Genomic DNA, 72089 nt, shown 5'->3' with positions numbered 1-72089 from the left:
AATAATAACTCCACTACCATAGACGTCCCCTCCTCCAGCTGGTATAATAATAACTCCACTACCATAGACGTCCCCTCCTCCAGCTGGTATAATAATAACTCCACTACCATAGACGTCCCCTCCTCCAGCTGGTATAATAATAACTCCACTACCATAGAATAATAATAAATGAATCTTCAGTGTCCCTGAAATACTGGACACACACACACACACACACACACTGGACACACACACTGGACACACACACACACACTGGACACACACACACACTGGACACACACACACTGGACACACACATAAATACACACTGGACACACACACTCAACACACACACACTGGACACACACATAAATACACACTGGACACACACACACACACACACACACACACACACACATGGACACACACACACAGTGGACACACACACACACACACACTGGACACACACACACACACACACACACACTGGACACACACACACACACACACACACACTGAACACACACTGAACACACACACACACACTGAACACACTGAACACACACACTGAACACACACACTGAACACACACACACACACACACACACACACTGGACACACACACACACACACACACACTGGACACACACAACACACACACACACACACACACACACACACTGGACACACACAAACACACACACACACACACACACACACTGGACAAACACACACACACACACACACTAGACAAACAAACACACACACACACACACACACACACTGGACTCACACACACTGGACACACACACACACACTGGACACACACACTGGACACACACACACACACACACACACACATACACACACAGGACACACTCTCACACACACACACACATGCGCATCTTCCTATAATTGTGAGGACCTTGACCCACGACCTCTTACAATAACACCGTTAGTCTTTCCACAAGACTCCCATGAAGTTATAGTGTGACGTTATGAGTCGACGTTAAAGTAACATTCTCACAACATACTGCACTTGTTTTATCCTGTTTTAGATGTATACTCTGTAACACTGTTAAAATACCAATGTGATCATTTCTTGTCTTTTATGTTGGAAAAACAAATTGTACAATTATATGTGGACATACGCTCCATAGTTGTACAAGTATACATGGTTATATTGTACTTTTCATAATAAAACATACATTGCTTCTCCCTGTCTCATGTTGACGTTTGTCATGAATCTTGACCTGGAGGCAGAACTGTGCGATTTCCTCTAGATATGTCAGCTGCAAAGTCAGAAATGGCTGTTGAAAATAATGTTGTTTTATGGTCTTAATTTAAGGGAAGGATTAGCAGTGTGGTTAGGGTTGAGGTTAGGATTACAATCTGATTGTATTACTTTATGCCTGTGCCAGATAAGGAATACTTTGCTCAACTGCCTCCAGGGTAAGATTCATGACAATGAATGCCAACCTGCCTCCAGAACAAGATTCATGACAATAAATGCCAACCTGCCTCCAGAACAAGATTCATGACAATAAATGCCAACCTGCCTCCCAGTCGTCCCCTCCTTATCTTTACAAGGCTGCAGAACATGCAAGCTAGTGATGTGGGGGTTCTCTCATAACCCTCAGTCCCCAGGTGGGTAGATGGCAGGTTGAATAAAGAGAAGCTAGTGATGTGGGGGTTCTCTCATAACCCTCAGTCCCCAGGTGGGTAGATGGCAGGTTGAATAAAGAGAAGCTAGTGATGTGGGGGTTCTCTCATAACCCTCAGTCCCCAGGTGGGTAGATGGCAGGTTGAATAAAGAGAAGCTAGTGATGTGGGGGTTCTCTCATAACCCTCAGTCCCCAGGTGGGTAGATGGCAGGTTGAATAAAGAGAAGCTAGTGATGTGGGGGTTCTCTCATAACCCTCAGTCCCCAGGTGGGTAGATGGCAGGTTGAATAAAGAGAAAACAATAGGCAACATAAAACAATCCATAAATGTATAATTATTATGTAATTTACACAAAACATTAAGGACACCTTTCTTTCCATGACAAACTGACCAGGTGTAACTCAATATTAGGAAGGTATCCTTAATATTTTGTCCACTCAGTGGCTCTGACCCTTTACATAACAGTCAATCCTCTTTTCCAGGAAACCTTCCTTAAATTTCCCCAAATACTTCCACACTGCTGCTCTCTCACTGCTGCTCCAGGGCCTCTTGGGTTGAGGAGTGATTCTCTTCTAACCTGATCACAGCTGCTCCAGGGCCTCTTGGGTTGAGGAGTCATTCTCTTCTAACCTGATCACAGCTGCTCCAGGGCCTCTTGGGTTGAGGAGTCATTCTCTTCTAACCTGATCACAGCTGCTCCAGGGCCTCTTGGGTTGAGGAGTCATTCTCTTCTAACCTGATCACAGCTGCTCCAGGACCTCTTGGGTTGAGGAGTCATTCTCTTCTAACCTGATCACAGCTGCTCCAGGGCCTCTTGGGTTGAGGAGTCATTCTCTTCTAACCTGATCACAGCTGCTCCAGGGCTTCTTGGGTTGAGGAGTCATTCTCTTCTAACCTAATCACAAACAAAGACAAGATTCAAACAAATAAACAAGATTGTCCAACATAATCAGGGACAGGGGGTATAGGGAAGGTAGGGGAGAGGAGGGTGGTATAGGGAAGGTAGGGGAGAGGGGGGTATAGGGAAGGTAGAGGAGAGGAGGGGGTATAGGGAAGGTAGGGGAGAGGAGGGGGTATAGGGAAGGTAGGGGAGAGGAGGGGGTATAGGGAAGGTAGGGGAGAGGAGGGGGTATAGGGAAGGTGGGGGAGAGGAGGGGGTATAGGGAAGGTAGGGGAGAGGAGGGGGTATAAGGAAGGTAGGGGAGAGGAGGGGGTATAGGGAAGGTAGGGGAGAGGAGGGGGTATAGGGAAGGTAGGGGAGAGGAGGGGGTATAGGGAAGGTAGGGGAGAGGAGGGGGTATAGGGAAGGTAGGGGAGAGGAGGGGGTATAGGGAAGGTAGGGGAGAGGAGGGGTATAGGGAAGGTAGGGGAGAGGAGGGGGTATAGGGAAGATAGGGGAGAGGAGGGGGTATAGGGAAGATAGGGGAGAGGAGGGGGTATAGGGAAGGTAGGGGAGAGGAGGGGGTATAGGGAAGGTAGGGGAGAGGAGGGGGTATAGGGAAGGTAGGGGAGAGGAGGAGGATATAGGGAAGGTTGGGGAGAGGAGGGGGTATAGGGAAGGTAGGGGAGAGGAGGGGGGTATAGGGAAGGTAGGGGAGAGGAGGGGGTATAGGGAAGGTAGGGAGAGGAAGGGGGGTATAACGAAGGTAGGGGAGAGGAGGGGTATAGGGAAGGTAGGGGAGAGGAGGGGGTATAGGGAAGGTAGGGGAGAGGAGGGGGTATAGGGAAGGTAGGGGAGAGGAAGGGGTATAGGGAAGGTACGGGAGAGGAGGAAGCATAGAGAAGGTAGGGAGAGGAGGGGGGTATAGGGAAGGTAGGGGAGAGGAGGGGTATAGGGAAGGTAGGAGAGAGGAGGGGGTATAGGGAAGGTAGGGGAGAGGAGGGGGTATAGGGAAGGTAGGGGAGAGTAGGGGGTATAGGGAAGGTAGGGGAGGGGAGGGGTATAGGGAAGGTAGGTGAGAGGAGGGGGTATAGGGAAGGTAGGGGAGAGGAGGGGGTATACTGAAGGTAGGGGAGAGGAGGGGGTATAGGGAAGGTAGGGGAGAGGAGGGGGTATAGGGAAGGTAGGGGAGAGGAGGGGGTATAGGGAAGGTAGGGGAGAGGAGGGGGTATAGGGAAGGTAGGGGAGAGGAGGGGGTATAGGGAAGGTAGGGGAGAGGAGGGGGTATAGGGAAGGTAGGGGAGAGGAGGGGGTATAGGGAAGGTAGGGGAGAGGAGGGGGGTATAGGGAAGGTAGGGGGAGAGCAGGGGGTATAGGGAAGGTAGGGGTGAAGAGGGGGTATAGGGAAGGTAGGGGAGAGGAGGGGGTATAGGGAAGGTAGGGGAGAGGAGGGGGGTATAGGGAAGTTAGGGGAGAGGAGGGGGGTATAGGGAAGGTAGGGGAGAGGAGGGGGTATAGGGAAGGTAGGGGAGAGGAGATGAAAAGGAAAGACTTCGTGTCAGGTAAGGAGCAGGTATGATCTAGGATCAGGTCCCCCCTCTCCATGTAATCTGATTCATTATGATCTAGGATCAGGTCCCCCTCTCCATGTAATCTGATTCATTTAGATATAGGATCAGGTCCCCCCCTCTCCATGTTATGTGATTCATTATGATATAGGATCAGGTCCCCCTCTCCATGTAATCTGATTCATTATGATCTAGGATCCGGTCCCTCCTCTCCATGTAATCTGATTCATTATGATATAGGATCAGGTCCCCCCTCTCAATGTAATCTGATTCTGTATGATATAGGATCAGGTCCCCCTCTCCATGTAATCTGATTCATTATAATCTAGGATCAGGTCCCCCCTCTCCATGTAATCTGATTCATTATGATCTAGGATCAGGTCCCCCCTCTCCATGTAATCTGATTCATTATGATCTAGGATCAGGTCCCCTCTCTCCATGTAATGTGATTCATTATGATCTAGTATCAGGTCCCCCTCTCCATGTAATCTGATTCATTATGATCTAGGATCAGGTCCCCCCTCTCCATGTAATCTGATTCATTATAATCTAGGATAAAGTCCCCCTCTCCATGTAATCCAAATCATTATGATCTAGGATCAGGTCCCCCCTCTCCATGTAATCTGATTCATTATGATCTAGGATCAGGTCCCCCCCTCTCCATGTAATCTGATTCATTATGATATAGGATCAGGTCCCCCCTCTCCATGTAATCTGATTCATTATGATATAGGATCAGGTCCCCCCTGTCCATATAATCTGAGTCATTATGATATAGGATCAGGTCCCCCCTCTCCATGTAATCTGATTCATTATGATATAGGATCAGGTCCCCCTCTCCATGTAATCTTATTCATTATAATCTAGGATCAGGTTCCCCCCTCCATGTAATCTGATTCATTATGATCTAGGATCAGGTCCCCCCCCTCTCCATGTAATCTGATTCATTATGATCTAGGATCAGGTCCCCCCTGTCCATGTAATCTGATTCATTATGATCTAGGATCAGGTCCCCCTCTCTCCATGTAATCTGATTCATTATGATCTAGGATCAGGTCCCCCCTCTCCATGTAACCTGATTCATTATGATCTAGGATCAAGTCCCCCTCTCCATGTAATCTGATTCATTATGATCTAGGATTAGGTCCCACCCTCACAAAGTAATCTGATTCATTATGATATAGGATCAGGTCCCCCCTCTCCATGTAAACTGATTCATTATGATCTAGGATCAGGTTCCCCCTCTCCATGTAATCTGATTCATTATGATCTAGGATCAGGTCCCCCCTCTCCATGTAATCTGATTCATTATGATATAGGATCAGGTCCGCCCCTCCATGTAATCTGATTCATTATGATCTAGGATCAGGTCCCCCCTCTCCATGTAATCTGATTCATTATGATTATTACGTTCTCCCCTCGGGTGTAGCTCGTCTGAGGAGGAGACGTAAATGCCTGGGCCTAAACACACCAGGTAATACAGATGAAAAGGGAAGAAATGTGGGGTGCAATGAGCGATAAATAAATCAGACCACAACCAGAACTCAATTTTAACCCTCAGGGGATGTTTAGTGAATTAGTTAAATAAACAATATAACACACCCATAAATAATTAATAAGAAACAAAACAACCACAACAAGGGAAGGTAAGAGAAGGGAAATGTTTGGGTTCGGGGTCCAAGTAATGAAAATAAACAAAAGGTCCCTCCTCTTCTACACACCTAATCCTTCCTAACACATTCTAAACCCTAGCCCACTGTCCAACCTGGTTCCAAGAAAATACAAGGGTGACACCCGCCCGGCTAACCTAGTGTATAAAACAATGGGTTATCTACGTGAGAATGTACACCCATGGGCAGATCTACCTTTTCCCTTCTCCAGGACCTAGGTAGGGTGGAGCGCCTCAGGAGGACAGGCTGAAACACAAGGAAATTAACACAAATAATCAAACAAAAAAACAAGTGTCCTCTCTCTCTCCCCTCCTCTCTTCTCTTCTCACACGGCAAACAGATATCCTCTCTGTAATCAGCTACAGCCACGCCCACCATCGTTAGCCGCAACTCGGTACACCTGTAATGCCCAAGACAAACACACTAGCAGGGGAAAATGGGGAACAAGAAAAACGTAACACGTAACACGCCCCCCAAAAGAGTAAACCCCTGGGTTTATGATAAAACCCTTACATACATATATATATTTTTTACAACAGCGAAGTTATCAATGCCTGGTGCTATTAGTATTTTTTTATTATTTTTTTACTAGGCACGGGACAAGGCATCCGCATACGATGTTTTCCGAACCCTTTATGTGCTGAATTTGTAAATTATAACCCTGTATAACCAACGCCCAACGCATAAGACGTTGGTTGTGGTTATTCATGCGGCTCAAGAAAGTTAAAGGGTTGTGGTCTGTGTATACCACAACAGGCAACACACTGGAACCAACATAAACTTCAAAAAATTGTAGGGCAAATAACAGCGCCAGGGTCTCCTGTTCGATAGTGGAATACCTTGACTGACAGCTGTTGAATTTTCGAGAGAAGTAGCAAACTGGGTGATCTATACCATCGTGTTCCTGTAATAGTACAGCACCTGCACCCACTGAACTGGCATCCACCTCCAACTTAAATGGTTTCTGGAAATCAGGGGCAGAAAGAACAGGAGAAGTACACAATAGTGCTTTTACAGAGTCAAAAGCAGATTGACACTCAGCGGTCCACTCAAAGGATACTGAAGGACTGAGTAACCTAGTCAGTGGGGCTACAACTGTTGAGAAATTCCTACAAAATGTACGATAATAACCCGTCATGCCTAAAAATCTGCGTAATTCTCGGCGAGTGGCAGGGGCAGGAAACCGGGTGATAGCATCCACCTTAGCTGCTACGGTACGCACCTGACCCCGACCTACCTCTTTACCCAAATATGTAACAGTTGCCTTTCCAAACTCACATTTGGCTAAGTTAAGGGTCAAAGAAGCGTTGGCCAAGCGTGCAAACACAGCCCTCAATGTGCTCAGGTGATCAAGCCAGGTAGTCGAATGAACAACCAGGTCATCCAGATATGCAGTACAATCAGGAACATCAGCCAACACAATATTTACCAAACGTTGAAACGTGGCTGGAGCATTCCTCATTCCAAAAGCCATCACTGTGTACTGACAGAAACTGTCAGGAGTTACAAAAGCAGACACCTCAGAGGCACGAAGGGTTAAAGGCACCTGCCAATAACCTTTTAACAAGTCAAGCTTAGTAACATACGCAGCCGATCCAATGGTGTCTATACAGTCATCCATGCGAGGTAAAGGGAATGAGTCAGGTATAGTAACATTATTCACTTTCCTGTAGTCAGTGCAAAATCTTTGAGTCCCGTCAGGCTTTGGAATCAGCAGACAGGGGGAACTCCAAGGACTGCCACTGGGGATTGCCATCTCATTTTCCAGTAAATAAGTTACCTCTTTCTTCATCACTCCTCTCTTGATTGAATTCACACGATAAGGGTGCTGTTTGATTGGAGCAGCATCACCTACATTTATATCATGTTTCAACACATTGGTACGACTGGGAACATCCTGAAAGAGACTTGGAAAATCAGTGATTAGTAACTCAATATCAGATCTCTGCTGATCATTCAAATGCAACAAATGGGTTGGGAGAGACGCCACCATCTCAGAATTACACAAACGAGCACACTGCTCAGGAGTATTCCGCATCACCAAACCGTCCTCATCATTTAGGCTGACTCCTGGGTGAGTAACCAGGCTCACAGAAGCAACAGAGGATACAACAGGTTTTTCACTGGTAATGGGAGACTCGATACCACCTCTAACAAGATAGGCTTTAATCATGTTAATGTGACATACCCTAAATGGTCGTCTACGGTCTGGCGTTTTGATAACATAATCAGTATCACTGAGTTTTCGGTCCACTACATATGGGCCAGAGAAACTGGAAGAGAGACACGAGCCGGTACCGGCAACAACACCAAGACTTGGTCACCTGGTTGAAAAGAACGAAACACAGATTTAACATCAAAATGACGTTTCATTTTCTTTTGTGTGGAAGACAGATTTTCTCTGGCTACAGCACAGGCGTCATGCAACCGCTCCCGGACTTGACTAACATAGTCTAGTACATTAGTAGAGGACCCAACTGAATCATCAGCCATAAGTTGTTCTTTCAGTACCTTGAGAGGCCCTCTCACGGTATGACCAAAGATTAGCTCAGCTGGGCTAAACCCAAGAGACTCCTGTACGGTCTCCCGAATAGCAAACAGCACGTAGGGCACCCCCTCATCCCAATCTTTTCCTGTGTCCATACAGTATTTACGCAACATAGCTTTTAGCGTCTGATGCCAACGTTCCAGCGCCCTGACTCTCCGGGTGATAAGCGCTAGACATCTGATGGGACACTGACAAGGACTTCAACACACTTCCAAACAATTTTGATGTAAAATTTGTGCCTTGATCTGTCTGTACAATTTTTGGAAATCCAAAGGTAGAGAAATACTTAATCAGCGCCTTCACAATTGCCTTACTTGTGATTTTACGCATAGGAATCGCCTCTGGGTACCTTGTAGCAGTGCACATTATTGTTAACAAGAATTGATTACCCGACTTAGTCCTGGGTAAGGGACCAACACAATCAATGATTACCTTCTCAAACGGCTCTCCCATGACCGGAATAGGGCAGAGAGGAGCCGGGGAAATTACCTGGTTAGGCTTCCCCACCACCTGGCAAGTACTACATGTACGGCAATAGCGAGCCACATCCCGTTTCATTCCCGGCCAGAAGAAATGACGGAGGAGTCGGTCGTAGGTTTTAGTCACCCCTAGATGACCAGACCAGGGAATATCATGAGCTAGGGACAACACCTTTGTCTGAAACGGGGCAGGAACTACAATCTGGCTAACGGAACTCCAATCATTTTCTAGGTCAGCACGGGGAGTCCATTTTCTCATCAGAAGCCCCTTTTCAAAGAAATACGTCACACCTTTCCTGTTTTTGTCACTCAAAGGTAACATGGAGGAAAAACATTTGGCCAAGCCCACATCCTCTATCTGGGCAGCTATTAGCTCCTCCCGAGTAACTGGCAACCTTAAACAGTCCACCGAGGAAGCCATTGTCTTGTCTTTATTTCCATCATCATGATCAGAACTCACTGGGAACACAGGAGTAGAACACTGAATATCTTCCCCATTCAACATAGGTGCAAGCACAGAGTCAGCTAAGTCTACCATGGTACCTAAGCGACGTGACTGCGCCCGCGTAATGGCACACGCTGGAAATGCGTCGGGAAACGTAGTTCCCAAAACATCAGCACTTAACTGAGCATCAGGCTTGTCTAGTACTTCTAACACAGGCACAACTTTGCCTCCTGCTAGATCGTTACCCATGATTAGGTCAACCCCATGTACGGGAAGCTCGGACTGTACACCGATTCTGAAATATCCACTCACTAGATCAGAAGTCAAATGGACAGTATGTAACGGAACAGGCACACAACCCATTTCGATCCCCCTCAATAATACACTAGAGCCACAATAAGACTCTTCTGACCAAGGCAGAACACTCGAGAGAATTACAGACTGAGCCGCACCAGTATCTCTCAATATCAAAACTGGCTTTTGGTCTCCAGAATCACCTGTCAGGGAAACAAAGCCTTTAAATATGAACGGGTCGTATGATTGATCAGGACGACTTAGTACAACTTCAGGACTCTCCTTTACAGAGCTCTTATTGGTTACTTTAATCAAACCCACACTTTTATGGAGTTTAGGGGTTGAAGCTGGTGACTTGTGTTTTAGAGACATACATTCTGAAATTACGTGTCCTACTTTATGACAGTAAAAACATGCGCGTTCCTCCTTTTGATTCAGCCGTGTACTTCCTGAGTAACGGGGTGAATAGTAGACAGAAGAGGATACAACCGGTCTAGTCTCACTACGGTGTGTGGGAAACACCGTTTTATGTGTTAACACAAATTCATCTGCAAGCACCGCGGCGTCAGATAACTTTAACACTTTCTGTTCATTAATGTATACAACCAACCGCTCTGGGAGGCTGTTTTTAAATTCTTCCAATAACATTAATTCACGAAGACCTTCAAAGTCATTGATTTTACTCGCTGAGCACCATTTGTCAAAGAGAGACTCCTTCTCTCTAGCGAATTCAACAAAAGTTTTTATAGAGGATTTGGAGTGCTTTCTAAACTTTTGTCTATAAGCCTCTGGCACAAGCTCATACCCACGGAGCACAGTAGCCTTAACTATGTCATAATTAAGACTATCAGCGAGAGAAAGAGTACCCAATACCTCCTGCGCTTTACCGGACAATTTACATTGGAGTAAAAGCGGCCACACGTCCCTAGGCCAATTCAAAGCCACTGCTATGCGTTCGAATGCACAAAAGTAAGAGTCAACCTCAGACTCACGGAATTGTGGAACTAAAGCAATATGCCGGCTAATGTCAAAGGTAGAGGCAGATCCTGGGGTGGAAAACACACTATTGGAAACGGCAGGGACAGCGGCCAGCCTCGCCATCTCCACCTCTAATTCCAATTTGCGCATTTCGAAGTCCATCTGCCTTATTTTAAGGTCCTTTTCTGCTTCCAACTCCAGTCGGCGCATCTCCAACTTGAGATGTAGCTCATCCTTTCGGATTTGTGCTCGCTCTTCTGCCTCCATCTGCAAATGTACAGCCGTAGGCACAGGAGAAAGAGGGTCAAATCGTGGCAAGCTGTCCGGGGCCTTATACTCGACCTCATCGTCGGGCCTAGACGGGGTACCCAGAGCATCCACCACCTCTCCAACCGTAGGCCGAGGCAAAACCAACACCTGCTTTTCCATCAGTGCCGCTAATACCAATGCCTTTACCTCCGCCTTAGAAAAACCCCTAGGCACGGAGATATCGAAATGGTCTGCCAAAGTCTCTAAATCCACTCTCCTACAATTCTCAAAACCCTCCCACGTTGGGTTATCCAGAAAAAAAACTTCAGGTTAAAGTTGGCCATATTCTAAATCCACCACCTAACTACTACACAGCACTAAACACTACACCAAACACAACAACCACCCAATCCACCTTTACTACCCTAGTGTGCAGGCACAAGCTGGATCAAAAATATCCCGGATGAGCCCCCATCTTACGTTCTCCCCTCGGGTGTAGCTCGTCTGAGGAGGAGACGTAAATGCCTGGGCCTAAACACACCAGGTAATACAGATGAAAAGGGAAGAAATGTGGGGTGCAATGAGCGATAAATAAATCAGACCACAACCAGAACTCAATTTTAACCCTCAGGGGATGTTTAGTGAATTAGTTAAATAAACAATATAACACACCCATAAATAATTAATAAGAAACAAAACAACCACAACAAGGGAAGGTAAGAGAAGGGAAATGTTTGGGTTCGGGGTCCAAGTAATGAAAATAAACAAAAGGTCCCTCCTCTTCTACACACCTAATCCTTCCTAACACATTCTAAACCCTAGCCCACTGTCCAACCTGGTTCCAAGAAAATACAAGGGTGACACCCGCCCGGCTAACCTAGTGTATAAAACAATGGGTTATCTACGTGAGAATGTACACCCATGGGCAGATCTACCTTTTCCTTCTCCAGGACCTAGGTAGGGTGGAGCGCCTCAGGAGGACAGGCTGAAACACAAGGAAATTAACACAAATAATCAAACAAAAAAACAAGTGTCCTCTCTCTCTCCCCCTCCTCTCTTCTCTTCTCACACGGCAAACAGATATCCTCTCTGTAATCAGCTACAGCCACGCCCACCATCGTTAGCCGCAACTCGGTACACCTGTAATGCCCAAGACAAACACACTAGCAGGGGAAAAATGGGGAACAAGAAAAACGTAACACGTAACAATGATCTAGGATCAGGTCCTCACTCTCCATGTAATCTGATTCATTATAATCTAGGATCTTTTTATTTATATAGGTAGATTGGATGGGCTTTTTACAGATCTACAATGTACAGCTGCAGCGATCGGTTAGCTGCTCAGATAGCTGATGTTTAAAGTTAGTGAGGGAGCAATAAGTCTCCGGCTTCAGCGATTTTTGCAATTCATTCCAATCATTGGCAGCAGAGAACTGGAAGGGAAGGAGGCCAAAGGAGGTGTTGGCTTTGGGGATGACCAGTGAGATGTATCTGCTGGAGAGCGTGCTACGGGTGGGTGTTGTTATTGTGACCAGTGAGCTGAGTTAACCTCTTACATCTAGACGTTCCGCTAGCGGAACACCTGCTCCAATATCCAATGATAGGCTTGGCGCGAATTACAAATTCCTCAAAAATACAAAAACTTCAATTTTTCAAACATATGACTATTTCACAGCATTTTAAAGACAAGACTCTCCTTTATCTAACCACACTGTCCGATTTCAAAAAGGCTTTACAGCGAAAGCAAAACATTAGATTATGTCAGCAGAGTGCCAAGCCAGAAATAATCAGACACCCATTTTTCAAGCTAGCATATAATGTCACAAAAACCCAGAAGACAGCTAAATGCAGCACTAACCTTTGATGATGTTCATCAGATGACACACCTAGGACATTATGTTATACAATACATGCATGTTTTGTTCAATCAAGTTCATATTTATATCAAAAAACAGCTTTTTACATTAGCATGTGACGTTCAGAACTAGCATACCCCCCGCAAACTTCCGGGGAATTTGCTAACAATTTACTAAATTACTCACGATAAACGTTCACAAAAAGCATAACAATTATTTTAAGAATTATAGATACAGAACTCCTCTATGCACTCGATATGTCCGATTTTAAAATAGCTTTTTGGTGAAAGCACATTTTGCAATATTCTAAGTACATAGCCCAACCATCACGGGCTAGCTATTTAGACACCCGGCAAGTTTAGCACTCACCAATATCAGATTTACTATTATAAAAGTTTGATTACCTTTTGTTGTCTTCGTCAGAATGCACTCCCAGGACTGCTACTTCAATAACAAATGTTGGTTTGGTCCAAAATAATTCATCGTTATATCCGAATAGCGGCGTTTTGTTCGTGCATCAAAGACACTATCCGAATGGTAAATAAGGGTCGTGCGCATGGTGCAATTCGTGACAAAAAAAATCTAAATATTCCATTACCGTACTTCGAAGCATGTCAACCGCTGTTTAAAATCCATTTTTATGCCATTTTTCTCGTAAAAAAGCGATAATATTCTGACTGGGAATGTCCATTTAGCTAAACAGAGGAAAGAAAACAAAGCTTTCGGTCGACGCGGGCACAAGCCTGAGTCTCACAGTACTGTAACCAGCCACTACCCAAACGCGCTACTTTGTTTCAGCCAGAGCCTGCAAAGCTACGATTCAGCGTTTTGCCACCTTCTGAGAACCTATGGCAGCCGTAGGAAGTATCACGGGACAGCTAAGATCCTCACTCTTCAATAAACAGAGACAAGAAGAACGACACCTTGTCAGACAGGCCATTTCCTGCATGAAATCTTGTCAGGTTTTTGCCTGCCAAATGAGTTCTGTTATACTCACAGACACCATTCAAACAGTTTTAGAAACTTTAGGGTGTTTTCTATCCATGTGTAATAAGTATATGCATATTCTAGTTACTGGGTAGGAGTGGTAACCAGATTAAATCGGGTACGTTTTTTATCCAGCCGTGTCAATACTGCCCCCTATCCTAAACAGGTTAAACTACTCAGTCTGCCCCCCCAGAGGGTGTAAGATTCTGGTTGGATGAAGCAGACGGAGAGCCAGCCTACAATTGGTCAGAATGTTTATTTACGAGAGCTCTGAATATCATACAATGTACACAGCCTTTTATACCTGACATTTGGTCATACCATATGTCATACCCCTTACAAATGCCCCTCCTCTTCTTTAACACTGTCAATGCTTATATACAAGTCTTCTCCATCTCATACATTGCTTATCATATCCTGCCCCATGTTACATAATCTACTGCAAGCCTAAAGGTTTCTCCCCTCCCTGGGTGGGGAGACCTTCTTCCAGTTATCAGTTTCACAGTGGTCACAAGTTGTCTGCTGTCTGGTTGCTTACATTACTAAATCATTAACCTCTATGGGCTAGGTGGGACGCTAGCGTGCCACCCGTGGTGCACTCCATCAACAGCAGGTGTATTTCAAGAGCGGCAAATTTGAATCCAAATAAATGTCAAAATTCAAATTTTTCAAAAATACAACTATTTTACACCATTTGAAAGATAAACATCTCCTTAATCTAACCACGTTTTACGATTTCAAAAAGGTTTTACGGCGAAAGCATAAATTTAGAGTATGTTAGGACAGTACATTTACAAGAGTTGTGTGTAATGTTTTGTCAAGTCAAAGACAGGGTCACCAAAACCATAAAACCAGCTAAAATGATGCACTAACCTTTTACAATCTCCATCAGATGACACTCCTAGGACATTATGTTAGACAATGCATGCATTTTTAGTTCTATCAAGTTCATATTTATATCCAAAAACAGCGTTTTACTATGGCATTGATGTTGAGGAAATCGTTTCCTCCAATAACCGGCAGTCAAGTCAGCGTCACAAATTAAATCATTAAAATTAGAAAACATTGGTAAAATATTATATTGTCATTTAAAGAATTATAGATTTACATCTCTTGAACGCAATCAACTTGCCAGATTTAAAAATAACCTTACTGGGAAATCACACTTTGCAATAATCTGAGCACTGCGCCCAGAAAAATACGCGTTGCGATACAGACTAGACGTCATGTTGGGGAGATCTAAAATCGAAAATACTATGTAAATAATCCATTACCTTTGATTCTCTTCATCAGATATCACTTCCAGGTATCACAGGTCCATAACGAATGTAGTTTTGTTCAAAAAAGCTCATCATTTATGTCCAAAAATCTCCGTCTTGTTAGCACATGATCTAAGCCAGCCGGACTTCTCGTCATGAACGAGGGGAAAAAATATATTTCCGTTCGTTCAAACATGTCAAACGTTGTATAGCATAAATCATTAGGGCCTTTTTAACCAGAACATGAATAATATTCAAGGTGGACGAATGCATACTCTTTTATAACGTATTGGAACGAGGGTACCCAACATGAACTCGCGCCAGGTGTCTAATGGGACATCATCGTTCCATGGCTCTTGTTCGGTCAGATCTCCCTCCAGAAGACTCAAAACACTTTGTAAAGGCTGGTGACATCTAGTGGAAGCAATAGGAAGTGCCAAAATATTCCTAAACCCCTGTGTTTTTCAATGGGATAGGTTTAAAGTCAATACAACACATCAGGTATCCACTTCCTGTCAGAAAATGTCTCAGGGTTTTGCCTGCCAAATGAGTTCTGTTATACTCACAGACACCATTCAAACAGTTTTAGAAACTTTAGAGTGTTTTCTATCCATATATAATAAGTATATGCATATTCTAGTTACTGGGTAGGATTAGTAACCAGATTAAATCGGGTACATTTTTTTTTATCCAGACGTGCAAATGCTGCCCCCTAGCCCTAACAGGTTAAGCTTCAACTTTTCCGACACACACACATTAGTACATTCATCTTATAATCACTCGGTTATACCTTTTCAGGGTGAAATCATTTAGTCAAACCTTTAATCATATTATTTCCATTACAATCCACCCTATTGGCTAAATATTTCACATACACTATAACACATCTATTTTTATTGGATTCAGAAATGTCACACAAAATCAAACTAGATCAAAGAAAACGAATACATGTATTTTCATTACATACTTATCAATGACTGTTCTAAGCCTATGTCCATTCATAACTCTTCGGATTAGGATTTTTGCTATGACCTTCATTTAGAGAAACAGTGTTCCCAAACATTAAAGATGGTCTCGTCTAACATGGGCTCCTCGTAATTGAATGAATCCTCCACCAGGCTCGGCGGTAGGTAATTGTCATCCCACTGGTCTGAACTTTGAATCGGTCCATATCTCACCATCTGCTCCGTCATCGATTTCTCCAGAGCCCTGGAAATGAGACCTCTCGCACAAGGGACCAAACAACAACCACATAATATCAACACAGTCATACAGGTGAAAGCAGCCCACAACACAGTGATTACAACTTTTTTCCATTTTCCGAACGTACTATCAAACCATCCCGTGAGTGCCGTGTCCACCCTGGAATTTTCTGCTAACTCCTGAGCTAAATTGTTTAGACCGGCCAGGGCCTTGGTCACTGATCCATCTGGAGCTGTGTTCTTAGGGATGAAAGTACAGCATTCAGATCCGAACATCACACACACACACCACCCTTTTCAGCCAGAAGCATATCCAAAGCTATTCTATTCTGCAATACCATCAAAGTGGTCGCAGCTGCCTGTTCTGCTAACCCTTGAATTGCCTCTCTGGTATAGTTGATGAAACACTGTTGGTTATAATAAATGTAATTTATCCAATCCATATTTTTATTGAGTGTCGACCACCAAAAAGACTTGATTCCAATCCAGCCCATATCTGATTCCTAGCTTTAAACTCATAAGGCACCCCCCTTGGTACCCCAATGCTATCAATGTAAATTCTATCGTCAAAGGACCCTGACGGAGCACTCCTCCCCTCTCTTTCACCTGGCACTAGGTCTTTGTGTTGTATAAGGGTGAAGGGCATGCCTAACTGTACCAATGCACAAATACCAGTCCAATTTGCAGGCACGTTTGGCCACAGCTTTATACCTCCACACAACCACCAGACATCCGCTCTCGGCCTTTTTATCTTACTAAAGTCCTCGGAACTCAACCACCCAGTCAGGTCCCTCATTGTCTCGTCAGTTGTAACATTCTCTGTCCTAATACATGTTCTTACTTCCCCTACGTTCCATCCGTGTGTGTTGTGTCGAGCCACACAATAATAGTCTCCTCCTGCGACTGTGAAAGGGGGAAGTCTGGATCTAATGAGCACATAGGATACAGATAATGCAGATCAGTGCAACTGTCTGGCTTCCTTGCCTTCATGAACAGCTTTACCATACAGGCCATTCCCCTTGGTAAATTAATTCCATCGAGTAGAAAGGGGATGGTTGTCAACTGAAGTTTGGCTGTTGCGCAGGCATAACCTTCTTCTTTAGCTACTGATCTAGCTGTATACTGAATCCATTCCAGCCATAGGTTGGAATCCCCAAACCAAGTCTCCACCTCAATCACTTCCTTAACCTGTTGGGTCTAGGGGGCAGCATTTGCACGTCTGGATAAAAAAAAATGTACCCGATTTAATCTGGTTACTAATCCTACCCAGTAACTAGAATATGCATATACTTATTATATATGGATAGAAAACACTCTAAAGTTTCCAAAACTGTTTGAATGGTGTCTGTGAGTATAACAGAACTCATTTGGCAGGCAAAACCCTGAGACATTTTCTGACAGGAAGTGGATACCTGATGTGTTGTATTGACTTTAAACCTCTCCCATTGAAAAACACAGGGGTTTAGGAATATTTTGGCACTTCCTATTGCTTCCACTAGATGTCACCAGCCTTTACAAAGTGTTTTGAGTCTTCTGGAGGGAGATCTGACCGAACAAGAGCCATGGAACGGTGATGTCCCATTAGACACCTGGCGCGCTTACTTCATGTTGGGTACCCTCGTTCCAATACGTTATAAAAGGCTATGCATTCGTCCACCTTGAATATTATTCATGTTCTGGTTAAAAAAGGCCCTAATGATTTATGCTATACAACGTTTGACATGTTTGAACGAACGGAAATATATTTTTTCCCTCGTTCATGACGAGAAGTCCGGCTGGCTTACATCATGTGCTAACGAGACGGAGATTTTTGGACATAAATGATGAGCTTTTTTGAACAAAACTACATTCGTTATGGACCTGTGATACCTGGAAGTGACATCTGATGAAGAGAATCAAAGGTAATGGATTATTTACATAGTATTTTCGATTTTAGATCTCCCCAACATGACGTCTAGTCTGTATCGCAACGCGTATTTTTCTGGGCACAGTGCTCAGATTATTGCAAAGTGTGATTTCCCAGTAAGGTTATTTTTAAATCTGGCAAGTTGATTGCGTTCAAAAGATGTAAATCTATAATTCTTTAAATGACAATATAATATTTTACCAATGTTTTCTAATTTTAATTATTTAATTTGTGACGCTGACTTGACTGCCGGTTATTGGAGGGAAACGATTTCCTCAACATCAATGCCATAGTAAAACGCTGTTTTTGTATATAAATATGAACTTGATAGAACTAAAAATGCATGCATTGTCTAACATAATGTCCTAGGAGTGTCATCTGATGGAGATTGTAAAAGGTTAGTGTATCATTTTAGCTGGTTTTATGGTTTTGGTGACCCTGTCTTTGACTTGACAAAACATTACACACAACTCTTGTAAATGTACTGTCCTAACATACTCTAAATTTATGCTTTCGCCGTAAAACCTTTTTGAAATCGTAAAACGTGGTTAGATTAAGGAGATGTTTATCTTTCAAATGGTGTAACATAGTTGTATTTTTGAAAAATTTGAATTTTGACATTTATTTGGATTCAAATTTGCCGCTCTTGAAATGCACCTGCTGTTGATGGAGTGCACCACAGGTGGCACGCTAGCGTCCCACCTAGCCCCAAGAGGTTAAGGTCTTTCGTCTGAACTATTCTCACCGGTCCTTGGCTCTGGATGACTACACGGGTAATGTCCGTTTTATCAGGGGTACTACTGGTATTCTGGCTGGCGGTAGAACTATCTCCTGTCCTAACCTCTACTACTCGGAATGGTACCGCAGTGTCGACAATGGTCTGGTCAAGGCCAACATACCATAATCCTAAATCCTCTTTCTTTATGCTTTTAATGGTCATTCCTATCTTCAAGCAATACTTCCCTTGCTCTGGATTGCAGTCAAAAACCCTGGCCTTCACTATACTCCATCTGTTTCTATATTGGGTGTGTGGATTGACATAGCCTTCTCTCTCTGTGTGAGCTATGACCTGATTCCATGAGTTACACCGGGATCTACACAGATATCTTCCCCATGAAGTCCGAGTCCTAGACTGCCAGGAGGTTAGGGACCCCATTTGGTCTGCATAGAACTCTATTGAGACATCCTTCCCTAACTCTACTCTCACTTCCTTTTTATCCAGATCGAGTGACCTTTTGTACCTAGGCCATAAAAACTCCTCATCTTCTACACTATGGGTCAAGTTACCACTTTCTGACTTCTCGAGTGGTTCATGGTGTATTAGGAATATGGCTCCCACAATCAGACAGCTCAGACTGACCAGTACCCCTGTAAAGCCCCACCCCCTCCCGGTGAATATATCACTGGCTAGAGGCCAACCCACACTTTCACTTCTATGAACGCACACAGTGAGGATCGGGCGGGTTAGGGAATCTTTGTTAGAGAGGTAACCCCTGAACCTTATTGGTATTCGGTTCTTCTCCTAACTCTGTGATTGTTCGACAGTGTCAGTGTGTCTTACCCTCCCGCAATATGTGATATGAACCCAGGTAGCTCTTTCAGCTATTCTCACCACGAAGGCTATTACCAGGAACACTTGGTATGGGCCCTCCCACCGTGGCTGCTTCCAGTTCTCTTCTCCTCAGGGACTGGATCCACACCCAGTCTCCTGGTTGGATTGAGTGAATCATCTTCCCCTGTAATTCACTTGTTGGACACAAAGTCTCGGACATACGGGTTTGGTTAACCATGTGTTCTGTTAGTATATCTTCAACTTCTATGTCTACCTGTTCTGGCCTCCCTAACTCTGGCATTCTATATGGTTTACCTGATCAGCTAAAATGTAATCCATAATTTAAAGAGATAGATCCTAGTAAACCAACTACCCTAATCGTGTCCACCCAGTAAGTTGGGACCGCTTCTTCCCATTTAATATACTTATCTATTATAAAAAAAAATTTTTTAAGTAGTTCGTTATCCAATAGGCCACAAAGTGTTTCCGAACCTGCTCTACTATCCCCCCTGTTGACACATGGCTCTGCCCATGTGTCAATCTTGCCGCATCTCTAAACAATGACTTAGGTAGTATTGGTAACTTATCATGATACCAAATACCGTCCTTATATAAATTGCTCCTAACTTCTCCCATTTCGAAATCCCTTTCACTGGTGCTCTAGACTGACAATTTTAATATAGCTTTGTCTATGTTTACTTCCTCTTTTAAGAACTGCTGTGTCGATGGCTGCGGTTTAACCTCTATGGGCTAGGTGGGACGCTAGCGTCCCACCCGTGGTGCACTCCATCAACAGCAGGTGCATTTCAAGAGCGGCAAATTTGAATCCAAATAAATGTCAAAATTCAAATTTTTCAAACATACAACTATTTTACACCCTTTGAAAGATAAACATCTCCTTAATCTAACCACGTTTTACGATTTCAAAAAGGTTTTACGGCGAAAGCATAAATTTAGAGTATGTTAGGACAGTACATTTACAAGAGTTGTGTGTAATGTTTTGTCAATTCAAAGACAGGGTCACCAAAACCATAAAACCAGCTAAAATGATGCACTAACCTTTTACAATCTCCATCAGATGACACTCCTAGGACATTATGTTAGACAATGCATGCATTTTTAGTTCTATCAAGTTCATATTTATATCCAAAAACAGCGTTTTACTATGGCATTGATGTTCAGGAAATCGTTTCCCTCCAATAACCGGCAGTCAAGTCAGCGTCACAAATTAAATAATTAAAATTAGAAAACATTGGTAAAATATTATATTGTCATTTAAAGAATTATAGATTTACATCTCTTGAACGCAATCAACTTGCCAGATTTAAAAATAACCTTACTGGGAAATCACACTTTGCAATAATCTGAGCACTGCGCCCAGAAAAATACGCGTTGCGATACAGACTAGACGTCATGTTGGGGAGATCTAAAATCGAAAATACTATGTAAATAATCCATTACCTTTGATTCTCTTCATCAGATGTCACTTCCAGGTATCACAGGTCCATAACGAATGTAGTTTTGTTCAAAAAAGCTCATCATTTATGTCCAAAAATCTCTGTCTTGTTAGCACATGATCTAAGCCAGCCGGACTTCTCGTCATGAACGAGGGGAAAAAATATATTTACGTTCGTTCAAACATGTCAAACGTTGTATAGCATAAATCATTAGGGCCTTTTTAACCAGAACATGAATAATATTCAAGGTGGACGAATGCATACTCTTTTATAACGTATTGGAACGAGGGTACCCAACATGAACTCGCGCGCCAGGTGTCTAATGGGCCATCATCGTTCCATGGCTCTTGTTCGGTCAGATCTCCCTCCAGAAGACTCAAAACACTTTGTAAAGGCTGGTGACATCTAGTGGAAGCAATAGGAAGTGCCAAAATATTCCTCAGCCCCTGTGTTTTTCAATGGGATAGGTTTAAAGGTAATACAACACATCAGGTATCCACTTCCTGTCAGAAAATGTCTCAGGGTTTTGCCTGCCAAATGAGTTCTGTTATACTCACAGACACCATTCAAACAGTTTTAGAAAATTTAGGGTGTTTTCTATCCATATGTAATAAGTATATGCATATTCTAGTTACTGGGTAGGAGTGGTAACCAGATTAAATCGGGTATGTTTTTTTATCCAGCCGTGTCAATACTGCCCCCTAGCCCTAACAGGTTAACCTGTTTAGGATAGGGGGCAGAATTTTCACGGACGGATAACAAACGTTCCCGATTTAATCTGGTTATTACTCCTGCCCAGAAACTAGAATATGCATATAATTGTTTGATTTGGATAGAAAACACCCTAAAGTTTCTAAAACTGTTGGAATGGTGTCTGTGAGTATAACAGAACTCATATGGCAGGCCAAAACCTGAGAAGATTCTATACAGGAAGTGCCCTCTCTGACCATATCTTGGCCTTCTATAGCCTCTTTATCGAAAACAGAGGATCCCTGCTGTAACGTGACATTTTCTAAGACTCCCATAGGCTCTCAGAAGGCGCCAGAACGTTGAATGATGACTCTGCAGTCCCTGGCTGAAAAACAGTTGCACATTTGGATAGTGGTCGATCTGAGAACAATGAAATGGGCGCACGCATGCACATGAAGAGTCCATTTTACATTTTCAGTCTTTGATCGAAAACAACGTCGCCCGCTTGGAATATTATCGCTATTTTACGAGAAACATCACATAAAAATTGATTTTAAACAGCATTTGACATGCTTCGAAGTACGGTAATGGAATATTTAGAATTTTTTTGTCACGATATGTTGCGGCGCGTCACCCTTCGGATAGTGTCTTGAACGCAAGAACGAACGCAGCTATTTGGATAACTATGGATTATTTTGAACCAAACCAACATTTGTTGGTGAAGAAGAAGTCCTGGGAGTGCATTCTGACGAAGAACACCAAAAGTAATCCCATTTTTCTTATAGTAAATCTGAGTTTGGTGAGTGCCAAACTTGGTGGGTGTCAAAATAGCTAGCCATGATGGCCGGGCTATCTACTCAGAATATTGCAAAATGTGCTTTCACCGTAAAGCTATTTTAAAATCTGACATAGCTATTGCATAAAGGAGTTCTGTATCTATAAATCTTAAAATAATTGTTATGTTTTTTGTGAACGTTTATCGTGAGTAATTTAGTAAATTCACCGGAACTTTCGGTGGGTATGCTAGTTCTGAACGTCACTTGCTAATGTAAAAAGCTGTTTTTTGATATAAATATGAACTTGATTGAACAAAACATGCATGTATTGTATAACATAATGTCCTAGGAGTGTCATCTGATGAAGATCATCAAAGGTTAGTGCTGCATTTAGCTGTAGTTTTGGTTTTTGTGACATTATATGCTGGCTTGAAAAATGAGTGTGTGATTATTTCTGGCTGGGTAGTCTCCTGACATAATCTAATGTTTTGCTTTCGTTGTAAAGCCTTTTTGAAATCGGACAATGTGGTTAGATAAAGGAGAGTCTTGTCTTTAAAATAGTCATATGTTTGAACAATGGACGTTTTGGGATTTTTGAGGAGTTTGTAATTCGCGCCACGCCCTATCATAGATGTTAAGTCAATCTGCTTTCAGTGTAAGAGCTTCCCCTTTCTGGAATACCCTGCCATTAGACACACACTACTGTGATTAATGTGCACCGTCCCTGTAAAATAAAAATTAACTCAACCTGCAATTCAGTTTACTGACCTGACATTGTTCCCCGTAATGGAAACAGATTATAATGTTAGAATACATTACTTCCTGCTCAAATTCACTATTGTTAACTAAACAATCTAAAAAAATATATCACCTCTACTCCAACAACGTTCTGCCTTTCCTCTATCGTAAGAGTAAAACCAACTTTTCAACTTTCTCTTCTCTTTCGGCTTCACAATTATGAAATGTCCAAGACTTAAAAGTAACATGTAAATTGCCAAACCAACTTTGCAACTTTCTTAGTAACTTCCTTTTTCTTTTCACCCTCTGCTCTCTTCCTCGTTGTTTCTGTCTCTTTTTCCCCTTCTCAGAATTTAGGAATAATTACTATTGTGACTTTTGATAAGTTATTAGGTCTCACACATAGACAAGTTACTTTTAACTGGTCAGTAAACCTATCTCACACGCACATCATTTTTTCGCTGCTGATATCCTTGTTCAACTTTCTCTCTCTCTTTCTCTACACTTGCCTTCTCACCTTCTTCTCCGGGCTTCAGACAGCCACACCCTGGCTATGTCTAACCCTCGACCTGCTGTTCCCCTGTCTTGTCCCCACATACCTTATGTATCTTTCTTATCATTAGTCCCGACTTTTCTATGTCCAAACTTCCATCAGATTCATACTTCCTTCTCCACATCGGACTGAAATAAATATTTATTTTATAACATTTAACTCAATATACTGCTCATCTCCAGTTAATTCCTGCACCTCCTTTGAGGGTTTGCCACCCATGGTTATTCAATAACTATTTATTATTAGGCTGCACAATCTATGCGTGTTTCTATAATCTGTTATTATCTTTAATCTATGTATATATACTTTTACTCTGTTTCCATTTAAACCTTCTATGTGTATCACAATATATGTGTTTATCACTCCTCTCTGTGTGGGTGCTCACACTCTATGCATACGATCTCTGTGTATGTGCTTTTCACTTCTCACAATCTATGTGTGTGTGCTTCCTCCTTCCATAGAATAGTCAGACCAATTTTTGCGCCCTGTTAGATCTCGACTACCCTCCCCGCTAATATAATCTAGATCAGTTATCCTTTAGATCTAAGCGCATTAGCTTGCCTAATGTATATCGACCAGTTTAACCTTTAGGTCTCAACATTAGATAGTTTACATTGGTAGTGGCCACAGATACCTAGGGTCATTACAGAACCCCCACACCTTGCCTAGGATGGCTCTACACCCAATTCCTCTCTTCCAATTGCATAGAATACTACCTATATCAGGGTTCTCCACACAATATTCTAAAGACAGGTCACCAGGTTAGTATGCCCCAACGGATATTTCGGCATTTAACACCTAGACTACACTAACTCCCTTATCCACTACATGCAATCATACAGGTATTATTCCCCCAAATCCGCGTAAATAAAGATTTACTGACCTTTGTCTTGTAGGCTGGGAAAAGCAATGTAGGTTGGATTCCGTCACCGTCTCTGTCGACCTTAGAAATTTACCGGCCTGATATGGAACCCCAATTTCAGGGGACAGGACAATTTACGAGTCAATGACCCGCCCCAACACAGTTTTCGGCGTGTTACCTTAGGAAGACAGGGACAGATGTTGGAATCCGGCTTGAAGGACCAAATTGTCATGGGAATTCTGTTCCCAATGTTCATAAACCGAACTTCAATTAAACTACTCAGTCTGCCCCCCAGAGGGTGTAAGATTCTGGTTGAATGAAGCAGACGGAGAGCCAGCCTACAATTGGTCAGAATGTTTATTTACGAGAGCTCTGAATATCATACAATGTACACAGCCTTTTATACCTGACATTTGGTCATACCATATGTCATACCCCTTACAAATGCTCCTCCTCTTCTTTAACACTGTCAATGCTTATTTACAAGTCTTCTCCATCTCATACATTGCTTATCATATCCTGCCCCATGTTACATAATCTACTGCAAGCCTAAAGGTTTCTCCCCTCCCTGGGTGGGGGAGACCTTCTTCCTGTTATCAGTTTCACAGTGGTCACAAGTTGTCTGCTGTCTGGTTGCTTACATTGCTAAATCATTAACCTCTTGGGGCTAGGTGGGACGCTAGCGTGCCACCCGTGGTGCACTCCATCAACAGCAGGTGCATTTCAAGAGCGGCAAATTTGAATCCAAATAAATGTCAAAATTCACATTTTTCAAAAATACAACTATTTTACACCATTTGAAAGATAAACATCTCCTTAATCTAACCACGTTTTACGATTTCAAAAAGGTTTTACGGCGAAAGCATAAATTTAGAGTATGTTAGGACAGTACATTTACAAGAGTTGTGTGTAATGTTTTGTCAAGTCAAAGACAGGGTCACCAAAACCATAAAACCAGCTAAAATGATGCACTAACCTTTTACAATCTCCATCAGATGACACTCCTAGGACATTATGTTAGACAATGCATGCATTTTTAGTTCTATCAAGTTCATATTTATATCCAAAAACAGCGTTTTACTATGGCATTGATGTTGAGGAAATCGTTTCCCTCCAATAACCGGCAGTCAAGTCAGCGTCACAAATTAAATAATTAAAATTAGAAAACATTGGTAAAATATTATATTGTCATTTAAAGAATTATAGATTTACATCTCTTGAACTCAATCAACTTGCCAGATTTAAAAATAACCTTACTGGGAAATCACACTTTGCAATAATCTGAGCACTGCGCCCAGAAAAATACGCGCTGCGATACAGACTAGACGTCATGTTGGGGAGATCTAAAATCGAAAATACTATGTAAATAATCCATTACCTTTGATTCTCTTCATCAGATGTCACTTCCAGGTATCACAGGTCCATAACGAATGTAGTTTTGTTCAAAAAAGCTCATCATTTATGTCCAAAAATCTCCATCTCGTTAGCACATGATGTAAGCCAGCCGGACTTCTCGTCATGAACGAGGGGAAAAAATATATTTCCGTTCGTTCAAACATGTCAAACGTTGTATAGCATAAATCATTAGGGCCTTTTTAACCAGAACATGAATAATATTCAAGGTGGACGAATGCATACTCTTTTATAACGTATTGGAACGAGGGTACCCAACATGAACTCACGCGCCAGGTGTCTAATGGGACATCATCGTTCCATGGCTCTTGTTCGGTCAGATCTCCCTCCAGAAGACTCAAAACACTTTGTAAAGGCTGGTGACATCTAGTGGAAGCAATAGGAAGTGCCAAAATATTCCTAAGCCCCTGTGTTTTTCAATGGGATAGGTTTAAAGTCAATACAACACATCAGGTATCCACTTCCTGTCAGAAAATGTCTCAGGGTTTTGCCTGCCAAATGAGTTCTGTTATACTCACAGACACCATTCAAACAGTTTTAGAAACTTTAGAGTGTTTTCTATCCATATATAATAAGTATATGCATATTCTAGTTACTGGGTAGGATTAGTAACCAGATTAAATCGGGTAAATTTTTTTTATCCAGACGTGCAAATGCTGCCCCCTAGACCCAACAGGTTAACAGAAAACATACAAACAGTAATTATCGTCACAAAGGATTGGTATAGTAATGTGCCCTAATGGCTAACAGGCATGGCTGGTCTGTTAGACAATGGGTCATAAACGGTCAGCTGAGAATGTACACAGAGTTCATTAATATTAACAATTGACAATTGAAGGCTCGCTCATTCGGGAACAATTGCAATCAATATATATTAACGCTCATGTGTCGTCGTCGGGATCCTTGTTGGAGCGTCGTTCTGTGGAGAGTTTTGTCTCTCTCTCTCTCTCTCTCGGTTAGAATGGATCTTTCAAAGCGACATTCATTAATGTTGTTATAGAATGGATGTTTCGTTGGTCTTCGCGTTCGATGATATAATTTACTTAGCTGCAGACTAATAATTAATATCAAAGACTTGTTCTTATTCTGTCGGTATCAATAGTCTAAAAGTTAACCACATGGTATGGTTCACTTTCAGTAAAGGAATTGGATGGTAAAACCTATTGGCCATGGAGTGGAGGCCTGGTCTGAAGAAATGTAAATCAGGGTGGGTTTTATAGTGACCCTTGAACAGGCTTGTGAAATGACGCCTGGTCCTGTCTGTGTCCCTTGGGGGCGTGCCGATGGCTGAGTGAAGCTTGGTACAGAAATCCAATTCTATCACATTAACATCAGTACATAGCATCTCAATGTATTACAAATAGCTTTATCCTTATTAATACATTTTATACAACCATTATGATGCAAGTCTTAAGCTGAGGCTATTATATAAACAGTTTTATGGTAATATGGCTATATTGTCTCTTCTGAGTATCACAAAATTGTACCAAGCGGACCAGTTCGTAGCTGGATTCTTCACCAATCTTCCATACCTTCTCCAGAACACAAATGTCGCTTGGCTCCCCAATTCTGTGAGTTGGAAGAATTTCCTGTGTCTCTCTATGGGCCATGTGGCCAGAGACTCCTCTTAGAGTTTTTACAACCCTTTCACACAGGGCCTGGGTGGTTGGGAAGGTAGGTTGGGGGATGGTACAAAGGGGAGGGGGGTCAACTGTCCTTCCTGTACCCAAAGAGGCCAACGTCATGACAAATCTTTCTGATTGAGACAAAACGGATGGCACTGTGATAGACTGCATCTAATTTATTGAGTAGGGTATTGGAGGCTATTTTGTAAATGACATCGCCGAAGTCGAGGATCGGTAGGATGGTCAGTTTTATAAGGGTATGTTTGCAGCATGAGTGAAGGATGCTATGTTGCGAAATAGGAAGCCAATTCTAGATTTAATTTTGGATTGGAGATGTTTAATATAAGTCTGGAAGGAGAGTTTAAAGTCTAACCAGACACCTAGGTATTTGTAGTTGTCCACATATTCTAAGTCAGAACCGTCCAGAGTAGTGATGCTGAACAGGCAGGCAGGTGCAGGCAGCGATCAGTTGAAGAGCATGCATTTAGTTTTACTTGTATTTAAGAGCAGTTGGAGGCCACGGAAGGAGAGCTGTATGGCATTGAAGCTCGTCTAGAGGTTAGTTAACACAGTGTCCAAAGAAGGGCCAGAAGTATACAGAATAACACCAATAACAGAGGGGGTCTGATCTTTGTGCCTCTGTAAATTTCTCATTCATCATCATTAATGATTCATTCCTGATTATTCATAATCATGGTAGCATCCACATGAATGTAGAAGTGTTCAGAAACATGTTCTATTCTTACTGACAATACAAGTGAAGTGACTCCAAAATGACAGGACATTATTCACCATTCAGTTTCTATTAGGAAAAACATCATCCAAAACACAACCAAGACAAACTGCAAATGCATTCAACAGGTTTGTAGAATCACAATTGATGTAATCACTGCAGGCATGGATCATGGGACTAAATACTAAACTTATGACAACTTTAATACAATATAAGTGAATTTGTCCGAATATGTACAACTTTTTCAAATGGGAGAACTAAATACATAAAGTGCTTTCCTTTCTTAACCTGTTAGGGCTAGGGGGCAGCATTGACACGGCTGGATAAAAAACATACCCGATTTAATCTGGTTACCACTCCTACTCAGTAACTAGAATATGCATATACTTATTACATATGGATAGAAAACACCCTAAATTTTCTAAAACTGTTTGAATGGTGTCTGTGAGTATAACAGAACTCAAATGGCAGGTCAAAACCTGAGAGATTCCTTTACTGGAAGTGGCCTGTCTGACCATTTCTGGAACTTCTTTGCCATCTCTATCATTTACTAAGGATCTCTGCTCTAACGTGACACTTCCCACGTCGTCCATAGGCTCTCAGAGCCCGGGAAAAAAGAGAATGTCGTCATTCCAGCCCCAGGCTGAAACACATTATCGCCTTTCTCAAGTGGCCCATCAAGAGACACTAGCTTATGCGCGTGACCCCGACCGCCCCGCCTTTGGGATTTTTTTCCTCTGTTTGCCGAAAAGGAGATTCCCTGTCGGAATTTTATCGCTTTTCTACGAGAAAAATGACGTAAAAATTGATTTTAAACAGCGGTTGACATGCTTCGACGTACGGCAATTGAATACTTTGAATTTTATTGTCAGGAATTGCGCCAAGCGCCGACACTTCTTTACTATTTCGGATAGTGTCTGGAACGCATCGAACAAAACGCCGCTATTCGGATATAACGATGGATTATTTTGGACCAAACCAACATTTGTTATTGAAGTAGACGTCCTGGGTGTGCATTCTGACGAAGACAACAAAAGGTAATGACATTTTTATAATAGTAAATATGATTATGGTGAGTGCTAAACTTGCCGGGTGTCTAAATAGCGAGCCCGTGATGCCTGGGTTATGTACTTAGAATATTGCAAAATGTGCTTTCACCAAAAAGCTATTTTAAAATCGGACATATCGAGTGCATAGAGGAGGTCTGTATCTATAATTCTTAAAATAATTGTTATGCTTTTTGTGAACGTTTATCGTGAGTAATTTAGTAAAATGTTAGCGAATTCCCCGTAAGTTTGCAGGGGGTATGCTAGTTCTGAACGTCACACGCTAATGTAAAAAGCTGGTTTTTGATATAAATATGAACTTGATTGAACAAAACATGCATGTATTGTATAACATAATGTCCTAGGGTTGTCATCTGATGAAGATCATCAAAGGTGAGTGCTGCATTTAGCTGTCTTCTGGGTTTTGGTGACATTATATGCTGGCTTGAAAAATGGGTGTCTGATTATTTCTGGCTTGGTACTCTGCTGACATAATCTAATGTTTTGCTTTCGTTGTAAAGCCTTTTTGAAATCGGACAGTGTGGTTAGATTAACGAGAGTCTTATCTTTAAATGGCTGTAAAATAGTCATATGTTTGAGAAATTGAAGTAATATGATTTTGAAGATTTTGAAAATCGCGCCACAGGATGGCAGTGGCTGTTACGTAGGTGGGACGAATTCGTCCCGCCGGTCCCATAGAGGTTAACAGTAACACAGCTATGTATGAAAATACCCTAAAATAAAAGGTGACATTCTGTACTGTCACCTAATATGAAACATTCTATCTCAAATCCAAAATGCTGGATCATAGCACCACATTTAAAACTGTAAGCTTCACTGTCAGAACACATATGGTGTGGACTATGTGTGCCTGGTAAACACATGTGGATCTGGTGAACAGTTATCACTTGTTGACCAACTACAGGAATACTGACCTCAGCGTCTCCAGTTTACAGTGTGGATCCTCCAGTCCAGCAGAGAGCAGCTTCACTCCTGAATCCTTCAGGTCATTGTTACTCAGGTCCAGCTCTCTCAGGTGTGAGGGGTTTGACTTCAGAGCTGAGACCAGAGAAGCACAGCCTTTCTTTGTGACTCCACAGCCTGACAGCCTGCAACGAGATCATCATGACTTCACAAACACACTGTTAATTTAACACCAGTAGTATAGAAGGACAACGGTAGATGCATTTGGTTCATATTCCCAAACAACACATAGATTCATCTTCCATCAATGCATTTATTCAATATGTTTTTCAATATACATATTATAATACATATTTTTCTCTAAACATAATATTTCTTCCTGATGAATACTTCTTATATGTCATTTTATTTACTCACAGAGCAGCTCTGGAGGCTTTGACCACTGGCAGCAGCCTCAGAAGAGTTTCCTCTGATCTGGAGAATTTCTTCAGGTCAAACACATCCAGCTCCTTTTCTGAAGTCAGCAATACAAAGGCCAGAGCTGACCACTGTGCAGGTGACAGGTTGGGTTCTGAGAGACTTCCTGATCTCAGGTAGCTTTGGATCTCCTCCACTAGAGAATGGTCATTCAGTTCATTCAGACAGTGGAACATATTGATGCTCCTCTCTGGAGAAGGATTCTCCCTGATCTTCTTCTTGATGTACTTGACTGTTTCTTCATGGCTCTGTGAGCTGCTTCTTGTCTTTGTCAGTAGACCTCGTAAGTGCTTCTGATTGGATTCCAGTGAGAGGCCCAGAAGGAAGCGGAGGAACAGGTCCAGGTTTCCTGTCTCACTTTGTAAGGCTTTATCCAGGGCACTCTTGTAGACAGTAACTTCAGTAACTTCAGGCTTGTCTCTGAACAGCGAGAAAACGTATCTGAACATTGATTGAGGTTCATCCATTAGATTCTCATTGTTGTTGATGAATGAGAGGAACACATATACAGCAGCCAGAAACTCCTGAATGCTCAGATGAACAAAGCAGTACACCTTGTTCTGGTACAGCCCACATTCCTCTTTAAAGAGCTGTGTGCACAATCCTGAGTACACTGAGGCTTCATTGACATCAATGCCAGCCTCTTTCAGGTCTTTTTCATAGAAAATCAGATTGCCCTTCACTAGCTGTTGAAAAGCCAGTTTTCCCAGTGACAGAATGCTCTCTTTATTCCAGTGTGGATCTGTCTCTTCTTTCCCAAGATACTTTTCATTCTTCTGTTTGGTATGAAACACCACAAGGTGTGTGTACATCTCAGTCAGAGTCTTGGGCATCTCTTCTCTCTTATGTTCCAGCATGTGTTCGAGGACTGTTGCAGAAATCCAACAGAAGACTGGAATGTGGCACATGATGTGGAGGCTCCTTGATGTCTTTATGTGTGAGATGATTCTGCTGGCCAGGTCCTCATCACTGAATCTCTTCCTGAAGTACTCCTCCTTCTGTGGGTCATTGAACCCTCGTACCTCTGTCACCTGGTCAACACACCCTGAAGGGATCTTATTGGCTGCTGCAGGTCGGGTCGTTATCCAGAGGAGAGCAGAGGGAAGCAGATTTCCCTTGATGAGATTTGTCAGCAGAACATCCACTGAGGTTGACTCTGTGACGTCACAACAGATCTTGTTCTTCTGGAAGTCTAGGGGCAGTCGGCACTCATCCAGACCATCAAAGACGAACAGAACTTTGTACTTGTCGTAGTTGGAGATTCTTGATTGTTTTGTTTCCATTGAGAAGTGATTGAGAAGTTCAATCAAAGTGTTTTTGTCCCCTTTCATCAAATTCAGCTCCCGAAAAGGGAATGAAAATACAAATTGGACATCCTGATTTGCTTTTCCTTCAGCCCAGTCCAGAATGAACTTCTGCACAGAGACTGTTTTTCCAATGCCAGCGACTCCCTTTGTCAGCACAGTTCTGATACGTTTGTCTTGTCCAGTTAAGGGTTTGAAGATGTCGTTACATTTGATTGCAGTCTCTGGTCTTGCTTGTTTCCTGGTTGTTGTCTCAATCTGTCTCAGCTCATGTTCATTATTGACCTGTCCTGTTCCTCCCTCTGTGATGTAGAGCTCTGTGTAGATCTTATTGAGAAGTGTTGGGTTTCCTTGTTTAGCGATCCCCTCAAATACACATTGAAACTTCTTCTTTAGATTAGATTTGAGTTCACGTTGGCAAATCACAGCAAGCTCATCTGAATGAAGAAATAGCACAGAGGATATTAATATTACGTCTGTTTTAATGCCTACAGTATTGTAGGACTGTTATAACATTTTAAATTATAATCATTTATTCTCTTAAACCAGAAGATAATCGGCCTATACTATAATATAATATAATATATAATGTTATAATATAGGAAAGTTATATTAGGAAAAATATAACTTTGTATTCTGAATATTTTCCTTGGTGCCCCGATCTCCTAGTTAATTACAGTTAAAAGATTAATCAGTTTAATCGCGTGATAATAATTACAGGGAGTTATTTTGATAAACATGTCTTCAAGTTAATGGTGCCCAAAGACACGACAGTATACATGTGTAAATGTTTTCATAATGCATTACAGACTGGTGTGACTGATTATATTATTATTGGTATTATTGGTGGTATTATTAATGTTGTCTCTCTCTGTCTCTCTCTCTCTCTAAATTAATCAACACAACACATCCCTTCTGCTACTTGATGAGGTCACTAGGTGTTGTGTTAAGGCTGCTACAATATCACTGAGTTACACAGCTACTTTAGCTGTACTTTAGCTACAGCTTTTAAATGTTATAAAACTGCATTCAACATGAGGCAGACAGATCTTACATTTCTCCAGTGTGTCAGCAAGCTCCTTCTGGTTCATTTTCCTCAGGACGTGCAGTGTGATCTTCAGAGCCCCCTCTCTGGCACTGCTCTCCTGCTTCTCATCTTCAGCATCCACCACTTCCTTATCCAGCTTCTGACTCTCAAAGCCTTCTGGGAGTTCTGGACTAAGAATCCTCTTGAACATCTTCAGCTCGTTCTTCACAAATGTCATCATTTTCTCTTCAAGCAACTAAAATAAATAAAGTAAATAAGTTAATCAAGAGAAGAAATGCTTTCTCATTAACACATTAATGAATGATTGACAGATCAACTTTACTTGAGATAAACAAAAACAAATGTACATAACAGGACCACATACACTGAATATAGAGTCCAGGTCTGTTTGATGACTCTGGGAAGACTGACCACTGAGAATCTCTGACTCTGATCTCTCCTGTTGGTTTCTGTGGACAAAACATGAGATTACATCTCCTCATCCAGGGAGTACACACACACACACACACACACACACACACACACACACACACACACACACACACACACACACACACACACACACACACACACACACACACACACACACACACACACACACACACACACACACACACACACACACAGGGAGGGAATATTGTGTTTGTTTAATATTGTTTTAGGACTATGAAAATGGACTAAAATATTAGCCTATGGATTATGAAAACAACCAAAAGAAATGTGAAAATGGGAGAGGAGAAATGACTAGAGACAGTGTTGTTTAACTCACTGACCATGACCCATGAGTTCTTCTTACCTTTGTTCAGTAGAAAAGTCTCCCTCTCTAAACAGTATAGGTAGACCCATAGACTTGTCACTCTTCATGGACACACAGCTGGGAACAGGGGAGGCTGGTCTCTCCTGCTTGATTGGTCTTCAACACAACAGAGACAAACATTACATCTCTCTTCTACTCTGAGCTCAGATGGGGAAACAAGTGTTTCATTCCAAAACGCTAAATATCCATTTTCAGAAATGTTGCGAAATGTAATTTTATTCTTTAAAGAAATTATTAAACCACTACAAGGCTTTATAAAGGCTTTTAACGTTTGTAATTTCCACTTCAAAATGTCAGACTTTATTTGATGGAAAAAAATGGATCAACCACTATAAAAAATGTCCCTCAATTTACAATCCACACGAACAAACACATTTGCTGCTGTTTTCCTGCTGTGAGAAACTGGGTCAAATTAAGAGATGGCATCTGTAAGTGCATTCATCTAAAGATATCTAGGTGAGACAACCACATATCCCAGTCAAATATACAGGATACCAACATTCCATTCCTGTTAAACAATGGATATACAGCATTTAGCAACAAAACACATTTTCACACACACATCTAAAATCTAGAACAAAATAGTCAGCTCACCTCTTAGCTTTGGTATCATGTCCCCCAGAGACACTCATTTTAGAGGCAGGGCCCCCTCCTCTCTCTCCCCAGAGACACTCATTTTAGAGGCAGGGTCCCCCTCCTCTCTCTCCCCAGAGAGACTCATTTTAGAGGCAGGACCCCCCCTCCTCTCTCTCCCCAGAGACACTCATTTTAGAGGCAGGGTCCCCCTCCTCTCTCTCCCCAGAGAGACTCATTTTAGAGGCAGGACCCCCCCTCCTCTCTCTCCCCAGAGAGACTCATTTTAGAGGCAGGGCCCCCCTCCTTTCTCTCCCCAGAGACACTCATTTTAGAGCAGTGACCCCTAAACAGAGATCCAACATGTTGGTTGTGGTTAACACAGTGACAACTAATTATTGAATGTAAATTGTTCTCATTTATTCATTCTCTTAGAAATAAAACATTTCCTAACAGACATATCCAAACAGTCAGGTGATTTAATGCATCACGTGAACATGTAATCCTGACTGATATTTGCCACCTCATCTCCATGTTTAGTGTCAATAATAATAATAATAATAATAATAACAATAATAATAATAATAATAATAATAATAATAATAATAACAATAATAATAACAATAATCATAATAATAATAATAATAACAATAATAATAATAATAATAATAATAATAACAATAATAATAATAACAATAATAATAACAATAATAATAATAATAATAATAATAATAACAATAATAATAATAATAACAATAATAATAATAATAATAACAATAATAATAATAATAATAATAATAATAACAATAATAATAATAATAACAATAATAATAATAATAATAATAATAATCATAATAATAACAATAATAACAATAACAATAACAATAATAATAATAATAACAATAATAACAATAATAACAATAATAACAATAATAATAATAATAATAATAACAATAATAATAGTAATAATAATACTAATAATAATAACAATAATAATAATAATAATAATAATAATAATAATAATAATAATAACAATAATAATAATAATAATAATAATAATAATAATAACAATAATATAATGTGTCACTCTTCGTTAAGGCAGGGGTTCCCAGATGTGCTTGGTGACCCACCAACGGAGGTGTTTTTGAGTTGGGTTGAACGGTGAAAACCAAACCATCTGACATGGATAATCCTGTGTTCTGATGCTCTAACATTATAACAACATCAGTGGGGGCCTAATTGTCTAGCTTTTATTCAGCTGATTGAAAATTATCAAAGATTATATGCTATAATTGAAAAAGTCCATTATCTTTTCTACATACTTTCTATTTGGTTTTAGTCGTTTAATAAGTTAATACTGAAAACATTTGTTTTTGGCAATGTCATCCCTCGACCCACCTGTACCCCTGCCGTGATCCACAAGTGGTCCTGACAGAGTTCACATAGGCTACCAGTAGCAGGACTCATCACCTTCAAATCAGTTTCATTCTAAATAACTGAGCATGTAGCAATATTATCTAAACATTTCCTACAGAGACCATCAGGTCATCATCAATATAAAGGATATTATCTAAACATTTCCTACAGAGACCATCAGGTCATCATCAATATAAAGGATATTATCTAAACATTTCCTACAGAGACCATCAGGTCATCATCAATATAAAGGATATTATCTAAACATTTCCTACAGAGACCATCAGGTCATCATCAATATAAAGGATATTATCTAAACATTTCCTACAGAGACCATCAGGTCATCATCAATATAAAGGATATTATCTAAACATTTCCTACAGAGACCATCAGGTCATCATCAATATAAAGGATATTATCTAAACATTACCTACAGAGACCATCAGGTCATCATCAATATAAAGGATATTATCTAAACATTTCCTACAGAGACCATCAGGTCATCATCAATATAAAGGATATTATCTAAACATTTCCTACAGAGACCATCAGGTCATCATCAATATAAAGGATATTATCTAAACATTTCCTACAGAGACCATCAGGTCATCATCAATATAAAGGATATTATCTAAACATTTCCTACAGAGACCATCAGGTCATCATCAATATAAAGGATATTATCTAAACATTTCCTACAGAGACCATCAGGTCATCATCAATATAAAGGATATTATCTAAACATTTCCTACGGAGACCATCAGGTCATCATCAATATAAAGGATATTATCTAAACATTTCCTACAGAGACCATCAGGTCATCATCAATATAAAGGATATTATCTAAACATTTCCTACAGAGACCATCAGGTCATCATCAATATAAAGGATATTATCTAAACATTTCCTACAGAGACCATCAGGTCGTTCAGCAATATAAAGGATATTATCTAGACATTTCCTACAGAGACCATCAGGTCATCATCAATATAAAGGATATTATCTAAACATTTCCTACAGAGACCATCAGGTCATCATCAATATAAAGGATATTATCTAAACATTTCCTACAGAGACCATCAAGTCATCATCAATATAAAGGATATTATCTAAACATTTCCTACAGAGACCATCAGGTCATCATCAATATAAAGGATATTTAAAAACATTTCCTACAGAGACCATCAGGTCATCATCAATATAAAGGATATTTAAAAACATTTCCTACAGAGACCATCAGGTCGTTCAGCAATATAAAGGATCATATCTCAAGCCTACTCTGTCTATTGAATGTTTATATAAAGCATATTTAAAAACATAATAATGATTAGCCTAGACTTACCAGAGTCTGTCTGTCTTTCCTTCAAATCAACACAACACAGGAAATCAAATATTTTCTGACGCTCTTGCAGAGGAAGTAGTCTATATTACAAACTTCAAAATCCTTTTTATATTAATCTCAAATACACTACAATTTTTAAATTCCCTACATGGCAGGAAAGTTCTCATGCAAAAGGTTATACAATTCAGATCCTGTACAGAGTTTGTCTTTGGTTTCGGGAAGGCTGAAAGATAACATTGAAATCCCCCCAAGTATTGCAAACAGGATGTTAACTTAGTCACAAGGTTGCGCCAACTACAGTAGTGTTGCAAAATCCTTTACACCCCACTCTTCCCCATCAGTCTTAAGAACAAAACATGTGGTTTAATGTAGATACATTTAGATACAACAGAAACAATATGTAGTATTCTCAACTTCTCTTTTAACAGAACAGAGACATTTCAGAGGAAAGGCTGGTGGGAAGTGTTATAGGAGGACGGGTTCATTTTTATGGCTGAAATGGAATAAATAAATGAATTCCATTTATTCCATTCCAGTCTTTACACTGAGCCTGTCCTCATATTGCTCCTCCACCAGCCTCCTCTGGTTTGTATGTGAAAGTATGCAGGTATTCAAGTTGTTGTGGAGGCAAATTATATTTAAACAAAATACTTTTAAAAGGTATAATGCAGCCGTAAAAATAAAATAAAATCAGATGTGAAAATTGTGCATTTCTAAGTTTTGTAGAAAAAATATGAAGTTAAAAAGTTCTACCTGATGACATCATCAAAAGTTGAATCATTTTAAAAGCAGTGATTTTTCAAACACAATTAGATTGTCAGTGGTGTGGGGAGCAATAAAATGCCCTCTACTGGGCTAGAAACTCATTGCAGGTTTTGAAAATCACAGTTTTTAAAGAGTTTTCTTCTCATTTTTTTTTAACTACAGATCATAGAAATGTGAAAAGTGCTGTTTTCAGAAATATAGATACTGTTTTGGTGCTGGAGAGGATGAATATGAGGTTGAAAAGTGCAGGACTTGCCTTTTAACACTAGAATCAGTCCTGCTCCCTGACTTTTAACACTAGAATCAGTCCTGCTCCCTGACTTTTAACACTAGAATCAGACCTGCTCCCTGACTTTTAACACTAGAATCAGTCCTGCTCCTCCTAAATGTTTGTATTTTACACTGCTCATTTGTGTGAATTTTGAAATCAAGAAGAGAAAAGATCCTTTTGACCAGTTTATTTCCCACCTACTACCTGCCCACCAAGACAATGTGCTGTTGGACCTTGGTACCCAGCCAGCCACTAATGAGTCTCCCTTTCCTCACTGAATAAATGGGCCGTAATTGTGCACCTTATATGATAATATACGTTTTTACCTTTATTTAACTAGGCAAATCAGTTTTTGAACAAATTCTTATTTTCAATGACGGCCTAGGAACAGTGGGTTAACTGCCTTGTTCAGGGGCAGAACGACAGATTTTTACCTTCTCAGCTCAGGGATTCGATCCAGCAACCTTTCAAGTACTGGCTCAACACTTTAACCACTAGGCTGCCTGCCGCCTCTACACTCTAACCACTAGGCTACCTACCACCTCTACACTCTAACCACTAGACTACCTGCCGCCTCTACACTCTAACCACTAGGCTACCTGCCGCCTCTACACTCTAACCACTAGACTATCTGCCGCCTCTACACTCTAACCACTAGGCTACCTGCCGCCTCTACACTCTAACCACTAGGCTACCTGCCGCCTCAACACTCTAACCACTAGGCTACCTGCCGCCTCTACACTCTAACCACTAGGCTACCTGCCGCCTCTACACTCTAACCACTAGGCTACCTGCTGCCCCTACACTCTAACCACTAGGCTACCTGCCGCCCTCCACTCTAACCACTAGGCTACCTGCCGCCCCTCCACTCTAACCACTAGGCTACCTGCCGCCCTCCACTCTAACCACTAGGCTCCCTGCCCCCCCCTCCACTCTAACCACTAGGCTCCCTGCCCCCCCCTCCACTCTAACCACTAGGCTACCTGCCGCCTCACACTCTAACCACTAGGCTACCTGCCGCCTCTACACTCTAACCACTAGGCTACCTGCCGCCTCTACACTCTAACCACTAGGCTACCTGCCGCCCCTCCACTCTAACCACTAGACTACCTGTCGTCCCCAAATGAGGCCTAACTGAATGATAAGAAGGATGAAGGGGTTGATGTAATGTAGAAAGACAAAAGTGTAATGATGAGTTTGTGTTCTGCCTATTTATCAGCAGCAAATCATTTGACCACACCCCCTTGTGGGTTAATAATATTCTCTTTTATGTTTTACTTTCCACAAATAAACTGTTGTGGGTCTGTTTTATTGACTGGAACTCGAACACTAATCACATGTATTGTAAGGAAATGAACACATGCTATGAGTTACAGTAGGCCTTTAGAGTGATGTAAAACATGTCCTGGACTCTGTCCAAGTTGATGAGCGGGAAACAAACAATAGCAGTCAACCTTCACAGCCGGCCCATCGACACTACTCCTAAACTATACCAAAACTAATTTCACACATGATAAGAGTTATCCTGATCAGCTGGCCCATCGACACTACTCCTAAACTGTACCAAAACTAATTTCACACATGATAAGAGTTATCCTGATCATTTGGCCCATCGACACTACTCCTAAACTATACCAAAACTAATTTCACACATGATAAGAGTTATCCTGATCAGCTGGCCCATCGACACTACTCCTAAACTATACCAAAACTAATTTCACACATGATAAGAGTTATCCTGATCAGCTGGCCCATCGACACTACTCCTAAACTATACCAAAACTAATTTCACACATCAAAATAGTTATCCTGTAGACAAGGTTACGTTTACAATAATCTGATGAGTGACAATATTAGGCCTATCAGTTGTCATATTGAACATGAAGAGATGTGAGCATCTTGTAATTGACAGATGCAGTGAAAGGAGCATCTCTTTATCAAATCCTCCTTCAGAGTCACATGCAGGTAACACATTGTGATTTCTATATAGTACTGTATCTGAAAGAGCATATTCTGCAGGTTAAACATTGTGATTTCTATATAATACTGTATCTGAAAGAGCAGATTCTGCAGGTAAAACATTGTGATTTCTATATAATACTGTATCTGAGAGAGCAGATTCTGCAGGTTAAACATTGTGATTTCTATATAGTACTGTATCTGAAAGAGCAGATTCTGCAGGTTAAACATTGTGATTTCTATATAATACTGTATCTGAAAGAGCAGATTCTGCAGGTTAAACATTGTGATTTCTATATAGTACTGTATCAGAGAGCAGATTCTGCAGGTTAAACATTGTGTTTCTATATAGTACTGTATCTGAAAGAGCATATTCTGCAGTTTCCTTGACACTTACCTTTATCAAATAACTCTCAACATTCAAGAGGTGCAGCTTTATTTCCAAAGTTCAATTTTTCTTCAACAATATCCGTGTTGTCCATGTTTTAATCACATGACCACTCCAGCAGCAGCATTGATCTGGCAACTAAGCAAAAACTATTAACATAATCAAATTAAAATCTGCTATTCTGTCGTCAATGGATGAACGGCCAATAGAAACCAGATAGAAACTGATCGTGGTGCATGTGACTTCAGTTCTGGTTAGCCACAGATGTCCAAACCAACTTGCTCAAGGTCTTTCCATGTCTGGGGAAAGATGAAACCAGGCCAGCGGGTGACTGTCTGAGACTGTCTGAGACTGTGGTTTTGAGTCACGTGGAGCCTTACATGGGCAAATGCAGAAATGTGACTGTGGACAGCTTCTTCACATCAGTTTCCCTGTCAGACAAGTCGATTGCAAAGAACACTAGCCTTCTCAGAATAGTGAACAAACAAAGGGGGGAGCTGCCCTCCTCTGCGCAAAACAAAATATCTGCTGAGAGAGGTAAAGCAACACTCACAGTGTGATGGAGAGTGGTAAAGCAACACTCACAGTGTGATGGAGAGAGGTAAAGCAACACTCACAGTGTGATGGAGAGTGGTAAAACAACACTCACGGTGTGATGGAGCGAGGTAATGCAACACTCACAGTGTGATGGAGAGAGGTAAAGCAACACTCACGGTGTGATGGAGAGAGGTAAAGCAACACTCACAGTGTACAGATGTAAAATAAATAAGTGTTTGCTTCCTCAGCACGATGCACCTCACTGTTGCCACCGTCAGTGACCAGAAGAAGAAACCGGAGACAGTAACAGACTACAATCACACAAAGGTTTAAACAGTATCTCTACCATCTAGCCAGGCCATTACAGTATATACAGTATCTCTACCATCTAGCCAGGCCATTACAGTATATACAGTATCTCTACCATCTAGCCAGGTCATTACAGTATATACAGTATCTCTACCATCTAGCTAGGTCATTACAGTATATACAGTATCTCTACCATCTAGCCAGGCCATTACAGTATATACAGTATCTCTACCATCTAGCCAGGTCATTACAGTATATACAGTATCTCTACCATCTAGCCAGGCCATTACAGTATATACAGTATCTCTACCATCTAGCCAGGCCATTACAGTATATACAGTATCTCTACCATCTAGCCAGGCCATTACAGTATATACAGTATCTCTACCATCTAGCCAGGCCATTACAGTATATACAGTATCTCTACCATCTAGCCAGGCCATTACAGTATATACAGTATCTCTACCATCTAGCCAGGTCATTACAGTATATACAGTATCTCTACCATCTAGCCAGGTCATTACAGTATATACAGTATCTCTACCATCTAGCCAGGTCATTACAGTATATACAGTATCTCTACCATCTAGCCAGGCCATTACAGTATATACAGTATCTCTACCATCTAGCCAGGTCATTACAGTATATACAGTATCTCTACCATCTAGCCAGGTCATTACAGTATATACAGTATCTCTACCATCTAGCCAGGCCATTACAGTATATACAGTATCTCTACCATCTAGCCAGGCCATTACAGTATATACAGTATCTCTACCATCTAGCCAGGTCATTACAGTATATACAGTATCTCTACCATCTAGCCAGGTCATTACAGTATATACAGTATCTCTACCATCTAGCCAGGTCATTACAGTATATACAGTATCTCTACCATCTAGCCAGGTCATTACAGTATATACAGTATCTCTACCATCTAGCCAGGTCATTACAGTATATACAGTATCTCTACCATCTAGCCAGGCCATTACAGTATATACAGTATCTCTACCATCTAGCCAGGTCATTACAGTATATACAGTATCTCTACCATCTAGCCAGGTCATTACAGTATATACAGTATCTCTACCATCTAGCCAGGCCATTACAGTATATACAGTATCTCTACCATCTAGCCAGGTCATTACAGTATATACAGTATCTCTACCATCTAGCCAGGCCATTACAGTATATACAGTATCTCTACCATCTAGCCAGGCCATTACAGTATATACAGTATCTCTACCATCTAGCCAGGCCATTACAGTATATACAGTATCTCTACCATCTAGCCAGGCCATTACAGTATATACAGTATCTCTACCATCTAGCCAGGTCATTACAGTATATACAGTATCTCTACCATCTAGCCAGGCCATTACAGTATATACAGTATCTCTACCATCTAGCCAGGTCATTACAGTATATACAGTATCTCTACCATCTAGCCAGGCCATTACAGTATATACAGTATCTCTACCATCTAGCCAGGCCATTACAGTATATACAGTATCTCTACCATATACAGACACCAACTAGTATCCCCTTTATGATCTAGCCAGGTCATTACAGTATATACAGTATCTCTACCATATACAGACACCAACTAGTATCCCCTTTATGATCTAGCCAGGTCATTACAGTATATACAGTATCTCTACCATCTAGCCAGGCCATTACAGTATATACAGTATCTCTACCATCTAGCCAGGTCATTACAGTATATACAGTATCTCTACCATCTAGCCAGGCCATTACAGTATATACAGTATCTCTACCATCTAGCCAGGTCATTACAGTATATACAGTATCTCTACCATCTAGCCAGGCCATTACAGTATATACAGTATCTCTACCATCTAGCCAGGTCATTACAGTATATACAGTATCTCTACCATCTAGCCAGGTCATTACAGTATATACAGTATCTCTACCATCTAGCCAGGCCATTACAGTATATACAGTATCTCTACCATCTAGCCAGGCCATTACAGTATATACAGTATCTCTACCATCTAGCCAGGTCATTACAGTATATACAGTATCTCTACCATCTAGCCAGGTCATTACAGTATATACAGTATCTCTACCATCTAGCCAGGCCATTACAGTATATACAGTATCTCTACCATCTAGCCAGGCCATTACAGTATATACAGTATCTCTACCATCTAGCCAGGTCATTACAGTATATACAGTATCTCTACCATATACAGACACCAACTAGTATCCCCTTTATGATCTAGCCAGGTCATTAAAGTATATACAGTATCTCTACCATCTAGCCAGGTCATTACAGTATATACAGTATCTCTACCATCTAGCCAGGTCATTACAGTATATACAGTATCTCTACCATCTAGCCAGGCCATTACAGTATATACAGTATCTCTACCATCTAGCCAGGCCATTACAGTATATACAGTATCTCTACCATCTAGCCAGGTCATTACAGTATATACAGTATCTCTACCATCTGCCAGACACCAACTAGTATCCCCTTTATGATATAGCCAGGCCATTACAGTATATACAGTATCTCTACCATCTGCCAGACACCAACTAGTATCCCCTTTATGTTCTAGCCAGGTCATTACAGTATATACAGTATCTCTACCATATACAGACACCAACTAGTATCCCCTTTATGATCTAGCCAGGTCATTACAGTATATACAGTATCTCTACCATATACAGACACCAACTAGTATCCCCTTTATGATCTAGCCAGGCCATTACAGTATATACAGTATCTCTACCATATACAGACACCAACTAGTATCCCCTTTATGATCTAGCCAGGTCATTACAGTATATACAGTATCTCTACCATCTGCCAGACACCAACTAGTATCCCCTTTATGATCTAGCCAGGTCATTACAGTATATACAGTATCTCTACCCTCTGCCAGACACCAACTAGTATCCCCTTTATGATCTAGCCAGGTCATTACAGTATATACAGTATCTCTACCATATACAGACACCAACTAGTATCCCCTTTATGATCTAGCCAGGCCATTACAGTATATACAGTATCTCTACCATATACAGACACCAACTAGTATCCCCTTTATGATCTAGCCAGGTCATTACAGTATATACAGTATCTCTACCATCTGCCAGACACCAACTAGTATCCCCTTTATGATCTAGCCAGGCCATTACAGTATATACAGTATCTCTACCATTTACAGACACCAACTAGTATCCCCTTTATGATCTAGCCAGGTCATTACAGTATATACAGTATCTCTACCATATACAGACACCAACTACTATCCCCTTTATGATCTAGCCAGGCCATTACAGTATATACAGTATCTCTACCATCTGCCAGACACCAACTAGTATCCCCTTTATGATCTAGCCAGGTCATTACAGTACATACAGTATCTCTACCATATACAGACACCAACTAGTATCCCCTTTATGATCTAGCCAGGTCATTACAGTATATACAATATCTCTACCATATACAGACACCAACTAGTATCCCCTTTATGATCTAGCCAGGTCATTACAGTATATACAGTATCTCTACCATATACAGACACCAACTAGTATCCCCTTTATGATCTAGCCAGGTCATTACAGTATATACAGTACCTCTACCATATACAGACACCAACTACTATCCCCTTTATGATCTAGCCAGGTCATTACAGTATATACAGTATCTCTACCATCTGCCAGACACCAACTAGTATCCCCTTTATGATCTAGCCAGGTCATTACAGTATATACAGTATCTCTACCATCTGCCAGACACCAACTAGTATCCCCTTTATGATCTAGCCAGGTCATTACAGTATATACAGTATCTCTACCATCTGCCAGACACCAACTAGTATCCATTTTCTGATCTAGCCAGGCCATTACAGTATATACAGTATCTCTACCATATACAGACACCAACTACTATCCCCTTTATGATCTAGCCAGGTCATTACAGTGTATACAGTATCTCTACCATATACAGACACCAACTAGTATCCCCTTTATGATCTAGCCAGGTCATTACAGTATATACAGTATCTCTACCATCTGCCAGACACCAACTAGTATCCCCTTTATGATATAGCCAGGTCATTACAGTATATACAGTATCTCTACCATCTGCCAGACACCAACTAGTATCCCCTTTATGATATAGCCAGGCCAATACAGTATATACAGTATCTCTACCATATACAGACACCAACTAGTATCCCCTTTATGATCTAGCCAGGCCATTACAGTATATACAGTATCTCTACCATATACAGACACCAACTAGTATCCCCTTTATGATCTAGACAGGTCATTACAGTATATACAGTATCTCTACCATCTGCCAGACACCAACTAGTATCCCCTTTATGATCTAGCCAGGCCATTACAGTATATACAGTATCTCTACCATATACAGACACCAACTAGTATCCCCTTTATGATCTAGCCAGGTCATTACAGTATATGCAGTATCTCTACCATATACAGACACCAACTAGTATCCCCTTTATGATCTAGCCATGCCATTACAGTATATACAGTATCTCTACCATATACAGACACCAACTAGTATCCCCTTTATGATCTAGCCAGGTCATTACAGTATATACAGTATCTCTACCATATACAGACACCAACTAGTATCCCCTTTATTATCTAGCCAGGTCATTACAGTATATACAGTATCTCTACCATATACAGACACCAACTAGTATCCCCTTTATGATCTAGCCAGGTCATTACAGTATATACAGTATCTCTACCATATACAGACACCAACTAGTATCCCCTTTATGATCTAGCCAGGTCATTACAGTATATACAGTATCTCTACCATCTGCCAGACACCAAATAGTATCCCCTTTATGATCTAGCCAGGTCATTACAGTATATACAGTATCTCTACCATATACAGACACCAACTAGTATCCCCTTTATGATCTAGCCAGGCCATTACAGTATATACAGTATCTCTACCATATACAGACACCAACTAGTATCCCCTTTATGATCTAGCCAGGCCATTACAGTATATACAGTATCTCTACCATATACAGACACCAACTAGTATCCCCTTTATGATCTAGCCAGGTCATTACAGTATATACAGTATCTCTACCATATACAGACACCAACTAGTATCCCCTTTATGATCTAGCCAGGTCATTACAGTATATACAGTATCTCTACCATATACAGACACCAACTAGTATCCCCTTTATAATCTAGCCAGGTCATTACAGTATATACAGTATCTCTACCATCTGCCAGACAACAACTAGTATCCCCTTTATGATCTAGCCAGGTCATTACAGTATATACAGTATCTCTACCATATACAGACACCAACTAGTATCCCCTTTATTATCTAGCCAGGTCATTACAGTATATACAGTATCTCTACCATCTGCCAGACAACAACTAGTATCCCCTTTATGATCTAGCCAGGTCATTACAGTATATACAGTATCTCTACCATCTGCCAGACACCAACTAGTATCCCCTTTATGATCTAGCCAGGTCATTACAGTATATACAGAATCTCTACCATCTGCCAGACACCAACTAGTATCCCCTTTATGATCTAGCCAGGTCATTACAGTATATACAGTATCTCTACCATCTGCCAGACACCAACTAGTATCCCCTTTATGATCTAGCCAGGTCATTACAGTATATACAGTATCTCTACCCTCTGCCAGACACCAACTAGTATCCCCTTTATGTTCTAGCCAGGTCATTACAGTATATACAGTATCTCTACCATATACAGACACCAACTAGTATCCCATTTATGATCTAGCCAGGTCATTACAGTATATACAGTATCTCTACCATATACAGACACCAACTACTATCCCCTTTATGATCTAGCCAGGTCATTACAGTACATACAGTATCTCTACCATATACAGACACCAACTAGTATCCCCTTTATGATCTAGCCAGGTCATTACAGTATATACAATATCTCTACCATATACAGACACCAACTAGTATCCCCTTTATGATCTAGCCAGGTCATTACAGTATATACAGTATCTCTACCATATACAGACACCAACTAGTATCCCCTTTATGATCTAGCCAGGTCATTACAGTATATACAGTATCTCTACCATATACAGACACCAACTACTATCCCCTTTATGATCTAGCCAGGTCATTACAGTATATACAGTATCTCTACCATCTGCCAGACACCAACTAGTATCCCCTTTATGATCTAGCCAGGTCATTACAGTATATACAGTATCTCTACCATCTGCCAGACACCAACTAGTATCCCCTTTATGATCTAGCCAGGTCATTACAGTATATACAGTATCTCTACCATCTGCCAGACACCAACTAGTATCCATTTTCTGATCTAGCCAGGCCATTACAGTATATACAGTATCTCTACCATCTGCCAGACACCAACTAGTATCCCCTTTATGATATAGCCAGGTCATTACAGTATATACAGTATCTCTACCATCTGCCAGACACCAACTAGTATCCCCTTTATGATATAGCCAGGCCAATACAGTATATACAGTATCTCTACCATATACAGACACCAACTAGTATCCCCTTTATGATCTAGACAGGTCATTACAGTATATACAGTATCTCTACCATCTGCCAGACACCAACTAGTATCCCCTTTGTGATCTAGCCAGGCCATTACAGTATATACAGTATCTCTACCATATACAGACACCAACTAGTATCCCCTTTATGATCTAGCCAGGTCATTACAGTATATGCAGTATCTCTACCATATACAGACACCAACTAGTATCCCCTTTATGATCTAGCCAGGTCATTACAGTATATACAGTATCTCTACCATATACAGACACCAACTAGTATCCCCTTTATGATCTAGCCAGGTCATTACAGTATATACAGTATCTCTACCATATACAGACACCAACTAGTATCCCCTTTATGATCTAGCCAGGTCATTACAGTATATACAGTATCTCTACCATATACAGACACCAACTAGTATCCCCTTTATGATCTAGCCAGGTCATTACAGTGTATACAGTATCTCTACCATATACAGACACCAACTAGTATCCCCTTTATGATCTAGCCAGGTCATTACAGTATATACTGTATCTCTACCATCTGCCAGACACCAACTAGTATCCCCTTTATAATCTAGCCAGGCCATTACAGTATATACAGTATCTCTACCATATACAGACACCAACTAGTATCCCTTTATGATCTAGCCAGGCCATTACAGTATATACAGTATCTCTACCATATACAGACACCAACTAGTATCCCCTTTATGATCTAGCCAGGTCATTACAGTATATACAGTATCTCTACCATATACAGACACCAACTAGTATCCCCTTTATGATATAGCCAGGTCATTACAGTATATACAGTATCTCTACCATCTGCCAGACACCAACTAGTATCCCCTTTATGATATAGCCAGGCCAATACAGTATATACAGTATCTCTACCATATACAGACACCAACTAGTATCCCTTTATGATCTAGCCAGGCCATTACAGTATATACAGTATCTCTACCATATACAGACACCAACTAGTATCCCCTTTATGATATAGCCAGGCCATTACAGTATATACAGTATCTCTACCATCTGCCAGACACCAAATAGTATCCCCTTTATGATCTAGCCAGGTCATTACAGTATATACAGTATCTCTACCATATACAGACACCAACTAGTATCCCCTTTATGATCTAGCCAGGCCATTACAGTATATACAGTATCTCTACCATATACAGACACCAACTAGTATCCCCTTTATGATCTAGCCAGGCCATTACAGTATATACAGTATCTCTACCATCTGCCAGACACCAACTAGTATCCCCTTTATGATCTAGCCAGGTCATTACAGTATATACAGTATCTCTACCATCTGCCAGACACCAACTAGTATCCCCTTTATGATCTAGCCAGGTCATTACAGTATATACAGAATCTCTACCATCTGCCAGACACCAACTAGTATCCCCTTTATGATCTAGCCAGGTCATTACAGTATATACAGTATCTCTACCATCTGCCAGACACCAACTAGTATCCCCTTTATGATCTAGCCAGGTCATTACAGTATATACAGTATCTCTACCCTCTGCCAGACACCAACTAGTATCCCCTTTATGTTCTAGCCAGGTCATTACAGTATATACAGTATCTCTACCATATACAGACACCAACTAGTATCCCCTTTATGATCTAGCCAGGTCATTACAGTATATACAGTATCTCTACCATATACAGACACCAACTAGTATCCCCTTTTAATATCTAGCCAGGTCATTACAGTATATACAGTATCTCTACCATCTGCCAGACACCAACTAGTATCCCCTTTATGATCTAGCCAGGTCATTACAGTATATACAGTATCTCTACCATCTGCCAGACACCAACTAGTATCCCCTTTATGATCTAGCCAGGTCATTACAGTATATACAGTATCTCTACCATCTGCCAGACACCAACTAGTATCCCCTTTCTGATCTAGCCAGGCCATTACAGTATATACAGTATCTCTACCATATACAGACACCAACTAGTATCCCCTTTATGATCTAGCCAGGTCATTACAGTATATACAGTATCTCTACCATATACAGACACCAACTACTATCCCCTTTATGATCTAGCCAGGCCATTACAGTATATACAGTATCTCTACCATATACAGACACCAACTAGTATCCCCTTTATGATCTAGCCAGGTCATTAGAGTATATACAGTATCTCTACCATCTGCCAGACACCAACTAGTATCCCCTTTATGATCTAGCCAGGTCATTACAGTATATACAGTATCTCTACCATCTGCCAGACACCAACTAGTATCCCCTTTATGATCTAGCCAGGTCATTACAGTATATACAGTATCTCTACCATATACAGACACCAACTAGTATCCCCTTTATGATCTAACCAGGTCATTACAGTATATACAGTATCTCTACCATATACAGACACCAACTAGTATCCCCTTTATGATCTAGCCAGGTCATTACAGTATATACAGTATCTCTACCATATACAGACACCAACTACTATCCCCTTTATGATCTAGCCAGGCCATTACAGTATATACAGTATCTCTACCATATACAGACACCAACTAGTATCCCCTTTATGATCTAGCCAGGTCATTAGAGTATATACAGTATCTCTACCATCTGCCAGACACCAACTAGTATCCCCTTTATGATCTAGCCAGGTCATTACAGTATATACAGTATCTCTACCATCTGCCAGACACCAACTAGTATCCCCTTTATGATATAGCCAGGTCATTACAGTATATACAGTATCTCTACCATCTGCCAGACACCAACTAGTATCCCCTTTATGATCTAGCCAGGCCATTACAGTATATACAGTATCTTTACCATATACAGACACCAACTAGTATCCCCTTTATGATCTAGCCAGGTCATTACAGTATATGCAGTATCTCTACCATATACAGACACCAACTAGTATCCCCTTTATGATCTAGCCAGGCCATTACAGTATATACAGTATCTCTACCATGTACAGACACCAACTAGTATCCCCTTTATGATCTAGCCAGGTCATTACAGTATATACAGTATCTCTACCATATACAGACACCAACTAGTATCCCCTTTATGATCTAGCCAGGCCATTACAGTATATACAGTATCTCTACCATATACAGACACCAACTAGTATCCCCTTTATGATCTAGCCAGGTCATTACAGTATATACAGTATCTCTACCATATACAGACACCAACTAGTATCCCCTTTATGATCTAGCCAGGCCATTACAGTATATACAGTATCTCTACCATCTGCCAGACACCAACTAGTATCCCCTTTGTGATCTAGCCAGGTCATTACAGTATATACAGTATCTCTACCATCTGCCAGACACCAACTAGTATCCCCTTTATGATCTAGCCAGGTCATTACAGTATATACAGAATCTCTACCATCTGCCAGACACCAACTAGTATCCCCTTTATGATCTAGCCAGGTCATTACAGTATATACAGTATCTCTACCATCTGCCAGACACCAACTAGTATCCCCTTTATGATCTAGCCAGGTCATTACAGTATATACAGTATCTCTACCCTCTGCCAGACACCAACTAGTATCCCCTTTATGTTCTAGCCAGGTCATTACAGTATATACAGTATCTCTACCATCTGCCAGACACCAACTAGTATCCCCTTTATGATCTAGCCAGGTCATTACAGTATATACAGTATCTCTACCATATACAGACACCAACTAGTATCCCCTTTATGATCTAGCCAGGTCATTACAGTACATACAGTATCTCTACCATATACAGACACCAACTAGTATCCCCTTTATGATCTAGCCAGGTCATTACAGTATATACAATATCTCTACCATATACAGACACCAACTAGTATCCCCTTTATGATCTAGCCAGGTCATTACAGTATATACAGTATCTCTACCATATACAGACACCAACTAGTATCCCCTTTATGATCTAGCCAGGTCATTACAGTATATACAGTATCTCTACCATATACAGACACCAACTACTATCCCCTTTATGATCTAGCCAGGTCATTACAGTATATACAGTATCTCTACCATCTGCCAGACACCAACTAGTATCCCCTTTATGATCTAGCCAGGTCATTACAGTATATACAGTATCTCTACCATCTGCCAGACACCAACTAGTATCCCCTTTATGATCTAGCCAGGTCATTACAGTATATACAGTATCTCTACCATCTGCCAGACACCAACTAGTATCCCCTTTATGATATAGCCAGGCCAATACAGTATATACAGTATCTCTACCATATACAGACACCAACTAGTATCCCCTTTATGATCTAGACAGGTCATTACAGTATATACAGTATCTCTACCATATACAGACACCAACTAGTATCCCCTTTATGATCTAGCCAGGTCATTACAGTATATACAGTATCTCTACCATATACAGACAGCAACTAGTATCCCCTTTATGATCTAGCCAGGTCATTACAGTATATACAGTATCTCTACCATCTGCCAGACACCAACTAGTATCCCCTTTATGATCTAGCCAGGCCATTACAGTATATACAGTATCTCTACCATATACAGACACCAACTAGTATCCCCTTTATGATCTAGCCAGGTCATTACAGTATATACAGTATCTCTACCATATACACACACCAACTAGTATCCCCTTTATGATCTAGCCAGGTCATTACAGTATATACAGTATCTCTACCATATACAGACACCAACTAGTATCCCCTTTATGATCTAGCCAGGTCATTACAGTATATGCAGTATCTCTACCATATACAGACACAAACTAGTATCCCCTTTATGATCTAGCCAGGCCATTACAGTATATACAGTATCTCTACCATATACAGACACCAACTAGTATCCCCTTTATTATCTAGCCAGGCCATTACAGTATATACAGTATCTCTACCATATACAGACACCAACTAGTATCCCCTTTATGATCTAGCCAGGCCATTACAGTATATACAGTATCTCTACCATATACAGACACCAACTAGTATCCCCTTTATGATCTAGCCAGGTCATTACAGTATATACAGTATCTCTACCATATACAGACACCAACTAGTATCCCCTTTATGATCTAGCCAGGCCATTACAGTATATACAGTATCTCTACCATCTAGCCAGGTCATTACAGTATATACAGTATCTCTACCATATACAGACACCAACTAGTATCCCCTTTATGATCTAGCCAGGCCATTACAGTATATACAGTATCTCTACCATCTGCCAGACACCAACTAGTATCCCCTTTATGATCTAGCCAGGTCATTACAGTATATACAGTATCTCTACCATCTGCCAGACACCAACTAGTATCCCCTTTATGATCTAACCAGGTCATTACAGTATATACAGAATCTCTACCATCTGCCAGACACCAACTAGTATCCCCTTTATGATCTAGCCAGGTCATTACAGTATATACAGTATCTCTACCATCTGCCAGACACCAACTAGTATCCCCTTTATGATCTAGCCAGGTCATTACAGTATATACAGTATCTCTACCATCTGCCAGACACCAACTAGTATCCCCTTTATGATCTAGCCAGGTCATTACAGTATATACAGTATTTCTACCATATACAGACACCAACTAGTATCCCCTTTATGATCTAGCCAGGTCATTACAGTATATACAGTATCTCTACCATATACAGACACCAACTAGTATCCCCTTTATGATCTAGCCAGGTCATTAGAGTATATACAGTATCTCTACCATCTGCCAGACACCAACTAGTATCCCCTTTATGATCTAGCCAGGCCATTACAGTATATACAGTATCTCTACCATCTGCCAGACACCAACTAGTATCCCCTTTATGATCTAGCCAGGCCATTACAGTATATACAGTATCTCTACCATCTGCCAGACACCAACTAGTATCCCATTTATGATCTAGCCAGGCCATTACAGTATATACAGTATCTCTACCATATACAAACACCAACTAGTATCCCCTTTATGATCTAGCCAGGTCATTACAGTATATACAGTATCTCTACCATATACAGACACCAACTAGTATCCCCTTTATGATCTAGCCAGGTCATTACAGTATATACAGTATCTCTACCATATACAGACACCAACTAGTATCCCCTTTATGATCTAGCCAGGTCATTACAGTATATACAGTATCTCTACCATATACAGACACCAACTAGTATCCCCTTTATGATCTAGCCAGGTCATTAGAGTATATACAGTATCTCTACCATCTGCCAGACACCAACTAGTATCCCCTTTATTATCTAGCCAGGTCATTACAGTATATACAGTATCTCTACCATCTGCCAGACACCAACTAGTATCCCCTTTATGATATAGCCAGGTCATTACAGTATATACAGTATCTCTACCATCTGCCAGACACCAACTAGTATCCCCTTTATGATCTAGCCAGGCCATTACAGTATATACAGTATCTCTACCATATACAGACACCAACTAGTATCCCCTTTATGATCTAGCCAGGTCATTACAGTATATACAGTATCTCTACCATATACAGACACCAACTAGTATCCCCTTTATGATCTAGCCAGGCCATTACAGTATATACAGTATCTCTACCATCTAGCCAGGCCATTACAGTATATACAGTATCTCTACCATCTAGCCAGGCCATTACAGTATATACAGTATCTCTACCATCTAGCCAGGCCATTACAGTATATACAGTATCTCTACCATCTAGCCAGGTCATTACAGTATATACAGTATCTCTACCATCTGCCAGACACCAACTAGTATCCCCTTTATGATATAGCCAGGCCATTACAGTATATACAGTATCTCTACCATCTGCCAGACACCAACTACTATCCCCTTTATGATCTAGCCAGGCCATTACAGTATATACAGTATCTCTACCATATACAGACACCAACTAGTATCCCCTTTATGATCTAGCCAGGTCATTAGAGTATATACAGTATCTCTACCATATACAGACACCAACTAGTATCCCCTTTATGATCTAGCCAGGTCATTACAGTATATACAGTATCTCTACCATCTGCCAGACACCAACTAGTATCCCCTTTATTATCTAGCCAGGTCATTACAGTATATACAGTATCTCTACCATCTGCCAGACACCAACTAGTATCCCCTTTATTATCTAGCCAGGTCATTACAGTATATACAGTATCTCTACCATCTAGCCAGGTCATTACAGTATATACAGTATCTCTACCATCTAGCCAGGTCATTACAGTATATACAGTATCTCTACCATCTAGCCAGGCCATTACAGTATATACAGTATCTCTACCATCTAGCCAGGCCATTACAGTATATACAGTATCTCTACCATCTAGCCAGGCCATTACAGTATATACAGTATCTCTACCATCTAGCCAGGCCATTACAGTATATACAGTATCTCTACCATCTAGCCAGGCCATTACAGTATATACAGTATCTCTACCATCTAGCCAGGCCATTACAGTATATACAGTATCTCTACCATCTAGCCAGGTCATTACAGTATATACAGTATCTCTACCATCTAGCCAGGCCATTACAGTATATACAGTATCTCTACCATCTAGCCAGGTCATTACAGTATATACAGTATCTCTACCATCTAGCCAGGTCATTACAGTATATACAGTATCTCTACCATCTAGCCAGGTCATTACAGTATATACAGTATCTCTACCATCTAGCCAGGTCATTACAGTATATACAGTATCTCTACCATCTGCCAGACACCAACTAGTATCCCCTTTATGATATAGCCAGGCCATTACAGTATATACAGTATCTCTACCATCTGCCAGACACCAACTAGTATCCCCTTTATGATCTAGCCAGGTCATTACAGTATATACAGTATCTCTACCATATACAGACACCAACTAGTATCCCCTTTATGATCTAGCCAGGTCATTACAGTATATACAGTATCTCTACCATATACAGACACCAACTAGTATCCCCTTTATGATCTAGCCAGGTCATTACAGTATATACAGTATCTCTACCATATACAGACACCAACTAGTATCCCCTTTATGATCTAGCCAGGTCATTACAGTATATACAGTATCTCTACCATATACAGACACCAACTAGTATCCCCTTTATGATCTAGCCAGGCCATTACAGTATATACAGTATCTCTACCATATACAGACACCAACTAGTATCCCCTTTATGATCTAGCCAGGTCATTACAGTATATACAGTATCTCTACCATATACAGACACCAACTAGTATCCCCTTTATGATCTAGCCAGGCCATTACAGTATATACAGTATCTCTACCATATACAGACACCAACTAGTATCCCCTTTATAATCTAGCCAGGTCATTAGAGTATATACAGTATCTCTACCATCTGCCAGACACCAACTAGTATCCCCTTTATGATATAGCCAGGTCATTACAGTATATACAGTATCTCTACCATCTGCCAGACACCAACTAGTATCCCCTTTATGATCTAGCCAGGCCATTACAGTATATACAGTATCTCTACCATCTGCCAGACACCAACTAGTATCCCCTTTATGATATAGCCAGGTCATTACAGTATATACAGTATCTCTACCATCTGCCAGACACCAACTAGTATCCCCTTTATGATCTAGCCAGGCCATTACAGTATATACAGTATCTCTACCATCTAGCCAGGCCATTACAGTATATACAGTATCTCTACCATCTAGCCAGGTCATTACAGTATATACAGTATCTCTACCATCTAGCCAGGCCATTACAGTATATACAGTATCTCTACCATCTAGCCAGGCCATTACAGTATATACAGTATTTCTACCATCTAGCCAGGCCATTACACTATATACAGTATCTCTACCATCTAGCCAGGTCATTACAGTATATACAGTATCTCTACCATCTGCCAGACACCAACTAGTATCCCCTTTATGATATAGCCAGGCCATTACAGTATATACAGTATCTCTACCATCTGCCAGACACCAACTAGTATCCCCTTTATGATCTAACCAGGTCATTACAGTATATACAGTATCTCTACCATATACAGACACCAACTAGTATCCCCTTTATGATCTAGCCAGGTCATTACAGTATATACAGTATCTCTACAATATACAGACACCAACTACTATCCCCTTTATGATCTAGCCAGGCCATTACAGTATATACAGTATCTCTACCATATACAGACACCAACTAGTATCCCCTTTATGATCTAGCCAGGCCATTACAGTATATACAGTATCTCTACCATATACAGACACCAACTAGTATCCCCTTTATGATCTAGCCAGGTCATTAGAGTATATACAGTATCTCTACCATCTGCCAGACACCAACTAGTATCCCCTTTATTATCTAGCCAGGTCATTACAGTATATAAAGTATCTCTACCATCTGCCAGACACCAACTAGTATCCCCTTTATGATACAGCCAGGTCATTACAGTATATACAGTATCTCTACCATCTGCCAGACACCAAGTAGTATCCCCTTTATGATATAGCCAGGCCAATACAGTATATACAGTATCTCTACCATATACAGACACCAACTAGTATCCCCTTTATGATCTAGCCAGGTCATTACAGTATATACTGTATCTCTACCATCTGCCAGACACCAACTAGTATCCCCTTTATGATCTAGCCAGGCCATTACAGTATATACAGTATCTCTACCATATACAGACACCAACTAGTATCCCCTTTATGATCTAGCCAGGCCATTACAGTATATACAGTATCTCTACCATATACAGACACCAACTAGTATCCCCTTTATGATCTATCCAGGTCATTACAGTATATACAGTATCTCTACCATCTAGCCAGGTCATTACAGTATATACAGTATCTCTACCATCTAGCCAGGCCATTACAGTATATACAGTATCTCTACCATCTAGCCAGGCCATTACAGTATATACAGTATCTCTACCATCTAGCCAGGCCATTACAGTATATACAGTATCTCTACCATCTAGCCAGGCCATTACAGTATATACAGTATCTCTACCATATACAGACACCAACTAGTATCCCCTTTATGATCTAGCCAGGTCATTACAGTATATACAGTATCTCTACCATCTGCCAGACACCAACTAGTATCCCCTTTATGATATAGCCAGGCCATTACAGTATATACAGTATCTCTACCATCTGCCAGACACCAACTAGTATCCCCTTTATGTTCTAGCCAGGTCATTACAGTATATACAGTATCTCTACCATATACAGACACCAACTAGTATCTCCTTTATGATCTAGCCAGGTCATTACAGTATATACAGTATCTCTACCATATACAGACACCAACTACTATCCCCTTTATGATCTAGCCAGGTCATTACAGTATATACAGTATCTCTACCATATACAGACACCAACTAGTATCCCCTTTATGATCTAGCCAGGTCATTAGAGTATATACAGTATCTCTACCATATACAGACACCAACTAGTATCCCCTTTATGATCTAACCAGGTCATTAGAGTATATACAGTATCTCTACCATATACAGACACCAACTAGTATCCCCTTTATGATCTAGCCAGGTCATTACAGTATATACAGTATCTCAACCATATACAGACACCAACTAGTATCCCCTTTATGATCTAGCCTGGCCATTACAGTATATACAGTATCTCTACCATATACAGACACCAACTAGTATCCCCTTTAAGATCTAGCCAGGTCATTACAGTATATACAGTATCTCTACCATCTGCCAGACACCAACTAGTATCCCCTTTATGATCTAGCCATGTCATTACAGTATATACAGTATCTCTACCATCTGCCAGACACCAACTACTATCCCCTTTATGTTCTAGCCAGGTCATTACAGTATATACAGTATCTCTACCATCTGCCAGACACCAACTAGTATCCCCTTTATGATCTAGCCAGGTCATTACAGTATATACAGTATCTCTACCATATACAGACACCAACTAGTATCCCCTTTATGATCTAGCCAGGTCATTACAGTATATACAGTATCTCTACCATATACAGACACCAACTACTATCCCCTTTATGATCTAGCCAGGCCATTACAGTATATATAGTATCTCTACCATCTGCCAGACACCAACTAGTATCCCCTTTATGATCTAGCCAGGTCATTACAGTAAATACAGTATCTCTACCATATACAGACACCAACTAGTATCCCCTTTATGATCTAGCCAGGTCATTACAGTATATACAATATCTCTACCATATACAGACACCAACTAGTATCCCCTTTATGATCTAGCCAGGTCATTACAGTATATACAGTATCTCTACCATATACAGACACCAACTAGTATCCCCTTTATGATCTAGCCAGGTCATTACAGTATATACAGTATCTCTACCATATACAGACACCAACTACTATCCCCTTTATGATCTAGCCAGGTCATTACAGTATATACAGTATCTCTACCATCTGCCAGACACCAACTAGTATCCCCTTTATGATCTAGCCAGGTCATTACAGTATATACAGTATCTCTACCATCTGCCAGACACCAACTAGTATCCCCTTTATGATCTAGCCAGGTCATTACAGTATATACAGTATCTCTACCATCTGCCAGACACCAACTAGTATCCCCTTTCTGATCTAGCCAGGCCATTACAGTATATACAGTATCTCTACCATATACAGACACCAACTACTATCCCCTTTATGATCTAGCCAGGCCATTACAGTATATACAGTATCTCTACCATATACAGACACCAACTAGTATCCCCTTTATGATCTAGCCAGGTCATTAGAGTATATACAGTATCTCTACCATATACAGACACCAACTAGTATCCCCTTTATGATCTAGCCAGGTCATTACAGTATATACAGTATCTCTACCATCTGCCAGACACCAACTAGTATCCCCTTTATACTATAGCCAGGTCATTACAGTATATACAGTATCTCTACCATCTGCCAGACACCAACTAGTATCCCCTTTATGATATAGCCAGGCCAATACAGTATATACAGTATCTCTACCATATACAGACACCAACTAGTATCCCCTTTATGATCAGGACAGGTCATTACAGTATATACAGTATCTCTACCATCTGCCAGACACCAACTAGTATCCCCTTTATGATCTAGCCAGGCCATTACAGTATATACAGTATCTCTACCATATACAGACACCAACTAGTATCCCCTTTATGATCTAGCCAGGTCATTACAGTATATACAGTATCTCTACCATATACAGACACCAACTAGTATCCCCTTTATGATATAGCCAGGCCATTACAGTATATACAGTATCTCTACCATATACAGACACCAACTAGTATCCCCTTTATGATCTAGCCAGGTCATTACAGTATATACAGTATCTCTACCATCTGCCAGACACCAACTAGTATCCCCTTTATGATCTAGCCAGGTCATTACAGTATATACAGTATCTCTACCATCTGCCAGACACCAAATAGTATCCCCTTTATGATCTAGCCAGGTCATTACAGTATATACAGTATCTCTACCATCTGCCAGACACCAACTAGTATCCCCTTTATGATCTAGCCAGGTCATTACAGTATATACAGTATCTCTACCATCTGCCAGACACCAACTAGTATCCCCTTTATGATCTAGCCAGGTCATTACAGTATATACAGTATTTCTACCATATACAGACACCAACTAGTATCCCCTTTATGATCTAGCCAGGTCATTACAGTATATACAGTATCTCTACCATCTGCCAGACACCAACTAGTATCCCGTTTATGATCTAGCCAGGCCATTACAGTATATACAGTATCTCTACCATATACAGATACCAACTAGTATCCCCTTTATGATCTAGCCAGGTCATTACAGTATATACAGTATCTCTACCATATACAGACACCAACTAGTATCCCCTTTATGATCTAGCCAGGTCATTACAGTATATACAGTATCTCTACCATATACAGACACCAACTAGTATCCCCTTTATGATCTAGCCAGGCCATTACAGTATATACAGTATCTCTACCATATACAGACACCAACTAGTATCCCCTTTATGATCTAGCCAGGCCATTACAGTATATACAGTATCTCTACCATATACAGACACCAACTAGTATCCCCTTTATGATCTAGCCAGGCCATTACAGTATATACAGTATCTCTACCATATACAGACACCAACTAGTATCCCCTTTATGATCTAGCCAGGCCATTACAGTATATACAGTATCTCTACCATATACAGACACCAACTAGTATCCCCTTTATGATCTAGCCAGGCCATTACAGTATATACAGTATCTCTACCATATACAGACACCAACTAGTATCCCCTTTATGATCTAGCCAGGCCATTACAGTATATACAGTATCTCTACCATATACAGACACCAACTAGTATCCCCTTTATGATCTAGCCAGGCCATTACAGTATATACAGTATCTCTACCATATACAGACACCAACTACTATCCCCTTTATGATCTAGCCAGGCCATTACAGTATATACAGTATCTCTACCATATACAGACACCAACTAGTATCCCCTTTATGATCTAGCCAGGTCATTACAGTATATACAGTATCTCTACCATCTGCCAGACACCAACTAGTATCCCCTTTATTATCTAGCCAGGTCATTACAGTATATACAGTATCTCTACCATCTGCCAGACACCAACTAGTATCCCCTTTATGATATAGCCAGGTCATTACAGTATATACAGTATCTCTACCATCTGCCAGACACCAACTAGTATCCCCTTTATGATATAGCCAGGCCAATACAGTATATACAGTATCTCTACCATATACAGACACCAACTAGTATCCCTTTATGATCTAGCCAGGTCATTACAGTATATACTGTATCTCTACCATCTGCCAGACACCAACTAGTATCCCCTTTATTATCTAGCCAGGCCATTACAGTATATACAGTATCTCTACCATATACAGACACCAACTAGTATCCCCTTTATGATCTAGCCAGGTCATTACAGTATATACAGTATCTCTACCATATACAGACACCAACTAGTATCCCCTTTATGATCTAGCCAGGCCATTACAGTATATACAGTATCTCTACCATATACAGACACCAACTAGTATCCCCTTTATTATCTAGCCAGGTCATTACAGTATATACAGTATCTCTACCATATACAGACACCAACTAGTATCCCCTTTATGATCTAGCCAGGTCATTACAGTATATACAGTATCTCTACCATATACAGACACCAACTAGTATCCCCTTTATGATCTAGCCAGGTCATTACAGTATATACAGTATCTCTACCATATACAGACACCAACTAGTATCCCCTTTATGATATAGCCAGGCCATTACAGTATATACAGTATCTCTACCATATACAGACACCAACTAGTATCCCCTTTATGATCTAGCCAGGTCATTAGAGTACATACAGTATCTCTACCATCTGCCAGACACCAACTAGTATCCCCTTTATGATCTAGCCAGGTCATTACAGTATATACAGTATCTCTACCATCTGCCAGACACCAACTAGTATCCCCTTTATGATCTAGCCAGGCCATTACAGTATATACAGTATCTCTACCATCTGCAAGACACCAACTAGTATCCCCTTTATGATCTAGCCAGGTCATTACAGTATATACAGTATCTCTACCATATACAGACACCAACTAGTATCCCCTTTATGATCTAGCCAGGTCAATACAGTATATACAGTATCTCTACCATCTGCCAGACACCAACTAGTATCCCCTTTATGATCTAACCAGGTCATTACAGTATATACAGTATCTCTACCATATACAGACACCAACTAGTATCCCCTTTATGATCTAGCCAGGTCATTACAGTATATACAGTATCTCTACCATATACAGACACCAACTACGATCCCCTTTATGATCTAACCAGGTCATTAGAGTATATACAGTATCTCTACCATATACAGACACCAACTACTATCCCCTTTATGATCTAGCCAGGTCATTACAGTATATACAGTGTCTCTACCATATACAGACACCAACTACTATCCCCTTTATGATCTAGCCAGGCCATTACAGTATATACAGTATCTCTACCATCTGCCAGACACCAACTAGTATCCCCTTTATGATCTAGCCAGGCCATTACAGTATATACAGTATCTCTACCATATACAGACACCAACTAGTATCCCCTTTATGATCTAGCCAGGCCATTACAGTATATACAGTATCTCTACCATATACAGACACCAACTTGTATCCCCTTTATGATCTAGCCTGGTCATTACAGTATATACAGTATCTCTACCATATACAGACACCAACTAGTATCCCATTTATGATCTAGCCAGGTCATTACAGTATATACAGTATCTCTACCATATACAGACACCAACTAGTATCCCATTTATGATCTAGCCAGGTCATTACAGTATATACAGTATCTCTACCATATACAGACACCAACTAGTATCCCATTTATGATCTAGCCAGGCCATTACAGTATATACAGTATCTCTACCATCTGCCAGACACCAACTAGTATCCCCTTTATGATCTAGCCAGGCCATTACAGTATATACAGTATCTCTACCATATACAGACACCAACTAGTATCCCCTTTATGATCTAGCCAGGTCATTACAGTATATACAGTATCTCTACCATATACAGACACCAACTAGTATCCCCTTTATGATCTAGCCAGGTCATTACAGTATATACAGTATCTCTACCATATACAGACACCAACTAGTATCCCCTTTATGATCTAGCCAGGTCATTACAGTATATACAGTATCTCTACCATCTAGCCAGGTCATTACAGTATATACAGTATCTCTACCATCTAGCCAGGCCATTACAGTATATACAGTATCTCTACCATATACAGACCGTCTTCCATCTGCCAGACACCAACTACTATCCCCTTTATGATCTAGCCAGGCCATTACAGTATATACAGTATCTCTACCATCTAGCCAGGTCATTACAGTATATACAGTATCTCTACCATCTAGCCAGGCCATTACAGTATATACAGTATCTCTACCATAAACAGACCGTCTTCCATCTGCCAGACACCAACTAGTATCCCCTTTATTATATTACATTCATATTATTACTTTTAGATGGCAAGACTCTGTAAAATGAGGTACTTGCAGCTGGGCTGTTGCAGTGTTCTACAATGTGCTCGACATGGCTGCTATCAACACGTGGTGTACAAGCAATGCCTTGTCAAGACAGTCAGCAGGAGAGATTTCATGATGGATCTGGCATGTGAGCTTTGTGAGAACCACATGAACGCAGAGAAAGAAGCTACAGTCACCAAGCAGGAAGCAGGTCCTGTTCTCCCTTTTCCCCAGGCACCACATCTCCCTCGGGGAGAAAGAAGCTACAGTCACCAAGCAGGCAGCAGGTCCTGCTCTCCCTTTCCCCCCAGGCACCACATCTCCCTCGGGGGAGAAAGAAGCTACAGTCACCAAGCAGGAAGCAGGTCCTGTTCTCCCTTTTCCCCCAGGCACCACATCTCCCTCGGGGGAGAAAGAAGCTACAGTCACCAAGCAGGAAGCAGGTCCTGCTCTCCCTTTTCCCCCAGGCACCACATCTCCCTCGGGGGAGAAAGAAGCTACAGTCACCAAGCAGGAAGCAGGTCCTGCTCTCCCTTTTCCCCCAGGCACCACATCTCCCTCGGGGGAGAAAGAAGCTACAGTCACCAAGCAGGAAGCAGGTCCTGCTCTCCCTTTCCCCCAGGCACCACATCTCCCTCGGGGGAGAAAGAAGCTACAGTCACCAAGCAGGCAGCAGGTCCTGTTCTCCCTTTTCCCCAGGCACCACATCTCCCTCGGGGGAGAAAGAAGCTACAGTCACCAAGCAGGAAGCAGGTCCTGTTCTCCCTTTTCCCCCAGACACCACATCTCCCTCGGGGGAGAAAGAAGCTACAGTCACCAAGCAGGAAGCAGGTCCTGTTCTCCCTTTTCCCCAGGCACCACATCTCCCTCGGGGGAGAAAGAAGCTACAGTCACCAAGCAGGAAGCAGGTCCTGCTCTCCCTTTCCCCCAGGCACCACATCTCCCTCGGGGGAGAAAGAAGCTACAGTCACCAAGCAGGCAGCAGGTCCTGCTCTCCCTTTTCCCCCAGGCACCACATCTCCCTCGGGGGAGAAAGAAGCTACAGTCACCAAGCAGGAAGCAGGTCCTGTTCTCCCTTTTCCCCCCAGGCACCACATCTCCCTCGGGGAGAAAGAAGCTACAGTCACCAAGCAGGAAGCAGGTCCTGCTCTCCCTTTTCCCCCAGGCACCACATCTCCCTCGGGGGAGAAAGAAGACAGAATGTCAAGTCGGCAGGTGCCCACCGAACAAGGCCAATGAAAACCGATTAGATTTGTTTGTGGACGCGAAGCATAAAGAGAAGATGGGATTGATTCACGTGTAAAGGCGCGGTACAGTGTCTGATACAATCAACAAATTATTGTTTTAATATCTTGTCATCAATATATTTCCACAAATATTTATTTATGAAATTCATCTTTTACAATTGTTCACTGGTGCTTTTGATTAGGAATACAGCAAATCGTTTCACCAGCGGACCTGGCTGGTTTTATTATTATTATAGATTTTGTTGTTTCTAATTTGTCAAAAGAAACTGTAAATTGACTTTATTACTTACTATAACTCCATTACTAATCGAATCTACAAATACAGTTGATCAAATGGATTACACTGTAGTGTTTTATTGTCAGGGAAATAGGCTGTAGGACAATTTTATTTTCTACTTTGTAGAATTAACAATTGTTATTTTATTTATATATTTCCACTCATATTTCTTCATGTAATTTATCCTTTACAATAGTTTATACACTATGTATCAAGTGTTTATTTAACAAACCATGTTTTCACACCTTGCACCTTGCTGGTTGATATGCATCTGATGCTTATGCTAATGTGGACGCCTGGCAACTTTCTCTAGCGGGACGTATATGCTGATAGACCAGGTGGTTCTAGTGTTAATGACTGGTAGATGGGTGTTCTGATAGGCTGGTAGACCAGTTGGTTCTAGTGTTAAGGACTGGTAGATGGGTGTTCTGATAGGCTGATAGACCAGGTGGTTCTAGTCTTAAGGACTGGTAGATGGGTGTTCTGATAGGCTGAAAGACCAGGTGGTTCTGGTGTTAAGGACTGGTAGATGGGTGTTCTGATAGGCTGATAGACCAGGTGGTTCTAGTGTTAAGGACTGGTAGATGGGTGTTCTGATAGACCAGGTGGTTTTAGTGATAAGGACTGGTAGATGGGTGTTCTGATAGGCTGATAGACCAGGTGGTTCTAGTGTTACGGACTGGTAGATGGGTGTTCTGATAGGCTGATAGACCAGGTGGTTCTAGTGTTAAGGACTGGTAGATGGGTGTTCTGATAGGCTGATAGACCAGGTGGTTCTAGTGTTAAGGACTGGTAGATGGGTGTTCTGATGGGCTGATAGACCAGGTGGTTCTAGTGTTAAGGACTGGTAGATGGGTGTTCTGATAGGCTGATAGACCAGGTGGTTCTAGTGTTAAGGACTGGTAGATGGGTGTTCTGATAGGCTGAAAGACCAGGTGGTTCTAGTGTTAATTAATGACTGGTAGATGGGTGTTCTGATAGGCTGATAGACCAGGTGGTTCTAGTGTTAATTAATGACTGGTAGATGGGTGTTCTGATAGGCTGATAGACCAGGTGGTTCTAGTGATAAGGACTGGTAGATGGGTGTTCTGATAGGCTGATAGACCAGGTGGTTCTAGTGTTAAGGACTGGTAGATGGGTGTTCTGATAGGCTGATAGACCAGGTGGTTCTAGTGATAAGGACTGGTAGATGGGTGTTCTGATAGGCTGATAGACCAGGTGGTTCTAGTGATAAGGACTGGTAGATGGGTGTTCTGATAGGCTGATAGTCCAGGTGGTTCTAGTGTTAAGGACTGGTAGATGGGTGTTCTGATAGGCTGATAGACCAGGTGGTTCTAGTGTTAATTAATGACTGGTAGATGGGTGTTCTGATAGGCTGATAGACCAGGTGGTTCTAGTGTTAAGGACTGGTAGATGGGTGTTCTGATAGGCTGATAGACCAGGTGGTTCTAGTGTTAAGGACTGGTAGATGGGTGTTTTGATAGGCTGATAGACCAGGTGGTTCTAGTGTTAAGGACTGGTAGATGGGTGTTCTGATAGGCTGATAGACCAGGTGGTTCTAGTGTTAAGGACTGGTAGATGGGTGTTCTGATAGGCTGATAGACCAGGTGGTTCTAGTGTTAAGGACTGGTAGATGGGTGTTCTGATAGGCTGATAGACCAGGTGGTTCTAGTGTTAAGGACTGGTAGATGGGTGTTCTGATAGGCTGATAGACCAGGTGGTTCTAGTGTTAAGGACTGGTAGATGGGTGTTCTGATAGGCTGATAGACCAGGTGGTTCTAGTGATAAGGACTGGTAGATGGGTGTTCTGATAGGCTGAAAGACCAGGTGGTTCTAGTGTTAATTAATGACTGGTAGATGGGTGTTCTGATAGGCTGAAAGACCAGGTGGTTCTAGTGTTAAGGACTGGTAGATGGGTGTTCTGATAGGCTGATAGACCAGGTGGTTCTAGTGATAAGGACTGGTAGATGGGTGTTCTGATAGGCTGATAGACCAGGTGGTTCTAGTGTTAAGGACTGGTAGATGGGTGTTCTGATATGCTGAAAGACCAGGTGGTTCTAGTGTTAAGGACTGGTAGATGGGTGTTCTGATAGGCTGATAGACCAGGTGGTTCTAGTGTTAAGGACTGGTAGATGGGTGTTCTGATAGGCTGATAGACCAGGTGGTTCTAGTGTTAATTAATGACTGGTAGATGGGTGTTCTGATAGGCTGATAGACCAGGTGGTTCTAGTGTTAAGGACTGGTAGATGGGTGTTCTGATAGGCTGATAGACCAGGTGGTTCTAGTGTTAAGGACTGGTAGATGGGTGTTTTGATAGGCTGATAGACCAGGTGGATCTAGTGTTAAGGACTGATAGATGGGTGTTTTGATAGGCTGATAGACCAGGTGGTTCTAGTGTTAAGGACTGGTAGATGGGTGTTCTGATAGGCTGATAGACCAGGTGGTTCTAGTGTTAAGGACTGGTAGATGGGTGTTCTGATAGGCTGATAGACCAGGTGGTTCTAGTGATAAGGACTGGTAGATGGGTGTTCTGATATGCTGAAAGACCAGGTGGTTCTAGTGTTAATTAATGACTGGTAGATGGGTGTTCTAATAGGCTGATAGACCAGGTGGTTCTAGTGTTAAGGACTGGTAGATGGGTGTTCTGATAGGCTGATAGACCAGGTGGTTCTAGTGTTAATTAATGACTGGTAGATGGGTGTTCTGATAGGCTGATAGACCAGGTGGTTCTAGTGTTAATGACTGGTAGATGGGTGTTCTGATAGGCTGATAGACCAGGTGGTTCTAGTGTTAATTTACATTTTTTACATTTTAGTCATTTAGCAGACGCTCTTATCCAGAGCGACTTACAAATTGGTGCATTCACCTATAATATCCAGTGGAACAACCACTTTACAATAGTGCATCTAAATCTTTTAAGGGGGGGTTAGAAGGATTACTTTATCCTATCCTAGGTATTCCTTGAAGAGGTGGGGTTTCAGGTGTCTCCGGAAGGTGGTGATTGACTCCGCTGTCCTGGCGTCGTGAGGGAGCTTGTTCCACCATTGGGGTGCCAGAGCAGCGAACAGTTTTGACTGGGCTGAGCGGGAACTGTGCTTCCTCAGAGGTAGGGAGGCGAGCAGGCCAGAGGTGGATGAACGGAGTGCCCTTGTTTGGGTGTAGGGCCTGATCAGAGCCTGAAGGTACGGAGGTGCCGTTCCCCTCACAGCTCCGTAGGCAAGCACCATGGTCTTGTAGCGGATGCGAGCTTCGACTGGAAGCCAGTGGAGAGAGCGGAGGAGCGGGGTGACGTGAGAGAACTTGGGAAGGTTGAACACCAGACGGGCTGCGGCGTTCTGGATGAGTTGTAGGGGTTTAATGGCACAGGCAGGGAGCCCAGCCAACAGCGAGTTGCAGTAATCCAGACGGGAGATGACAAGTGCCTGGATTAGGACCTGCGCCGCTTCCTGTGTGAGGCAGGGTCGTACTCTGCGAATGTTGTAGAGCATGAACCTACAGGATCGGGTCACCGCCTTGATGTTGGTGGAGAACGACAGGGTGTTGTCCAGGGTCACGCCAAGGCTCTTAGCACTCTGGGAGGAGGACACAAGGGAGTTGTCAACCGTGATGGCGAGATCATGGAACGGGCAGTCCTTCCCCGGGAGGAAGAGCAGCTCCGTCTTGCCGAGGTTCAGCTTGAGGTGGTGATCCGTCATCCACACTGATATGTCTGCCAGACATGCAGAGATGCGATTCGCCACCTGGTTGTCAGAAGGGGGAAAGGAGAAGATTAATTGTGTGTCGTCTGCATAGCAATGATATGAGAGACCATGTGAGGATATGACAGAGCCAAGTGACTTGGTGTATAGCGAGAATAGGAGTGGGCCAAGAACAGAGCCCTGGGGGACACCAGTGGTGAGAGCACGTGGTGCGGAGACAGATTCTCGCCACGCCACCTGGTAGGAGCGACCTGTCAGGTTGGACGCAATCCAAGCGTGGGCCGCGCCGGAGATGCCCAACTCGGAGAGGGTGGAGAGGAGGATCTGATGGTTCACAGTATCAAAGGCAGCAGATAGGTCTAGAAGGATGAGAGCAGAGGAGAGAGAGTTAGCTTTAGCAGTGCGGAGATCCTCCGTGACACAGAGAAGAGCAGTCTCAGGATGATTGTGTTGTGCTATATATATATATATATATACATATATATATATATACATATACTTCTGTGAATATCTGAACCATTTGCATCCAAAAATAAACTGCTCACATTCTGGAGATAAACTTTGTAAGGACTGTGTGTGTGTTTTTGTGTAAATAGTTTCTGAAAAAAGTGTCCAGCTCAAATGCTGATTGTTGCGTCATTGGAAACTGTCCGTTGTAAATGAGGGTTCTAAATGAGTGTTCGAAAGAGCGTTCTAAACGAGGGTTCTAAATGAGGGTTCTAAATGAGCGTTCTAAATGAGCGTTGTAAATGAGGGTTCTAAATGAGTGTTCTAAAGAGCGTTCTAAATGAGCGTTGTAAATGAGGGTTCTAAAAGAGTGTTCTAAAACAGCGTTCTAAATGAGGGTTCTAACTGAGTGTTCTAAATGAGTGTTGTAAATGAGCGTTGTAAATGAGCGTTCTAACTGAGTGTTCTAACTGAGTGTTCTAATGAGGGTTCTAAATGAGTGTTCTAAATGAGCGTTCTAAATGAGCATTGTAAATTAGGGTTCTAAATTAGGGTTCTAAATGAGTGTTCGAAAGAGCGTTCTAAATGAGTGTTATAATGAGCGTTCTAAATGAGGGTTGTAAATGAGGGTTCTAAATGAACGTTGTAAAGAGGGTTCTAAATGAGGGTTGTAAATGAGGGTTGTAAATGAGGGTTCTAAATGAGCGTTGTAAATGAGGGTTCTAAAAGAGTGTTCTAAAAGAGTGTTCTAAATGAGGGTTCTAAATGAGGGTTCTAAAAGAGCGTTCTAAATGAGTGTTCTAACTGAGTGTTCTAAACGAGTGTTCTAAATGAGCGTTCTAAATGAGTGTTGTAAATGAGCGTTGTAAATGAGCGTTCTAACTGAGTGTTCTAACTGAGTGTTCTAAATGAGGGTTCTAAAAGAGTGTTCTAAATGAGCGTTCTAAATGAGCGGTGTAAATTAGGGTTCTAAATTACGGTTCTAAATTAGGGTTCTAAATGAGGGTTCTAAATGAGGGTTCTAAATGAGGGTTCTAAATGAGTGTTCTAAACGAGGGTTCTAAATGAGCGTTCTAAACGAGCGTTCTAAATGAGCGTTCTAAATGAGCGTTCTAAATGAGCGTTCTAAATGAGGGTTGTAAATGAGGGTTGTAAATGAGGTTTCTAAATTAGTGTTCTAAATGAGCGTTGTAAATGAGCGTTGTAAATGAGGGTTCTAAATGAGCGTTCTAAATTAGTGTTCTAAATGAGCGTTGTAAATGAGCGTTCTAAATGAGCGTTCTAAATGAGGGTTGTAAATGAGGGTTCTAAATTAGTGTTCTAAATGAGCGTTGTAAATGAGCGTTGTATATGAGGGTTCTAAATGAGTGTTCTAAATGAGCGTTCTAAATGAGTGTTCTAAAAGAGCGTTCTAAAAGAGCGTTCTAAATTGGTGTTCTAAATGAGCGTTCTAAATGAGTGTTCTAAATGAGCGTTGTTAATGAGTGTTCTAAAAGAGTGTTAGGCTATATAGTGCACTATGTTTGACCAAGGTCCACAGTTAATTGTAGTGCACAATTTAGTGTTCTAATCACACAGCGCTTCAGGGACCACTGTAGAACGTATGGTATGAACAGTATGAATAATAACAATGGCTGGGCTGATGGGCAGTTCAGTGAGATGGAGCCTTTGATTGCCCTGCCTCTGTATTACTGAATGAAAGAGAGCCCAGCCCTGAAATGAATCACCCTGATGTTCCTCTCACCTCAACATAACAATGACGTAGGCAACCACCTTGGATGGACAATCAATGCAAGGTGTTCATCTCATCTCCTGAATGATCAATTTAACACAACTTTAAACCCAGGGTTTTTTCTTGTTTCGATATTTAAATGATGAAAAAGGGTTGGGCCTATCTGAGTGTGTATATAATGGCCTTCTCCAGAGAAGTCATTCTCAATAGAACTTTATACTGAGAGAGAAAACACTTCCAAGGAGCTGATTTTGGATTGTTACCTTTGCTGTATTCTGAAAACATTTCGTTGAGAAATTACTTGGAGCAAGATGGCATCTGCTACTGGTTCAAGGTAAGATATCTCTTTATTCATTCAATATATATATTACTGTAATTGTCTTGCTGTTAATACAAATGTTATTAGTAGTTCTGCCAGACTTAGGAAGGTTGGAATTAGGGCAGCAGGCAATGTATTCCTATTGGAAGAGATTTAG

At 41.3% G+C, this 72089-nt stretch overlaps 1 long non-coding RNA gene across 1 annotated transcript; it reads right to left on the bottom strand.

Moving 5' to 3' along the window:
* Nucleotides 1-33546: 33546 nt before the first annotated feature.
* On the bottom strand, nt 33547-34628 carry LOC123733404 (uncharacterized). The gene is made up of 3 exons (XR_006763767.1): nt 34574-34628; nt 33959-34075; nt 33547-33611 (listed from the first exon to the last, which is right to left on the bottom strand). It is a non-coding gene; the product is annotated as an uncharacterized lncRNA (long non-coding RNA).
* Nucleotides 34629-72089: the final 37461 nt, after the last annotated feature.

Source organism: Salmo salar, unplaced genomic scaffold, assembly GCF_905237065.1.
Source record: "Salmo salar unplaced genomic scaffold, Ssal_v3.1, whole genome shotgun sequence".
Taxonomy (NCBI): Eukaryota; Metazoa; Chordata; class Actinopteri; order Salmoniformes; family Salmonidae; genus Salmo; species Salmo salar.
This window is presented reverse-complemented; position numbering and strand designations above follow the sequence as displayed.